General features: G+C 45.6%; 3 protein-coding genes across 3 annotated transcripts; 1 reads left to right on the forward strand and 2 right to left on the reverse strand.

Moving 5' to 3' along the window:
• Positions 1 to 4876: 4876 nt before the first annotated feature.
• Cdk7 (Cyclin-dependent kinase 7) lies at positions 4877 to 8297 on the reverse strand. Its single transcript, XM_077627496.1, has 2 exons — positions 7615 to 8297; positions 4877 to 5923 (listed from the first exon to the last, which is right to left on the reverse strand). The coding sequence occupies exons 1-2, from the start codon at positions 8119 to 8121 to the stop codon at positions 5375 to 5377; spliced, it is 1056 nt and encodes a 351-aa protein (XP_077483622.1). The 5' UTR covers positions 8122 to 8297; the 3' UTR covers positions 4877 to 5374.
• Positions 8298 to 8526: 229 nt separating this feature from the next.
• Positions 8527 to 37530, forward strand: LOC144093791 (uncharacterized). Its single transcript, XM_077627497.1, has 8 exons — positions 8527 to 8840; positions 13059 to 13272; positions 15726 to 15847; positions 16910 to 16991; positions 20614 to 20698; positions 29877 to 29957; positions 30757 to 30919; positions 36203 to 37530. Exons 1-8 carry the CDS (start codon positions 8701 to 8703, stop codon positions 36306 to 36308), a joined length of 993 nt encoding a protein of 330 aa, XP_077483623.1. The 5' UTR covers positions 8527 to 8700; the 3' UTR covers positions 36309 to 37530.
• Positions 37531 to 53846: 16316 nt separating this feature from the next.
• Positions 53847 to 55796, reverse strand: LOC144095355 (endothelin-converting enzyme 1-like). The gene has a single exon (XM_077629118.1). It carries the CDS (start codon positions 55794 to 55796, stop codon positions 53847 to 53849), a length of 1950 nt encoding a protein of 649 aa, XP_077485244.1.
• Positions 55797 to 71750: the final 15954 nt, after the last annotated feature.

Here is a 71750-nt window from a genome sequence, read left to right on the forward strand (position 1 = left end):
GCAATGCAGGCGTGTGTGATTTGCGGGTCGAGAGAACCGGCTTTTGATCACGGGGACAGAAGTGAGCCGCGAACGTGTCACCCTGCACCCGCGCTGCTCGCGGTGCGCCATTGCCTCGCGCGATGCGGCAGCCCCGGGAACTTGCGTGTGTGGTTTGCTAATCGTCACTGATAACCTGGTACTTGTAAGTTGCGGTGAATTCTACAGCATCGTTCTCGACCTGTTCATGAAAATTATTAGTTATGTTTTGGAAATATTTAATGGCAATAACCAAATAAAACGCCACGTACCATCTGTTGGAAGATATGGACTGTATGCGTTTCTCGAATAGACGGTACTTTTCGCCTCTCGGTCAGACTGCAGTGAATGGCTACCAGTCACACATCTTACATCATTGATGAATTACACACTCATCTCGAAACAGTAACTATCCATGGACGTCACGCAACTAGGTAAATCACAATAATATTCGCCGCTAGATCGACCTAAAGGTGGCGGCACCATCGCTCCACGAAGCAACGCTGCGGTAGCCCTCAGCAGTGTGCTGCTGGCAAAATCCAAAAATAAATCCAGGTTGCCGGCGCCTTATCAGGGTAGCGGCCTACTCCGGCAAGCGTGGCCTGCTTCTTAAGAGCACCAAGCCCAAGGGAGGCAGAGCAAACGCTTGCAGGCGAACGCCCCTTGGCACGAGCAATGGACGCGTCATTCTCAGTAAGCGCCGGCATGTCCTCAACGAAAAACTAAATCAATCGAGAGTTCTCGCGTGTTCCTCCGGTGCAAAAAATTTCGCGGGCACTTAAGCTCAGCCTTTAAGGGCATGACGCGATAGCGTTAAAGGGTCTTGTCAGCGAATGACTCCACTGCATCTCATAAGCCTATTACTCGATCACGTGCTCTGCTTATGTTAAAGGATCACATGACATACCACGGACGTGACACAAGCATACAGTGGTCACCTACACTCACCGACATCCACTTTGCTACTCGCTTAATCACTGCTCCGTTAGTTAGTGTCTGGGCAGTCACACAATTACTAATTAGCGCACAGTCGTAAGCTACCACATCATATGAAAGACCGCAATTAATTACTCTATATACTTCAATGTCGCAATGACATTGCAGTCACGTTGTGCCTTTGAAATCCCAATTTATGTGGTGTTCTAATCACTTTTCAATTACGCCTCTCCACTTGTGAGGGCAAACCTATTCGACCAATCCGTACTTTCGCGACTCAACAATGGCGGGCGCCGACGAAACGACGCCGCCTTCTCCACGAAACGGGAACCTTATAACGCTGTTGCGTTAAAATTTCGAGAGCCTGATCTGTTTTGGAACGAGGCATGCGGCTACCGGAACGCAACTCTCGTTACGCCCGTTTTCGCCAACTTCCTTCTGCTCTTTTCCTGGCTTCAGAGCTGAGCTCTTGATGGACATTTCGTCACGCGCATTCTACCTTTCGATGAACGCTTATAGCCGTATCTATAAGGATTTTCTGCTTGCGCATCGAGCTCGAATTTCGAGACTTCTACCTAGCGAGTGCGGTAGAGCATGCGAGACGTAAATGCCTTCACATGTTTTTTACAAAGTCCGGCAGACAACCTCGACGACCCCAGCGCCGCCTCTACTGGTGCATAGAAAGCTAGGCGTCGTTATTGCATGCGCAAACTCAGCTCTCCCTGAGGTGAGCGCATCGACAGTATCACCGGTTGTCGCGCACTTACATTACACGGTCGCAACGTGTAATGATCCTCCGCGCGCGCATTGGCTGCGTGCGGCCCGGTGAACGACGGGAGCGTCACGGAAACGCGACAAGTGATGTGTGTGACGGATGCGGTGCAGTGGAAACACTAGAACACCTGCTCCTTCACTGTACCGCGTTCACCGATGCTCGTCGCGATATGCTTGCGGCCTGTAGGGCGCAGGGTATACTGCCAGACTCCATTGTGGCCGCAGTGCAGTGCGCGCGCGCACTCGTGAGCGAACCTTGGTGAGCCTCTGTGCATTCCTCGAACACACGGGCTTGACGTGCCTTCTGTTCTCCGCCAGGTAGTTGCACGCAGTCACCGAACGCTCCGCGAGTTCTACCTTGAACGATTAATAACTGGACGCCCCACTCCAGTTGCAGCCAACACAGTGCTGTTTTAATTCCTCCAACATGAACTAATCACGCGCACAACCTGCACGTATTTCTTATTGTGTAAATAGTTTGTCTATATTACCCCTCCCCCTATCCTCTCTTCCTGTCCCCTCACCTCTTTGATTTCATTTCTCCATTCTGCCTGCTATCCTTTATTTCCGCTGCCCCAGCTCAGGTGCTTCAGTATTGATGGCAGATGCCGGGGCTAGCAAAAATCTTTTCCTTCCTTTTTACTAATATTTTAATAAAAAAACCACTACCACACCACCCTGTTTTCTCACCAACTGGCGCAACGACATCGAACTTGCGTGAAAACCGGTGACGCGCGCGCGCGTGTCTGCGTACAAAAATTGTAGCGATGGCAACCGTAAAGGGTGACGTCGCCAAGCGGCCATATGACGCACACAGCAAGCCGAACATCGCTATTGCAGAAAATTATATGCACGTCGTTCTTCTATATGCTCCCCACAGACCGACCTCAATGTGGCGCCAGTTTTCCCCAACAACATTCGTGCCCAAATTGTGACACAACCTCATGTCGTACAGGTCCTGGGTGGTGTAATACGAATTCTCGTTGCATACAGCTTGCATCTGCTAGTCAAGCTGGAGGCTAGCTTGCGACACGCATTCGAACGACTACTCGACGATATATACAGCTTCAATTGTATGCCTTCTGTTCCCTTACGGCGCGGTTCAGGTGTTCAACAATATATGAGACAGATACTGCGCCATTTGCTCCCCCACAAAAAAAAAATAAAATTATCTCAGACTACCACTTTTCTTAAGGCGTGGTTGTGTGTCCACCGATGTGTGAGGCAGTTACTGCACCATTGTCTTCCCAAAACAATTTTCGTATCAAAATTGTGACCCGCCGCGGTGGGTCAGTGGTTAGAGCGCACGGCTACTGATCCGGAGTTCCCGGGTTCGAACCCGACCGCGGCAGCTGCGTTTTTATGGAGGAAACGCTAGGGCGCCCGTGTGCTGTGCTATGTCAGTGCACGTTAAAGATTCCCGGGTGGTCGAAATTATTCCGGAGCCGTCCACTACGGCACATCTTTCTTCCTTTCTTCTTTGACTCATAACAACCCTTCCCTTACGGCGCGGTTCAGGTGCCCAACGATATATGAGAAAGATACTGCGCCATTTCCTTTCCCCCAAAACCAATAATTAATTATGGGTCCCATTGGGCCCAACATATTAAATTTATTTTTGGAAATATGGCGAAGTGCTTGCAGCACTCCAGCACTGCCTCCGGGATCGCCCCGGAACATATTAGCGCGCGCGCTTCTTTCCTCTCCTATCTTTCGATCTCCGACTTTCAGCACGTTGTGGCTCAGCTTGAGCCAGTGCACTTTCCTTTTCATTCTTCCTGTCAGCAATAGCAGCAGCATTAGGTTTTTGGGGAAAGAAAATGGCGCAGTATCTGTTGGGCCGTTCCGGAAAGGGATAAAGAAAGGAGTGAAAGAATAAAGAGGTGTGTAGTGGAGGGCACCGGAATAATTTCGACCGCCTGGGATCTTTATTGTGCACTGACATCGCACAGCACACGGGCGCCTTTGCGTTCCGCCTCCATCGAAACGCTGGCGTCGCGGTCGATCGGGTTCGCACCCGGGTAATCCGGATAACTAGCCGAGTGCGCTAACCACTGAGCCACCGCGGCGGCGAACGACGTGTATTGGATTGCCTATAGTGGCGGTGCTCGGCTTGTTGTGTACATCATGCGGCCGCTTGATGAAGTAATCCTATTTTTCTTCCCATCACTTGTATTTTGTGTACCATCTGCGAGTACACATACACGCCGCTGGCTTTTTTTCCTTTAGGGACTAGTAATGCTTTCACATTAGTAAATGCAAATATGGCTTTTTCAACCTTCCGTAACATAACCAGACAGCGGGCTCTGCTTCTCAGACGCATCGTGGAGCCCTTACGGCACTCCTAAGGACTAAAAGGTTTTGAAATGAGGGTACAATGGCTCCCCTTACGTTGTACAGATTTGAGCACAAGGGGTGCCTGAAGTGCTCTCTGCTAAACAGCTGAGAAACAAACCATGTCGCCTGTTTATTGTAGGAAACGCGGTATATTTCGCTGTATTAACTTGTATTTTTATGTTCTGTTAGGACCATACGACGCTGGGGTCTAGTTTCCACCCTTCCACCATGAGCTGCCATTTTATTTCTTTATTTTGATTTGCTTTGAAGCTCGTTGACAGGCAGTCATAGCAGGCATGTAGACAATGGGGGTGCGAGCAATGAGACTTGAAAATCCCCTCCCCCATTTCCATAACAGCCCTTTACCTAGCAACCCCTCCGGGGGGGGGGGGGGGTCAAAATTATTCCAGAGCCCTCCACTGCCTCCCTTTGTTTTAATGCGAAAGCAATACTATAGTACCAATGCGAGAAAAGCAGCAGGCTTGCGTAGGTGTGTGCACTCACAGATGGTACAAAAAAACCCAGTGATGGAAAGAATAGGGCGACATCATCTAGCGGACTTAGGACGCACACAGCAAGCCAAGCACCGCCATTTCAGAGAATCGGGTACATGTCGTTCATCTATATATACCCCCAATGGCTGACCGAAATGTGGCACCAGTTTTCCAACCTGGCGCCACAACTGTTCCAAATAAGCTGGTTTTATCTAAAAAATGACCATGCCTATGAAAGTTTCCTCTTGCAGAAGCTTATTAAAGCAAGACAAACCTAAACTAACCTCTCTGGGTTTTGAGTAATTTCCGTCTCGGACTAGTCTGCAGTGATGCAATCATTTTATTTTCCTCCAAGTAGTGACATAACACGACATTTCTTCTTGATCCCGTACAATGAACACAAGTCTTCCTTGCAGAAAGTAAAAATTTTGAATACAAGCTGTTTTTCCTATACTTCATGTGTTCTTCATGCTGCACAGCAGTGAAAAATGGCTCTTCAGGTTTCTTGCTAGAATGGATGTTTCGACTACAGTTGACCTGTGACTGCAGTCTGGGCTTTGTCCAGCACGTTCTACAATGAGCACAGCTTGCAGGTGGCCTGTGCAGCTCTCGTTGATATTTATATTTCCATTCTTGCTAATCACCAAGCAGCTTTCACTGATGTGCAGTGGGGGAAAAGGCTCAACCATCACAAGCAATCAGTGTTGTCAGGTGGTGATCTAAAGGCAAAGATGTCCAAGCCCAGGCACCTGACGTGGCACTCTGCCAAGGCACTAGCAATTCCAACTGGAGGACAGGACAGAGAGAAAGGCCAATCAAAAAACAAGCTTCTTTATGACACCTGGATCGTCACCGCCCTTGTGGGTACGCTTCAGACCATGGTTATTGCTACTGCTACTGCTGCTACCACTACTGACACCACCGCCATTCCTCTTTTGAACCACAGCAGCTGGCAGCGGCAGGTTAGGTCCCTCAGTAGGAGGGGGTCGGTTCGAGAAGTAAGGCATCTGCAAGGCTTCTGTACAGGTGCAGCGAGATAGAGGATTGATCGCCAGCATCTTGCCAATGACATCCAGGAGGTCGTCTCCGGCTGCAGTGAAGATGTTGCGGAAGGGAGTGCCAGGGAAGCTACGGAACTGCACATAATCAGGAAGTGCGGGCATGCCAGGCCAGTCCTTCTCAGTGGGTGTGCCAAGAGTCTGGAAGATGCGGCTCAGCTGGTCCAGGTCAGAGTCTCCGGGCAAGAAGGGTACGCGCAGGAGCAGCTCAGCAAGAATGCATCCGACTGCCCACATGTCGATACCAGTGCCGTAGATGCGTGCCCCAAAAAGCAGCTCTGGTGCACGGTACCATCTAGTCACCACCTGGGTGTGAGACAATGTGTACATGTGTTATGACTATGTGGTGAAATATGGTTGCAACTCCACTCAATAGCATTTCGGTTTGCAACAAGTGTACACCAAAACATGCATTACTGCGTAACTTCTCGTAAGAGCTGGCGAGAAGCATCAAATAATCTAAAATTTTTTAAATAGCATCATGAAAGTGTTGGTAGACCAGTCAACCAGTGGCACCTGGCAGACAATAGTGCCAAAATGAGCAAACTGTATGCACGTGACCATGAAACATACAACAATGAAATCACTGTGTAGTTAGTTTGCCAGAATTTATTGTGCTCCTCACCACCAATTTCCAGCACTAAGCACGGATCTGGAAGGGCCCTACTATTCCTTCATTGTTCACATCTTGCAGATTTTCCACAAGTACAAAATGTTGTATCTGACAATTTACTTTCGTTTCCTTTTTTTTTGGCCAATCATTTGTACCGCACATAGAAGATGTTGCACATGGCGCCATGCCTGCACTGGGTTGGAGATAGTACTGCAAGCTAAGGATTGCAAGCTGCAGAATTTGCAGTTGCTGGAAAAAAAATTAAGAAGTAACATAGATTAAAGTTATGCTGTAGTGAGCTTTGTACACACAAATGTGTTTTTCACGTGCTCAGTCGCTGATCTACAATCTACAATGCTGAACAAACCATACTGCCAGTGTTCAAGCAGAATTTTGAAAATTCAAAAGTACCCAAAAGACGGTCTGGTCCCAGCTGTGGCGGTCGCATTTCAATGGAAGCAAAATGCTAGAGGCCTGTGTACTATGCGATGTCAGTACATGTTGAAGAACGACAGAGGGTTGACCTTATCCTGAGCTCTTTAAAAGACTACGGGGTCTACATTGCCCGATGCGCTTTGGGATGTTAAACCTCATAAGCCAAGCCAAGTCTGCAGTCTGATTTGGAAACGACCAAAAATATCTGGCCTCCCTGCTCTTTTTCATTGTTTTTTTTTCCTGATTAGCTTTTCGACAAAAACTTCTCTCCAAGTTAAATTTGCCAAAAAGATGCTGATGACCAGACCAACCTAACATTTCACCTCTGAAGAACAAGCTGTGCAGTACGGTTATGCAAACTGAACTTTAAGCAAAGAGAAGCTGCTGTATCATGTAGATGTCAGTAGGCGTTCACCGACACTTATATCCAATCTTGTTGCTATGAAGCTATATTAGCACCTCGTGCAGAAGCAAAAGGGTGAGAATAGGGTGATGACACAGGTGAAAAATATTTAATTAGCTGTGCCTTCTCAGTACTTTATCTTTCGGCAAAGCGATGCACTGTACAAGAACAGCTTCTGAATTAGCGATTTCCACTTTAAGCAACGGCACTATCTCAGAGCTAGTCACGGCTTTACTTAATGTGAGCTCTTGGTCAAAATACATAATTACAATATTTTAACTGCCAGCACATGTTGCAAAATAAATCCTGGAAAGGAAAAGCCAGCGCACTCTGCCCAACCTCATTGACCGCTTGCTGAAGCAGGGCCGAGGAGAGTATGGAAAATGCATAACCAATGTACTAGCGTGGCACCTAGAGCAACAGAAACTTTCAGCGTCAACCCAGCGCGGCTTTTGCACGCAACTCTCCACAAAGAACACGTTTCTTAGCTATTTCTGTCGAGTTCAAAGGGTAGCAGTTCTCAACAATCGTAAGCGCATTTCGTACCTGGTGGGTGTATATGCGCGTGGGTGACCCAAAGAACTTGGCGAGACCAAAATCGGCAATTTTCAGAATCCCCCGGTCGTCAAGCAGCAAGTTGTTCGGTTTGAGATCGCGGTGTAAGATCCAGTTCATGTGCAGGTATTCAAGCCCTTGGAGCGTCTGCAACACGTAAGACTTGATATGCCCCGCGGTCAGTACAATCGTGGTGTCTTTGATAATAGCTTCCAGATCGGTTACCATAAAGTCGAACACAAGCGACACGTTGGACCGGTGGCCGAACACGTCGTACAGTCCAATTATGTTCGGGTGCGACAACTCCTGCAGCAGCTTGATCTCGCGTAGCGCCGTCCGATTGATGCCGTCCTTGGCTTCTGCTCGTGTTCCAAGTTTGATCTTTTTCACGGCGACTATCTCATCCTTTACAACGTCCCGGGCCTTGTACACAGTGGCGAACTGTCCTTCTCCGAGGAACTCGATCTTCTCGTACCTCTTGGTCCTGTCGTCAGACATGGCTCAAGGCGCAAGACGCAGGAGACTCTACCCCGCACAGAAGAACGTAAAATCTTAATCCTCACTCTTATAACATGGCCGGCGCTTGAAATGAACAGCAGCGTACAGCAGCTGCGAGCCGGCAAAAGCACTACCGGCTGACACCACGCGTGCCTCAAACCGTCAAAACATGCATCACGCTTTGGCTTCCAGATTGTCCTCTATCGGCTACTGTCTCCTACACGTCCGGGCGTTACTGTACAAACAGTTGTTATGTGGCACATTTGACATCCCAAAAACTAAATATATATATATATATATATTGAGTGCTATCAGATTTTATAATTGTAGATAACTTTTATTTTTACACGCACATGTACAAACAATTTACCGTACCATGCAGCCACCATCTGTCAACACTGAAAAGCGAAAGTAACGCGAGTGATTTGTGGAAGCCACCGGGCCAGCGGTGCTTGAAGCTGTAGAGCAGTGATGTTTGTTTGCGTTTCAGTGCCTCTCCTTTGACCTAGCCCCTGCCTTTTCTTGTTCTCCACAAAACCATCACTTGCTCTTGTGCAACATTCTGTTGTCATTCCTGCAATGGCCTCGGTTGAAGAGGCTGCCGTTGACATGCCGGCGGGGATGCCGATGAAGGAGTTGGAAAGCGCCGCTCCTTTCGATATCTGCACAGCTGCAAACTTCGGCTGCGTATCACTTGTGCGAGAGCTTTTGAGCGTGGGGCAAGTATTTATTATGTTGCCATGGCGCCGTGACTTATTTGTCGTCGACGCGTTAAGTAGCGTGGCGCCATGCGCTTTGACTGACGTGCAGCCACACCTCGGACCAACCAGAAACGTTTGTTGTCGTTCTCGCGCGGACCCGAATGACAGATTTCGGTGGTTGAACGTTGGCACAGGGCGAGATTGTCGTACAGGTAGAACGTTAGGTTCTGTCAGTAATGGCTTCTAAAGCTAGCGTATCGTTATCCTATTGTATGCATCCACTGTTTACGAGCGTTTATCCCCTGCCATCCGTTCGTAACGGTCGCGCATGAGCAGCGGCTGAACTGGGAGTGAGACGCAGTTAGCGGCCCAAATGAGGAATCCAAAAACGAACGTTTAGTGGTTGCGGTTTGGTCTGTAGAGGGTTAGCGCCATGCGCCGATTCTCTTGTAATACCCACGTGCACTTTAGTCGCGGGAAGAGTGACTTTTGTTGAACACTGTTTTATTGACAGACGTTGCATTGTGTGGCCATGAAAACCACCTATGTAATTGTACGCAATTCATTTTTCCCACTTGAATGCGCAGCTAACGTATGAAAAAGTGGTGAGGTTCTGTTATCAAATACCGTGCCTCCTTATGTTTGTGTAGAGCACAAAATTTATGCAGTGGTAGTTAGATTTTAATGTTAATGTAACTTTCCAGTAATAACCGATATTCTCAGTGGTGCTCGTAATGTTCGCACGTCACAGTTATGGAAATTATAATTGTCTTTTTCGGATGATTACATTGGGTAGGTCAATGATGACATATATATTTACTGCAGCATGCACTTAAATATCATGCTGCTACAGTTATGGTAACATGCAGCATACATTTTGCTGCAAACAGCGTACCACACATGTGGAATGGGTGTCTTCACATTTTTCACATGCACTCTTTGGGATTACTGTCACGAGAGTTCCTTCTCACAGGCAGCATGCTTTATGCAACCATGTTTGTATTTGGCCTTCATGGGAACTTAGCTGCCATGGCCATAAACCAGACTTTCTTCTTAACATACAGAACTGCTTGTGTGTGGCATAGCTGTGTTCACAGGTGTGTTCAGATTCAGCAGCATAGATTATCTGGATGCAGAAATCAGAGGGCAACCAAAGAGACTGCTAAACTAACTCCAGGAGTATGACTAAATATGAAAGCTTGCCTTATTGGTGCTTATTAAATAGCTCTGACGTGATTACTATTGGGAAAACATGAAGGTCAAAGAAAAGGTTTTCACAGGACACAGTACTAGATGTCAGCTGAACTGTATTGGACACGGTAAAGTGGTACGCTCTGATTCATAATGGTTTTAGGATTGGTTGCTGTGCTGAGTAAGAAAAGAAGTGAGAAAAAAAATGCTTTAAGGAATGCTTTTCTGGCTTGTTGAGGTGTGCCACATTCCTATGACCAATAAATTTCAGTTGTTGACTAGCTTTGTTTCCTCTAAGAACCGTTTTCTTAAACTTTTTGCACTTTTGGAGCTAAGTCTGGAAGTCAGCAATTAGCATGTAGGGAGCTGCCGGAAGGTGATGGAAATTTTCAGAATAAGAACATATTTCTTTCCAACAAAAAGATTACCAAAAATCTTGCATAGCAGTTGTGATGCTACCTTGGACCAGGACAAATGATTCTTCAGTTACGAAGCTTCTGTGAAAAATGTATAGCTTTCCTTGTGAATTTTCGCTGTGCTTGTTGGGATGGTAATGAGTACCTTATTACAAGTTTACTCCACTTTTGGGGATTCCCCTAAACGTTGAACCAAGCTCATGTCGTGCGGCAGTATTAATGATTGTTAAGTGGCTTCGTAGTTTTGTCTGTTTGGAATAATTTAACCTAGTGAAAAGGAAACACTGGACGCTTCAGCATGAGCTGTTTGTCATGGAAGCTGTTAGCAGCAGTTTACTTAATGCTTCGCACTATTAACAGCTTTAGGAATTAAGAAGGAACCTTGACAAACTTAAGGTGCAGTCTCATACGTCCGTAAATGGTCACCAGTGCTACTGTTTATAGTAACAGAGAAATGAGTAAACTATCAGAAATGAAGCGTCTCCCATGCATCTTGTCTAGACCAAGTTCTTGTAGCAGTCTGATATATGCATGAAGATGTTGCCTAAAATTTGACCACTTTAGCAGAGCAGAAACAAAGAGAGCTTGCAAGATCACGGTAATAACAAATTGATGTTTTCGAAATGCATGTCGACCTTGGAAGGAAGCTGAGGTTTTCTGTATCTAGGTTTTGTTCCTTTTAAAAATGGGTTCTGTGGCTCTTTCTGGCTGTATTGGCGCTCCTCTGTCAGCAAACACTGCGTTTATAACTGAGAAAATTGTATGTAAGGAGAAAACTTTTTTTATCCGCCACTCGATTTAAACTAGTGACGTCAGGACAGAAATAAACTCTGTGATCACCACAGGGAATTGAATGACGATTTAGCCTGGCCATGGAGATCTGCATACAAAATGTAACAACGTCACTGCTATGAAAACAAGCTGTTGGTGGCATTAGCTATACTTTGTTTCTTGACCTTTCGTGGTTTTTAAAAGCTCCATTTTCAGTGAAAGTAGTGTCTTTTTGTAATGACAATGTGATACTCCTTCAGTACATGCCAACTTCAATTTGTCCTCAATATCTCTTTATCAAAGGGCAAGAGTTGTATGAAATTATTGCAGCCCAGCCAGCTGCACACTGATAATCATTCAAAAATGACTCTCAGTCATTAACCAGAAGGGAAGTCTTGTGTATGTCACTTGTAATGAACTGTAAAAAAGGAATTTGCCTGTAGCAGCACGTGTCTCAATTGGGTCAAAGAATGGCATCTCCACAAAACAAATCATGTGTGTAGAATGCGTGCATCATCAGAACGTGTGACCATTTTTCAGTCTAGGCATCTGTTTCTCAATGCAGATGTCGAGTACACGTTAGCCTTTTTGCATTTAGCATGTAACCGCAGGTGCAAGTAAGTCAATGATGAACTAGTAATGCAGTTTTGTAGAACAGAAAGTAGCATTAGACACATATGTTAGTGAAGCAATTACCACGAAATAATTTGGCTTGTGAAAAGGGCACGTAGCACCTTTGTTCTCTAAATGGACTATGCCTCACCCCAGAGGAAAAACTCTTGAGCCATTTTTTCCTGTGAAGTAGATGTGTCAAGAATAGAGCTTTTTTTCAGGTAATGCACCCATAATCAAACATACACATCATGGGTGCCTATTGATGCGATGTGCGGGAATGTGATCTTTCCTTTTGTATGATGAACTTTTGCAGAAATAAAATTCAGTATTTTTGCAGTACAAGAAAATAAAGCTGCAGTGTCTGATGTGAGGATTTCTTTATTTTACAGCAATACAATAAATGTATGAGAAACATTTCTTGTGGGGTAAACTTCTCTGTTCTCTTAGTACCCCCCAAAAAATGTTACAATAGTGGCCTTAAGCTGTAAAAAACATGCGTGCTGACAAGTAGGTGTTCTGGAGAGTATGCCATTTCTACCCATTTCTACCCAGGCGGGCCTATAAGTAGGTGCAGTACATGTGTAAAAAGGGGGGGGTCCAGTGACGCAGTAGTTTTTACTTCCAGTTCTTTATTTCAAGAATGAGTGAAAAGTTTGAGAGTTCTTATTACTGCTGCATTTCAGTGCACTAGCCCTGCTGCGGTTGTACAGGGAGCAGAGTAATGAGAGCCTTCAACAGCTGTATTGGCTACACAAACAATGGTGACGATATGGTTGAGGAGGTAGTGTTTCACAAGGGAATTTTTGTGTGAAACTTCTTGTACTAAAAAATGCTGCACAAAGAGGGCTCATTTGCAATGGCAGTAGTGGCCACCATTTTGTAGCATGAGGCCAGATAGTCCTGGTATTTCCAGTATATATATTGAAGAATTTTCCTTAGTTCTGTATACATTGCTTGTTATCTGCGCTACCTGACAGTAAAATTATGGTTCCATTCCTGGGCTGATGTTTTCCTACCATGGTTTCGAAGCACTTACTTTGTTTCGTTCTGGAAGAACAGAATCAAAAGGGGAAAATTCAGTTGCTCTAGGGTTCACAAACCAGCAATGTGGCTGATATATTGATCTCCGTAAGTATAGTAAACAACGAGAAGAAAAGCTACAAATTCATGTAATACTGCATTCAAGAAGATACATTTCTTTTTGATTTTGACGGATGGACATGGTTTGTGGACTCTTATGCAGGAGGAATGGTGCTAGCCGGCCAGTGGATGTGAATGCGCAGAATCGTGGTGGCTGGACCCCTCTCATGTATGCCGCGAGCTCAGGCAGGCGGGAGACAGTGCAGCTGTTGCTTGAACACGGGGCCAACGTAAACCAGCGCAATGGTCGAGGGCGCACACCTGCCATCCTTGCCGCCATGTATGGCCACCACCACTGCATTGCCTTGCTGTATGAGGTGGGCAACCTGAGCTGCGCAGCTTCTTGCTAAACTGCTTCCTTCGTGAGCCTGCAGAAAGCAAGGAATGAAGTGGCAACCTTAAGAGAGATAGGGAGAAAAGACATTTAAAGGCCAGCAAACTTAACCTGTTCAAACGCCCCGTATATTGTTTTGATTAAAAACAAACATTTGTCTGCCTAAGTAGTATATCCAGGCCTCAAGAAACCCTATTTTTTAGTTGTTTACCGCCAAACCCCAATGGTTATTACTCTGCAGGCTTGTACAAAACTTGCACTGAGTGTTAAAACGATTTAATATTGTAACACTGATATACCAAGATTTTGTCAGGTAACCACCCAGAAGGTCGTGGACCTGCTCTTTGTTTTGAAGGTGAACCTTGCTTGAAAGTCAGAAAACTACTGACATGCATCATCATGACATTAAGCAGTGGGAGGTGTCCTGAGGTGCAGCCCATGGAAATTAGCCTCCAGAGATTTTCCTGCCAGATTTCACTCAAACTGGTCGAATGCCAAGCATGAAAAATCCAGCATGCGCCACAAAAACACTCTCTGCCACTTCTTTTTCTCTTCTCCTGTGTTCATTTCCTAGCGCACACGAGCCACTCCAAAAGCTATGCTGCCGAGCTCACTGTTTTTAGGAATATTGTCTGCAGCGTTCACTGGTGGGCATGAAAAAAGCACTTTGTGCTATGAAGGATGCTTTGCCTGACGTAAACACTTCACTGCTAGGTGTAGTGAACTGTCAATAAAAAGATGAGTTCACTATGTACACAGTTGTGTACGTGGTGCCTCGAAGGATTAAAAACCAGGCCAGATGTCACTATTTTAATTGGTTTATAATGTTTGCTCTTTTGCTTTGGTTGATGCCTGCTGTTTCGGTAGCTTTGACACTAAACGCATGCACCTCTTGAACATGTTTTTCAAAAACCAAATAATGCTCACTTACATGACATGTCACGGAGTGTTCATTTTTGAAGGAGGATATCTGTTCATCTGAAATCCTCGTAAAATATCAAAGCCTTCGTAATGAAGTCCGGTGCAAAACCGTTGTCTGGCGTGGCCTCACGAGCACTCCAGTTTTATCCGTGGCATTCCTTGCTTTCTCACCGAACTGAGCTTTAAAAGGCTTTAGATTCCTTCCAAACTTCTAGATAACCATATTGTTCTATTTTGAATGCCCTTTGGTCTGTCATGTGAATTGCCAATCTTTCTATTACAGTGAGAACGATTTGGTACAGATTGCTTGATCACAGTCGTGTGCATATGCCAAATTTAGTTCCTTCATACTTGTAGCAAAATAAGTATAGTAGGTCATTCTTTGGTAATGTATGCCTGCACTGCTTTGCTTTAATTTCCAGGTTTGTGTGTTGTGGCATCAGTGCACACTCTTTAAAACTAGCCAATCACATGGCCTTTAAAATCACAAATTAATATCTGTTAAAGCTGGTAGCTGTATTTATGTATGAAATGCAGAATGTGACGTATGTATGGTGCTTATATTATGATGCCTTGGCTTCAAGATTTAATGTCATCACATTGAGAACGGGATGTTCCTTTAGTGACACAATAGTAAAATGTAATTACAAGTCTCCTTTCGATGCATCCTTAGTGCTGTCCGAAATGTCATTTATTGTGAGCAGTGGTAAACGATTTTTGACATTTTTAAATGCAGTCAGAAACTTTGATACATGGATATGTATTAGAAGAGCATGGCTAGGGCGCTTATCTTCGGCAATCCCACATTTGACTTCCAAGACTGCTTTAAACTTTGCTCAGTATCAGGTCCTTCTGAGTGATGTGGAGTTCACAATGGAGTTGTAGGAATATTTGGCTGATGTCACTTATCGCCTGCTTTCCCGAGTGGCTGTTTGTGAAATGATTAAATCACGCACTAAAAATGTCAAAAAGAAGCTTGAAAGATACCTGTCACAAGTTTTTGCTTCTAGGCGAAACACACATACTAGGCCTTATCATGAGCTTAACCTGGTGGGAGGATTATTTCAAAAAAGTGAATTGTAGACAGCTGCATTATAAATACAACTAAGATAGGTGATGTAGTCCCTGTGTGCTTACAATGTGTGGTGTTGTTGCAAACGACCTACTTCTCTTGTTCTTCTTTGTTATAAACCTTGTGCACCTCGTTCAGAGAGCAACTAGTCATCGTGTATCTAACGAACGACTTCCTTCAAGGGATTCTTTGCATCCCTCCATGGCATGCAGTATGAGCCAAGATGCTTTGAACACTCCCAAGGACTTGGTCAGAATTTTTTTTTGCACCTTTTTAAGCTTTCATTACGAGCTGTGGCTTTTCTCACTTCACACAGCAAGAAGCCACATGTGTACTTTGTTCCGTTGTAATTGATAATTCTTCATTGCCGTGCTTATGCTACCCTCATTTCTTTTGCTATCTTACTTCACCACCCATCTCACTGCCTTCCCTCGACCACCAAGTATGGGGCTGACCTCGAAGCAAGGGACAGTGAAGACCGCACAGCCCTCTTCCATGCTGCTCTTTTTGGCCACACTGAGGTGGTGCAGGTTCTCGTTGACTTGGGCGTCAACATCAACTGCGTGTAAGTGGAACGTTTTCCAGGCTCCATGCACTGTGAAGGAATATTTCGCATAATTGGTTCATCCCCTTGAGTGAGGGCAAGAGGATTAACCTTCTGCCTCTGCTAGCGTGAGAAACTTTTGTAACATGGTGAAACAGAAAACAGCTTCAATATATTTATAATTTACTGTTTGAGAACATTTCTTGGAGAGTTTGAGCATTCATGGTCTGCTGTTTTCAGGAGTGTGTAACGACATGGGTTGCGTGACCAAGATAGGCTCAGAGGCAGCAGTATAAATTGGAAAACCTCGTGAATTTCTAGAAATTCATAATATTGCTAAAAGCTACTTGAGGATTAGTGCTAATTGAGTGGTCTGCTATCTCGATACTCAGTGCATTAGAACTTGGGCTTTAGAGAAATGTAGCCTTAGCAGTCCAGATACAAGCATACTAGTGGTGTGGCAAAGTTCCTTTCTGCTGCTATGAGTAACTCTGTGCTGCCCGCCTCAGTGGATATTGCTTGTGTACAGACATTTTCAGCGAAGTGAAATAGTGTTTTTGTTTGCAGCCACGAGAAACAAGCGTACTTTATTTGGGAAGTACAGTCAAGACCACTTATAGTAAGAACTTGCTTAATGTGCACGAAGGCAACTTGACCATCACTAACTGCATGAGGGTGGACATCCCATTGCACTGTTATTGGTTTAAAGATTGGAAAAAATTAATCAAATTATTCGGAAATGAATTGTTACGTTTTATTTTCATGCTTTATTTTCATGCATGTAACCTTATGTGTGGTTATTATTATATCATTATGCTTATTATCATGAGTTCCCAAATTTCTGTTTGTTGCTAGCCTTAGGAAAAGCTTTGTGACATTGGTTGGGCATCTTCATATATTTAGGGCACAATGTTCTCTTTTGAATCAATGCTATTAGTACTTACTGCATGATTAAAATTATTTTTGTGTGTGGCAGTCCTTCCCCTTGAATGTGATGTAGTCAGCTGGCGTAGAAAAATAATGAAAGCTAGTATCACATGCCTGAAATATAGATTACAAGAAGTGTTTTTTTTTTAATTCCAGGGAGCAGTTCAGTGGACACAGCCCGAAGAGCATAGCAGCAGAGAACCACCATGACAGTTTAGTGGAGATACTCTTGAATGCTGTGAGTTTTTGCTGTCGGGGAGAGTTCTATTCTACCACCCAGGATGCCTAGAACAATACTAGTACTCTATGGTGAAGTGCAGTGTAGCCATGGTTATATTACTCAGCACAGTGCTTTGACAAATTTGGGAGTTCTCATCTCAGTCTTGAAACTTGGGTGCCTACGATCTATTGGCTCTTTAGGAACAGGTTTAAAGTGCTGATGACTGTTTCAGCCCTGATCTTTCTTGGTAGTACGCTAAAACCTAGTTGATACATTTTTAAAAAACTCGGAAAAAAAAATTGGCCTCTGATTTACCTGGTTACGCTAAATGCGAATTAGGTGAGTTAGCACGTTTGTCCTTCTCTAGGGGCAGTTCGGTTAGATTGATGTGGAGAAAATGTGATAGCATTCATTTCAGCACCTACTGCCACATACCATTGCTTTTCTTCAGCAATTTCAGATGCATTGTCTCCGTCTTGCATTCTCTAATCCGTTCATAGCTGGGATCGGCAGATAGTCGTTGACGTTCTCTTCTGATATGTTCTTCTTCTGCTCTTCGAGCATGACAGGCTACATCTTAGTTTCTGGTAAATGGTCCAGCCTCTATTTTCATATTCCTGATAGTTAAAGCATCAGCGTTTCATGCATGCACAAGCTCCGATGCACCAAGGTACTGCAGAGAAGCCACCGTGGCATGCAACTGCCACTGCATTATAGCTATTCATGTCGTACGCCCCTAGGTTTGGCCCTGTCGTGTGTTTGCCCATGCACATTTGGTCGTTAAGCGTATTACATGACCAAAATTTGACAGTTTTTGAATGAGGTAGCTAGGAAATTGTGTAATCCTGGAACATGTTAGCCACAAGAAAAATATAGCTCTATGGGTAATTTTTATTGCTGCAATTTTGAGCCTACGAACCGGTAAATTGTATCGACCGGGTGCGTATCAACGAGGTTTTACTGTATTTCCTGGCGTGTTTGATATTTGTGCTTTAGTAGGAGTATACCACACTTCAGAGGGTGGAACAAGGTGTTAAGAGGTTGTTCATGGTTAGGAATCAGGCATGCACCAGTCACGTGCTTGACATGTGCATGCATACAGAGGAGCTCAGGATATGGTCTGGCTATGGTCATTGTAATTCGTTACGACAAGAGCAAATTAGTAGTATTACAGAGCTACACAGTTGTTATTCTGTCTTTTTGAAATTAAAAAAATGCCAATTCAGTGCATGTAACTGAATTTTCATAAATTGCATTTTTTCAAAACTGCAACCTGCTGTGTAGCCAGAAGAAGAATAAGGCATAGTATTGTTTGAAACATACAAATGTCTGTGTCTTTAAGGCCTATTCTTACATTTTTGGACATAAATGTTGTCTTTCTTTTTCTGGGCTTCAAGCAATTTCTTCTTTTGAGATGCTCTATGTGTTATATGGCTGCAGCCTTAATTCCTTTAGTGTAGGCTGCTGTTATGTGCCCATAGCTTAGTTAGTAGCATGCTGGTCTCGAAATAAAGAAATCAACAACGCAGTTGCTGGCTTGACCAGTGGGTCATGGTTTGTCCTTCTTTATTACTTGATCAAGAGTGATGCACTGGGGTGTCTTATGTGAGATTTTGTTGTAAGCTTCACGTTCTGCTAGACTTCTATGACTTCATTCATAACCTTTCATAATTCATTCATGCTAGACTTCAGTCATAATCATGAATGATGGTGCATGCTTGTCTGACACTTTGCAAGAAGTGCAGTATGTTCGAGGTTAGCGGTTGAAACTGCAAGGTTATACAAGAACTTGGCTGGAACCTTACCTCTACCAATAGTTATTCCGTGGTCAAAGTGGCATGAGACTTGTCCATACACAGAGGAGTCACTACATGGACATCAACAGATTTGTTGTCATACTTAACCTAGAATATTAATGTTGACTTAGGGGTGATTAATTAGGTACTGCATTGTACCGATGAGGGGGCTTAGGTTGGCTCTGTGTCGCTTTGGAATTGTGTTTCTGTAATTTAAAACTGTACTTCCATATTTCACTTTGTCATATCAATAGTTATGGTGTGGCTGGTGTCTGGTTCAATGCTGTAGTGTCACATACATATCCAGTGGTTTAAAGCCTACCATTCTGTACCTCAAGGGGCCGCAGCAAACACATATCTTCTAGTGCCTTCTTCTTATAGGACCTCATCTAGTCATCATCAAGCCCTAGTAGGGTTACTAGTGAGGAAATAGTTACTAGTCTCACCAGTATTACCAGCAGAGTCCCTCCTTCTTTGCATGCTGTGGTTCTGTGTCGACAAATCTCACTGCATAGGATACCAGAGCTACACTTTGAGCAAGTTGTCGCAGGCTTTTTGCTTCAAACTCTGATGTGCTGCTTCAGTCTTCAGTGGAAGCTTGTATAAGCACTTTGCTTTCCTCACTATGTGCAACTGCGCATCATGCTCGCCAAAGCCTGTTAGGTGAGGGCCATCATTCACCTCATTTTATAGGGACTTCTGGCTTGTCGGATAGGTCCACATTGCAGGCGTAAAGCAGTTAAATTCTAGCAGTAATATTTCATTCCGACTACATTCCGGCGGTGTGCAATGATATCATGCTGTACAATGGAAATTTGAGCGTTCTGAGTGGCTGCAGAGATCAGTAAAGGTTCAGAGTGTTATGTGGATCCCTCAGGTTGAATAGATTTCGGACATATGACAATGGAGAGCAGTGCATCTGACATTCACCTGAGTGCACATATACACTTAAGAAGAAAAGTTCTAGTAAAGCTGCTGAAAGGAATATAGACACCTAATTTTTAGGGGCGTCTTTTCCTCTTTGTAATGTTGTGTAAGATATTAATATACATAGCTTACCACATGAAATTCACCTTTGACTGCGAAATAAGTTATAATCGAATTTCTCTGTCAAGCTGTTTCTGTTTCAACAGCTGAACAATGGCTGTGATGTCAAAGCTGCATATAGGTCACGCGAGGCATGAAAAAACTGATATAATCACTGCTTCGCCAGTTTAATTCACTACAACGCTAAAGTCAGCCTGCCTCAAGAGCAGGAATGACAGCGAAGGAAGAAGCAGCAATTATGTTAGTTTTTTTCATGCCTCACACGACCTATATGGAACTTTGACGTCACAGAGCTGTTGAACCCGAAATCAAAACTGCATGGGAAAAAAAAGTTGATTATAAGTTTTTTAAGGTCTTGGCCGAATACCATGTAGTGATTCATCTAATAATGTCTTATGCATCACTGCAAAAAAGAAAACATGCCACCAAAGTTAGGTGTCTGCACTGCTTTGATTCATTCATAGCTCAAGGAAAGCTCATTCTTGTAGGAGGGATTTTGAGCAAGTCTTGTAACTTTCCTTTTCTTTTTTTGAAGCTATATTGCTCTTCTGAAGTCAGTGCTAATTGGTGATGGGAAAGATCACAAGTGTTGAGGCTAGAAGTTATGTGCTTACTATACCCTTTTTAACCTTAAAAGCTGTAAATAATAAAGTGTGTCACAACTGGTAGCTATAGATCTTCATTGCAAGGTTGTCTCATGTAATGAAAGTCATTTGGAAGTCAGTGCTTGTGTATCAACTTTTCTCTGTACTCATTAAGGTAATTGGCATTCCTTATCTTTGCCGCTTATTCCCCAGGGTTCAAGGTTCGCGCAGATCACAACAAATGGGAATACATTGCACCCTGTATGCCAGACCAACATCCCGAAAACGTCACCCTGTGGTAAGAGATGCCAAGGAGCCATTTTCTTTGCATTTTGATCAAGACTGTTGTAATATAAAGCATCTCATAAGACTTTGTTTCATTTTACCACTGCTGATATCTTTCTTTGCGTTGCATGTACTGTTGTTCATCTGAGGGACCATTATTATCATAAGCTCTTATATGGTTTGCTGAAGCTGCCTGAGAACATTATGAAAAGTTTTTGGAAGTGCTGAGATTTTTGTCCCAATGCATCAGATACTGCCCAAGGAAGGCAGAGACTGCTGGCTTTATTTCAACATATCTCTTACTGTGCCACTGACTAGGAGCTACAGGGTGTACGAAGTGTTTGATAACACTATTCCCTATTACCATAGGCACCAGCAGTCTTACCACATCTATCTAGGCATGCAGCTTCTTGTGTACCGACACATCATTATTCATACTACTCCCCCGCAGGGGGGTGCCTGCAGCTTGCAGGCGTCGCGACGGTGATTGGCGACACCGCGGGTTCCCGAGCATCCGCAGGGACATCCCCGCAAGGGGATGATGGTGAACTGTGCATCACCACGGACCCGAGCACCCGCGCCTCGCCGTGCGTGGCATCGCCGTGTCCGGGGAAAAGGGGATCCTGGTGGTTGAGCCGATGCCGAGCGTTTGGACCCTTAAGGCCCCTTGGCGGAGGCAACACATCACTTTGGCCCCAGCTTCCTGCAGACGGCACCTCCGGCCTGACCCGACCAGGGGGAATCGGCAGTCGCCTTTTCCTATCTTCCTCTCCATCTTTCACTTTCCTATCTCTGTCTCACAACTCTCCTATATCCTACTCACTTCTTGGTTTTTCCTGTTTTCCTGGCGGCGAGGGTTAACCTTGTGTGACCAACTACCCTGAGTTGAGTCATATTTGGTTATAGTTAAGGTGTACAGCTGGCGTGGGCAGGACTTGCTTTCAAGTTCCTGTCCCGTCCCCTTGTTGGACTCCGTGGTGGGTGGCTGGCACCATGACCGAAAAACTAAATTTTTTCATGGCTCCACCCTTATCCAAACCTGATCGCTCTCTAAAAAGAGGGCGGAACGAAGCAGCTGATTTTTTCTCAAAAAAGAGACAAACATTTTCAAAGTTCCACGTAATCCACAGTGAAAGTGACGGAATACAGGCAAGAATAATATCCCCATTCCTTGTGTCAAAATGCTTAACCGATACCTTGGGCCCTGGCTACAAGGTCTCAAAAATGTCCAGCGGCGACTTACTTCTTGAGCTGCGCGACAGCATTCAGTGTTCAAAACTCTCCAACATTGCGTCTATAGGGGACATCTCTGTCTCAGTAACCCCCCACCGATCTCTAAACACAGTCCGAGGTGTAATCTCGGAATCAGACTTTATCCATATCACAGAAGCTGAAATGCTTGAAGGGCTTACCGACCAGAATGTAATCGACGTTCACCGAATCAAGATCCGCAGAGATAACAAAGAAATAGATACCAAACACATGGTCCTCACATTTAATACTAGTACCTTGCCCGAAACAATCGAAGTTGGATACTTGAAAGTCAACGTCAGACATTATATACCCAATCCCCGCCGATGTTTCAACTGTCAAAAGTTTGGCCACGGCTCACAAAGTTGCCGCGGCCGCAAAACCTGCGCGAAATGCGCTTCGAAAGACCAGCATTCTGAGGAATGTGACGCAGCACTGCGCTGCGCAAACTGCGAAGGAGACCATGCAGCGTACTCCAGGGCATGTCCGTCCTGGAAAAAAGAAAAGGAAATAATTACCATAAAGACAAAAGAAAACATTTCATTCAAAGAAGCAAGGAGGCGTTTTGCGCTTACGAACACATTCTCTTTCACAGCAAAACCCAACTTCGCTGATGTGGTGCGCGGGGGCGTAGCACCACACAGCTCTACGGCACCTGCTGAGGCTGCTTTCACAGAGCCAGTGGCAGGGCCATCCACACCCCGGGCAGGGACAGCGAAGGCTGCTTTGCCACCCTCAAAGCAGGGAGCGCCGGTCCATGGGTCGGCATCCCGCAGGAGCTCCCCCCGTCGGGAGAGGCCTGAAACTAACACAACCGCAGGCCCTCCGCGGTTCTCCAGCACCTCGGTTGAGGTGATGGATACAGCACCCACTCCGCCTCCACTACAGAGGCGGAACAGCTCTCTTGAGCGGAAAAAAGACAGGCCCCTCATAACGGGCCCACCACATAAGTAAATCTCCTTTTATTTTCACTCAAAAACACAAGCATGGCTTTTTTAATTCAATGGAATTGCAGAGGACTTATGCGGAATTATAGTGACATAACACATATTTTAGGGTCAATGTTACCCATAGTTTTATGTCTTCAGGAGACCAATCTTGGTCCACAACATGTACATATCCTGAAACATTATCAAACTTTTAGACGCGATCGCGAGCAGGCAAATCGACTTTCAGGAGGCGTCGCAATTGTCGTCCAAAGCGGCGTCCCTGCTCGAGAAATCAAGCTCAATACAAAACTTGAGGCGGTTGCAGTCAGCATCGTCAGCTATAAAACACTAACAATCTGTTCCGTATACATTCCTCCACATTTTACACTAACAGTCCATGATCTAGAAGAATTGATAGATGAACTTCCAGAGCCATATCTGGTAGTTGGGGATTTTAACGCTCACTCCCCTTTTTGGGGAAGCGAGCGCTGCGACTCTAGGGGGCAAACAATCGAAGATTTTATCCTCTCAAATAACATCTGTCTTTTAAATACAGGAAAAGCAACTTATTGTTGCCCAAGCTCGGCAAAAATGAGCTTTCTCGATTTAGCTTTCGCATCACCATCGCTTTTTAACGATTTTAAATGGGATGTTTTAAATGACCCCCTGGGAAGTGATCACTTACCTATTATCATCAGCCTCTCATCGTCTACAGCAGTCATCCCCACAAGACCACGGCGCTGGAAACTTCACCTCGCCGACTGGTCACTTTTTACAGCAAGTGCCACACTAGAAAAAGAATTTTGTGAAGATCTCAGCATAGACGAAATTAATGGAAAATTTACTACATGCATAATATCGGCCGCTACACTAGCCATACCACGAACAACAGGACTCGTACACAAAAAACATAAAATATGGTGGACACAAGAATGCACATTGGCAAAAAAACAACAAAATAAAGCTTGGGGCTCTCTGCGTCGGTATCCCACAGCGGAGAACTTGATTGCCTTTAAGAGGGCCAAGGCCAGAGCGCGATTCGTTCGGAGAAATGCCGAGAAATCCTCGTGGCAGAAATATGTGTCCTCTATAAACAGCTCAATAACCTCAAAAAAAATGTGGGAAAAAGTTCGAAGATTCAGTAGTGACCATACCCCTTTCACACTTCCTCTGTTGACTACACCCGGGACACAAACATCATTAGAAGAACAGGCCAACATACTAGGTGAGCATTTTGCTGAAGTTTCCAGTTCGTCCAATTACACAAACACGTTCCAGAAGTACAAAGCAATAGCAGAAAAACAAAAACTTTCATTTGCAGCAGGTATGCACGAGGACTACAATCAACCCATCACACTCCAGGAATTGATCAGGGCATTATCTTGTGGTAAAAAGACAGCAACAGGCCCAGATAATGTGCATTACACTATGCTCGCCCATCTCTCTGAGGCTGCCGTGCAGGCATTGTTGAACTTCTTTAACAAAATATGGACAACTGGGAATATACCTGAGGAGTGGAAGAAAGCAATAATAGTACCTTTTCTGAAACCCGGAAAACAACCAACAAGTCCTAACAATTACAGACCGATAGCCCTCACCAGCTGCATCGCTAAATCTTTCGAAAGCATAGTAAACATTAGACTGACCTTCACACTTGAATCTCGTCGACTCCTAGATTTACATCAATGTGGATTTAAGAAAGCATGCTCGACCACTGATCACCTTGTCCGCCTAGAAAACACCATCCGAGAGGCGTTCATCCACAAACGGCACTGTATCGGTGTCTTCTTCGATTTGGAGAAGGCATATGATACCACGTGGAAGTTCGGCATCCTCCATGACCTAGCAGATCTAGGGATCCGCGGCAGGATGCTGAACTGCTTGAACGACTTCCTGACTAACCGCACATTCAGAGTCCGTCTGGGAGCAACTCTATCAATGACATTCGCCCAAGAGAATGGCGTACCCCAGGGATGCATTTTAAGTACGACACTCTTTATAGTAAAAATGAATTCCTTGGCCAAAGTAATACCTAAGTCCGTAATGTATTCAGTTTATGTAGATGACATACAGATAGCATACACTTCTTCCAACATACTGTCCTGCGAGAGACAAATACAAATCACACTAAATAAACTGGCTGCTTGGGCAGAGAAAAATGGATTCAAGTTCTCCCCTCAAAAAACAGTAGCTGTTTTATTCTCATTACGACGAGGCCTACAGGTCGATCCCAATCTGTGCTTGAATCAAACCACACTGCCAGTCAAACAGGAACATAAATTTTTAGGCGTCACTTTTGACAAGAAACTTACATTTCTGTCACACATTAACAACCTGAAAAAGAAAGCATCCCAAGCTCTCAATGCATTAAAGGTACTCTCGCGAAAACGGTGGGGGTCCGATAGAGCATGCCTATTGCAAATATATCGCTCTTTGGTGCGCTCCAAGCTGGACTACGGGTGTGTGGTATATGGTTCGGCAAGAGCATCCTACTTGAAACGACTGGACCCTGTTCATAATCTTGGTTTGCGCCTATCAACTGGAACTTATAGAACATCCCCGGTAAAGAGTCTTTACGTTGAAGCTAATGAGCCCACACTAGAGGATAGAAGAGTCACACTAACATGCACGTACATCCTAAAAACCCGTTCTCTCCCTAAATATCTCTGCTATCCCATTGTTACCAAGTGCCCATCTAGGAGATTATTCAATAATAAACCACATTTTATCAGGCCACTAATAATGCGCTTTGAAGATAAATGTGAAGACTTAGCAGTGCTGGACGCCCTACCTAATATTGCACAAAGACATGAATATCTACCACCATGGTACAGCCTTCCTTCAGTGTGTGACTTCACATTGACACACGTAAACAAAGAGAAAATACCACACGAGCACATACTGCAAGAGTTCTTTGCACTACAAGAAAAATATGACACACCGAATTTTACACTGATGGCTCAAAAACAGAAAGTCATGTCGGAAGTGCAGTAATTCAAGGAACAAATGAAAAAATGATACGATTGCCACAGTATGCATCGGTATTTACTGCGGAGTGTTATGCCATCTTTGTAGCTGTAGAACAAATAGTAAAACAAAACATAAAAAATAGCATCATTTACACCGATTCACTCAGTATGCTAAAAGCGCTGCATTCTACAAACGCTGCTGAACCCATAATAGGAAAAATCATACATAACATAGTTAAAATTACAAAGCAAAAACATAACATTATATTCTGCTGGGTCCCTAGCCATGTTGGAATTTTAGGTAATGAGAGAGCAGATGCTTGCGCAGCACAAGCTAGAATTGGCCATATAAAACAAGTTAACATACCACAGAGGGATTTTTCTAAATTACTGCACAGTAAACTCAGGAATAAGTGGCAGATTGCATGGGACGAACAAACAAACAACAAACTACATTCTATAAAACCTGTTTTGGGAGAATGGAGATCATGTACACATCAGGAGCGTTTCATAGAAGTTATTTTGTGTCGACTACGCATTGGACACACACACCTTACTCACAACTTCTTACTGACAAAAAAAGGCAAACCTCTCTGCGAAATGTGTGGCGATGAACTCACGGTAAACCACATTTTAATTGTATGCAAAAAACTGGAACAACTGAGGAAAAAATATTTCACAACATTGTACAATGAATACATCCCACTACACCCCATGTTACTTTTAGGAGATCAAGCACTGGTTGATTTTTCTAGCATTTTTAAATTTCTCATTGAAGCCAATGTTTTATACAAACTTTAGATATAAAAAGCGTAACCTTTAACAAAAGCTCTAACCGTGTGTTTGGCGCATCATAGCCTAAGTTGCTTTTGCGCCATTAAAATCAATATAACTAACTAACTATTCATACTACTGTGCAGTTTTTTCTGAGATGGAAGTGTACAGGTTGACACTGGAAATGAAATACTACGCAGTCCTCATCGCCCTGGCCGCACACCACAGTAACTTGGAAATTGCCACCTTTCTGAATTTTGCATGGAAAGACCTGATGTGCTCTGACGATGTACTCGCCGCGGTGGCTCAGTGGTTAGAGTATTCGGCTACTGAGCCAGAGTTCCCAGGTCCGAACCTGGCCATGGCGGCCGCGTTTCGGTGCAGGCGAAATGCAAAAGGCACCCATGTGTTTTGTGATGTCAGTGCATGTTAAAGATCCCCGGGTGGCCAAAATTATTCCGGAGCCGTCCATTACAGTACCTCTTTCTCTCTTCTTTCACGCCCACCTTCCTCCCTTCCCTTACAGGAGGGAGCAGAGAGGTTCAGGTACAATTACTGTGCCATTTCCTTTCCTCAAAAACCAATTTTCATTTTCAATTTTCTGATGGTGACGTGGCATCCGTGGTAAAAGGGAGAAAGCCTGGTCAGCGGTCAGATGTCCCACAACACATGGTTTTCTCCAGCGGCTGCAACTCATCGTGAGCGATAACCCGGGAAAGTTGATCAAAAGCAGAGTAGCTCCAAGTCGTAGAGTTGACTGTCAGGCTCGCTGTGCACGAGGACTTGAGGTGCTATTGCTATGCCATGAGGAGGGGGAAATTAATGTCCGATAAAACTCTGGAGAATTGTCTGCACCGCTCCAGGCGCTTCCTAAGCAGGCTGAAGAAGCCTGAGGAGCGTCGAGTGCTCTGCTGTTTTTCAGATGGAAAGAACTTTGACCAAGACCAAAAAGCTAACCGCCATAATGACAGGTGGTTCTGCAATCATTTATGAGGTGCCTACATGTCACCATCAGAGCACATCAGTTCTTTTCGCACCTTGTAAATGAAAGTCTTCTCTATGTTCAGAAGGATGGCAGTTTTCTAGTCGCTGTGTTGTGTGGCCAGGGCAACGAGGACAGCATGGCGTTTCATTTCCTGTGTCAACCTGTATGCTTCCATCTTGGAACAAACTGCACAGTATGAATGATAAGGTGTCAGTAGACATGAAGCTGCATGCCTAGATAGATGTGGTGAGACTGCTTGTTTCTATCGCGATAGGAAACAGTGTTCTGAAATACCTCGCGCACCCGGTACTTGCATATGTCTACATGAGAAGTCTCTGTAATTGTGTGGCTAATATTGACTGCACTTTTATTAGCATGCTGCGTTTCTTTTGTTATCAAAACTTCACCTGACCTTATTGTCATAGGCAATGTCGTTGATGGTACACTTTTGATGATGGAAGAGCCGCTATTTCAGTTGGTTACGCAATACGTAACAGCAGCGCTTCTGGGGAATGCCGATGTTTGCTGGAAGAGCCGACGCCCCGACACCGATCACTCTTTGTTTGGTGGTGCTTGGAGTTGGTGCTTTTGACTCGACTGCCAGCCGCATGCTTCGCCATGAGCTCTCCAGGTTCGAAAAGCATTCGGCGCTCATTCACTGCAGCGTTCAAGAGGGAGGCCATCATTTACGCCGAAGAAAGCAACAACTGCGCGGCGGGCCGCAAGTTCGACGTTTCTGAATGGTTGGTGCGGGAGTGGCGGAAGCAGCGAGACAAAATTTTCGATTGCGACTCCAAGCGAAGAGCTTTCCGCGGGCCAAAGCCGGGATGCTTTCTGGAGCTGGAGGTCAAGCTTGCAGCGTATGTCACCGAAATACGTGATCGGTCCCTTCCAGTGACATGCGAAATGATCACGCAACAAGCCCGGGTCTTTGCTGCGGAAGCTGGAATACTTCGAACAGACTTCAAAGCCAGCAGGGCTTGGGCTTCGAAATTTATGAAGAGGGCTGGCTTCTCTCTTCGTCGGCGTACTAGTGTATGCCAGAAGCTGCCTGCTGCTTACGAGGAGAACGTTCTCACCTTCCATAGGCACTACCTCAAGCTCCGCGACTCGCGGTGATACCTGCTCGGCCAAATCGGCAATGCGGACTAGACTCCCGTCTACTTCGACATGACGAGCAACACAACAGTGAGCATGAGGGGAGCTCGCGAGGTCAAGCTTCTCACGACAGGAAACGAGAAACTTCGGTTCACTGTTATGCTATCATGCTTGGCAGATGGCACAAAGCTCCGACTGTACATTGTCTTCAAAAGAAACACTATGCCAAAGGAAATGTTCCCGAAAGGTGTGATTGTGCGAGTGAACAAAAAAGGCTTCATGACGGACGACTTAGTTATTGATTGGTACCGTCGGGTGTGGCTTTTGAGGCCAGGGGCATCCCTCAAAAATCGCAATCCGAACCTCCTCGTGCTGGACTCATTTTGCGGCCACCTTACCGCGAAAGTGAGGGCAGAGCTCCGAAAAGAAGATACAGATATGCTGGTGATTCCCAGTGGTCTGATGGGGCAACTGCAGCTGCTAGACATTGGCATTAACAAGCTATTCAAGGACTTGCTCCGGCGTGAGTACGAGTGGCTGGCGGCAGAAGGGCGGGAACTTACGCCAACGGGGCGCGTGAAGAGAGCCTCCCTGGCGGCTGTGTGCGGGTGAGTGATTTCCACTTGGGCAGCCGTTCCACGCGATGTCGTGGTGCGGTCATTTAGGAAGTGCGGGCTTTCCATGGAGGCCGATGTGCTGTGGGATCGCAGCGGCGACGACGACGACGATGACAGCAGTACCACAGAAGATGACTCAAGTGAGAATGAATAGCCCATCTATGCAATAAATTTTCGTTTTTGAAGCGCTCCACGAGTGTTTTTTTTTTCAGACATGCGATTGGCGGGGGTCGACTTACATTCGAGTCGACTTACAATCGTGTAAATACGGTACCTTGTGACATACCTCTTCAGTCATTTATTCAGTCACGTGTGCAATGTGTGCAATGCATGCAATCTAGTAGTGTGGCTCCAGTTTAATGGTATTAAATGGCCACTGCAGTGTCATTGCGTGCAGCTGCCGCAAGAAAAAATGTCTTCTTACACAACACCTGAGGAAATGCGTATAACTGCCCTTGAGGCAATCAAAATATTTGGATTCACATGTTTATGATTTGTTTCCAAGACTTGGGCTCACAGTGCACTGAAGAGGAACCGAAGGATTTTAATGGATGGTTCATGACTGCAGGTCGTCAGAGGACCCCCGAAGTAGAGAGCTTGGTCCGTCATTGTGCCAACCTTGCTTTGGAAGGGACATCGCCTCGTCCTAGTGAGATGCCTTTTTTTGTTTCTGTTTTTTTTATTCACACAATAGCTTTAAGGCTCCTGTTCTGCAGAAAATCCAGCGTCATCGTTAGCATTGTTGGTGTTGTGAGTGAAAAATCCTTAGAGAAGCGATCTTAAGTGGGCCGCCTAGGTCACGCTACCTTGTCGTGTCATCACAACCTGCCCACCCGATTGTTGCAAACTGACCATCGGGGCAGGTGACAGTTCAATTAATGATTGGTCACAGGAGGCTTCTCAAGAACAGCAACTTGGGTTGCACAAGCCTTACCAGTGGCAGCATCTGCCATCGGAGCGCAATGGCACATCTCTTAACCGCTGCACCACTGTGGCAGGAGTGTTACGAGGACTCCCAGGGATCTGTGAATAAGTATAAAGTTGAGAATGACTAATTCCACATATATGATCATTAACCCATTAACGGTATCACATCATACCCTTAAGGCAGAGCTTAAGTATTGGCTATCATTTTTTGTCATCAGAATGCACTAATCTATCCATACTGGCCAATTTCAATTTGTCCTCAGTAACCCTTTAATATTCACTAAATCTGAGTGGCTCAGCCTGCACTAAATGTGACCGAGCTTAGCTTGCATGAATTTCAAATTATAAATTTTGGTGTTTGATGTCCCAAAGTGGCAGATGGGCTGTGAGTTCAAAACTGTGGTTCAGCAACATGAGCTGAACAGGAAGGGTAGCATCGGGGCAAAATTTTGGTTTAAAGCAATCTTCAGATAGCATCATCGTCCAGAACATGCTATTTCTTGCTCACACTACATTTGCAGACAGATGCTTGAACCTGCCTCCAAAGTCAGCTGTTCGCAACCTTGCTGACTTCCTTGGCCATCTAGGGCTGTCCAAGTATGTGCCCATGCTCGAGTCCCAGGGCATTGATCTGGAGCAGCTCCTCACTTTCGGTGATGCTCAGCTCGAGCAGGCAGGCATTCGGTGAGGACTGACTCTGTTCAATTTTTTCTCTCCCCTGGGCTACTTTGTCAACAACCAATTCCTTCCCGACCACGAGAGGGAGAGGTTCGCTCAGCACTATCCCTTTTTTTTTTTTTAGACCTACATGCATCATGCACTGCAGATAGGTCATCTGCTACTTACCTCAATTGTTCCCTGAAATGGTGATTTGTGGGTCTCTGCTTATAGCCTTGGTGGTGAGAGACACTGCAGGTAGCCTTTCATTTCAGTTTTGCAAAGTCTGTTTGAAGCTTGTTGAGCAGCTACCCTTAAGGCCTGACCTGGTTAATAGTGGGTGACACACTTCACTCTGCTAAGATGATAAATGTTTTTAAACGGTCTTATTCAGTGAAGAAACCACTGTTTAAGAGCGTACGTTGTTGGGCTAGTCGGTCAATCATGGTAAATTCAAGGGGGTGGGGGTACTACGCACAAAAAGACAAGGACAAGAAGATAACACAACAGGCGCAGACTCGCGACTAACTTTATTGACAACACGACACTCCTTTAATAGTTTCAAACTGTCACATCACACACATGTGGAAACCAAAAACTTGTCTTCATTCTGATACAGTTTGATAGAAGGGTCACTTACGCAATCTTTATCCTTCTGTTTGATACAAAACGCCTCCGCCAACTCACGCGCCACCTGGTCACGGCTCCTCCTCAAAACTTTTGTATCTGTCAGCAAAGGCAGGCAAGGGTTATTGCGCGTAGCATCCGGGCATGCGCCACAATGCAGGGTAAATTCGACCCTGTCCCTGATTTCATGGAACGCTGGTGTTCCCTTAAGCGCTCATTCAGACATCGGCCTGTCTGACCGATGTATACCCTGCCATAGGTGAGGGGAATCTGGTATACGACACCCGTCTGGCACCTGACAAAACGAGTGGCATGACGCTTCTCGCAGTCCGCTTTCCTCTTCCCTCCGGACAAGACCTGAGGGCACAATGCGGCCAACTTGCATGGGGCGGAAAAAACTACCGGCACGCCTTAGCGTTTCGCCACGTTCTTCAAGTTGTGGGAAATTCTGTGAATATACGGTAGAACCACTGGCCTCATTTCCTTAGAACGGCCACTATCCCGGCACGTCCTATCTTTCAGTTTGCGCAGAAGCTTCTCTGCCACTGCAACAATGAGTGAAGCAGGAAAACCAGCCTTCGTCATCCTAATTACCTGATTATTGAGGCTCTCGTGCACCAGGTGAGCGCAAGACTTAGACAAGGCGCCTTGCAAGCAATACGTTCCGACAGCCCGTTTAACAGTCTTGGAATGTGCTGGCCTGAAAGGCAACAGGTCTTTCCGTGCACGTGGTAAGTACATCCAGCAAACGTGATCTGGTGTCAAAGTCAGGTTAATATCTAAAAACTGTAGCTTGTCATGTTCCGGTAACTCGTGAGTAAAGGTCAGACCCTTCCCATGTTGTCTGAAAATCGACAAAAATTCTTCCACAATCACAGTGTGCGTCGCGCCAGGTCGATCTTTAAGAAACACTAAATAGTCATCAACGTACCTAAATATTTTCAGAGTTGTCTCATCGTCAAAATAGCGCACCAGATCACAGTCAATGCTGGACAAGAAGATGTCAGCCAGTACAGGTGCCACACAGGAACCAATGCAAATTCCTTTGCGCTGAACAAGGACCTGATCGTTAAAAGATACAAAGGTAGAACCAAGATAAAACTCAAGTAAAGACATAAAACTGTTCAGCGTTATACCGCAGGCATTCTGAAAAGCTATTACACCCCTATCTTCAATACAAGACCTGACGGAGCAAAACAGGGCATCGTGGGGTATTGAAAAGAACAGGTTTTCAACGTCAATTGAAAAGGCGTAGCCTACAGGTGGAGCATCCTGTAGGTAGGCGACTATATCATTCGAGTTCCTAGTCAAGAATGGGTCTTCCACTACCACCAATTTCAAACACTTTTGAATAAACACACTTACTTCACGCTGCCAAGTACGTTTTTCACTTACTATGCACCTAAAGGGCTTGTCAACCTTATGTGTTTTAACAGTGAAAAACAGTTCTAAGCAATCGCGCTTGGAGTTAATAACTGCTCTAGACAGTTTATCTAAAGCAAGGTCCTTGCACAGCACAGAAGCTTTGGTCTCTACCTTTGACTGTTTCACCTCCTTCCGAACAAAGTTCTTCTCGACTGCTTGAGCAGCTTTTTCAACAAATATCCCCGAAGGCAGGACGACGAAGCCTCCCTCTTTATCAGCTTGCAGAAGGGCCAAGCCGTTGTCTTTGAAGAAATAGACAACTTCTTTTACTGATGTCTTGAGGCTTGAAGTGCTTCCACTCGCAGACCTCCGTGGCCTAGCAGCGGTCCGTAGAAGGCTGTCAACACCATCTAGTAGGCACCGCTCCTGGTCCTCATCAGATGCCTTCCGCGCCAGCTGCCGGTTCAATGAAAGCAGCTCGTGCGCAGGCACACTAGGCTCAATGCTGAACTTCGGTCCTTTCTTCAGCACCTCAACAATTCCACTCGGTAACTCGGCATCGGCCAGTACTGACACGGAACCACCGTTATCCTTGGATCTTGGCCTATCTTTGGGAAGTCGTAGTAGGAAACATTTCCATCAGAAATCCACTGCCTGGACTGTCTGACGTCGTAAGGCCCGTAGCCTTACTTCTCCTACCCATTCGGGGTTTGTCCGGAACGCGAGCAGACGCAACCAGTCGTATAGGAGCCTGATCTGACGCCAAAGTTCAGATCTTAGAATTTTGCACACGCGTCTAACATGTCCCGCAGAGGGCACCATGTACCCGAACAGAGCGATGAATTCCGAAGGCACCAGGCCTCTCTTCAGACAGAAACCCAAAAACCTTGTGCGGCAGGTCGCAGCTACAATGGCGCTAATCACAGTTGAAACATGACAGTTTGAAGGAGCAACACAAAAGAAAGGGCCCACGGTAGAAGAAACATAGTTTAAGAGCGTACGTTGTTGGGCTAGTCGGTCAATCATGGTAAATACAAGGAAGGGGGGTACTGCGCACAAAAAGACAAGGAGGAGTTTTGAGGAGGAGCCATGACCAGGTGGCGCGTGAGTTGGCGGAGGCGTTTTGTATCAAACAGAAGGATAAAGATTGCGTAAGTGACCCTTCTATCAAACTGTATCAGAATGAAGACAAGTTTTTGGTTTCCACATGTGTGTGATGTGACAGTTTGAAACTATTAAAGGAGTGTCGTGTTGTCAATAGAGTTAGTCGCGAGTCTGCGCCTGTCGTGTTATCTTCTTGTCCTTGTCTTTTTGTGCGCAGTACCCCCCCCCTTGTAAACCACTGTAGTTGGCATTGCTATGTCAAGAAAATCAGGATTTGTCAAGAGGGTCGTGATATCACAGCCATATGAGCTTGCCCAGGTAATTCAAACACCCCACATTGATCACAAAGTGCAACAGTGATGACGTCAGTACACAATTCCTGATTGGTACAACGATCACGAAGTGCAACAGTGCTGATGTCCCTACACAATTCCTGATTGGTTTACCGAGTGTTGACACAATTTAACCACTATCACCTAGCGCTTCTGAAGAAATGAAAGTAATTGTGGTGAAAAGAAAAATGCTTGAGCCAGGATTCAACCGCTGCCCCTTGGTTCGTGAGCTGGGCACAATACTACCACTCGACCACTGAGGAGCGTTCATTCGACTTGGTTAAGGAGAGGCCTCCTATGTCTTGTGGTAAAGGAAAATAATAACAATAATAAAACAAAATTAAAAAGAACTGAAGTAAGATAAAATAAATAGCTGTGTCTATGTCTGCGAAGTGATATGCAAAGATCACCAGAGGCTGCTGGAGGGACCCATAAATGCTATCTTGTCATGTCCTTAAAAGGCAGAGCCTAAAGGGACTATGCTCTGAATTAAATGTCACTTGTAAATGTCTTATATGCTTAGAATGCATGCTAAGAAGTAATCACACTAAGTAGGAGTCTTCGAAACTGAGCCGGCAATTTATTATGAATTTTTAAAAACCGTTCTTTTAAAATTCGCGGGCTCATTGGTGTGCTCGTTGTAACCAATTTTGGAACTAAAACCTAGACGTCACTAGTTCTGTGACATCGGCAGGCCACAACACGCTGTCATTCGCTGGAGCCACGGCAGCCGCAACGTCACGAGCACACTTCCGGTAGCCGTGAAAGTCGTCTGCTCGTGCCACGAGCCCCTCGGGCAAGTGCGAGCCAGGGCATTGCCTTCGCGCATATGGTGGGTGCGCTGGGTGTGACAACTGGGAGTCGCAAACCGAACATCAGCGGATGACGCATTCATGGTCGGGGCCCGGTCCCAGAGCGGTTTTCATTATTTTTTTTTTCTGGCGCCCCGCGTTTACTAGTTGAGGGGAGAGAGGAGGAGCGTAATTTTTAATTGTCGTATATCTTTGTTGTTATTAATGCTAGCTCAAAAATTCCTGCACTGGGGTGACGAGTGATGACATGCCTATCTCTCATTTGCTTTACATAACCTCATTTAATTTACTGCATAGTGCCTTTAAGTGTCCCCCGAATTTTAATTTTTTATTGTTACTCATTATAAAATAAATAACGGTGTCCGTGTCTGCGAAGTGGGTATGCAAAGAGGGCCATAAGGTGCTGATAGGACCAATCAACACTATTGTGTCATGCCCTTAAGGCAGAGCTTAAGTGTTGCCTAAATTTTTATTGTTAGTTATTATCGTTGTTATTCACTGCACCCCCAAAGGCCCTCAGTTGAGGATTCCGCACAGGAGGGGAGCATTGGTATGCAATGACAAAGCTAAAGAACACGCATAAATACAATGAAGGAAAAAAAAGCATGCTGTTCGTAGCAGCAATATGGTCACAGGACATTTAATGTTCTGCAAGTACAACCTGAAAAACAAATGTACTACACTGAAAGAGCAACAACTGCTTTAGAAAAATTGAAGTTGAAAAATGAAAATATTGGGACATAAAACAATGTGCTCTACTAGTTTTCGATACATTCAATAGTTACAGAACCCTTAGTGAATGTTTTCGAAATTTTAAAGCCTTTAATTTGTTTTCTGAGGTAAGAATAAAGACTTCAGCACAATGACTGAAAGCCCAGGTATGTCGAGCTTGTGCTCAAAAGACACAGGGTTTCATGTGACACATGGAAGGCACCTCTACAACACTTTGGGGAACCTATGCTTTTATTTTTGTCAGGTAATGTGGCAGGTGTGGTTGTATGACCTGTTATGTCATCTGTGTTTCAATATGGGAATAGTGACACATTCTTTCTCTCGTCTCTGTGCTGCAGCCTGATTGGCCCAAAGAGGAAGATGGCTGTTGCCATTTCCAACTGGAATGAGAGAGAGCGGCAGCTCGCACAAGGTGACGGAAGATCCACAAACCTGCCATTGTGATGACACCTGTGTGTAGTCTACCAGAAGTTTTCCCCTGTCTCTTACAATTCAATGTTTCTTTCTAATCAACACTTCGCATGCTGATGGTACCAAGGGGAAAACACGAAGCATACTGCAGCTGGAAGTCAGCACTTAATTGAACGCTCAGCTATGTTTTTGCTGAAGTAGTTCTCTGCTCAAAAGTGTTTGGCTTCTGTAGGTGTGTAGCATACATTATACTGTGCCATGATATGTGCAGTATTGCATTAATTAGAATTGAAGAGATATTTTACTATTAAAGGCAGTTACATATGGTGGGTTAGCCATAGGCAGAGAACTCGCATTTAATTTTATATATCAAGGGCACCATTTATATGGATTTGTTGTGTCCACTTTAATGTACCTGGCTATGAAATGCACTAGCTTTTATGAGATCTTTTAATTTTGTTTTAGATGCTTGGTTTATGGTGGTTTAACATCCCAAAGCAACTCAAGCTATGAGGGACTCCGTAATGAAGGGCTCCGGATATTTCGACAACCTGGGAATCTTTACTGTGCGCTGATATCGCACAGCACACGGGCCTCTAGAATTTCGCCTCCGTCGAAATTCGACCGCCGCGGCCATGACCGAACCTGCGTCTTTGAGATCAGCAGCTGAGCACCATAACCACTTAGCCATCACAGATGTTTTTGAGGGCTAGGTTATGGCTAGATATTCCCATTGTGTTAACTGGAGCGCCGGTCATCTCAGTGATGAGGTTATATATCATAAGTGTTGTTTTTAGTCAGCATTTTATTTTTACTGTGATCTTGCTTTTATCTTGTGGTGTAGATGTCATGTTAATGGCACTAGCATTCTTGATGCTTGCTAAAGTTGTACAGGGTCCGTCACTGAGAAGTATTGTGCTCACAAAATATACTTGTGTCAAGTTTACTCATTGTGTTGCTGTTGCACTGTGAGCAGTTGCTGCTATTTTTGTATCAGACTCCAGCGTGGGATGTTTTATTACAAGTGTTCAAACCGTTGCAAACAGCACAGTCAAGACACTAACCTGTTTGCGTGAACAAGTATGGTTAGGAACTCCTAGTTAATGTGTCTATGAAAAATGTACAACATTCTTTTTGTACAGATAGCAAATGTATAAGGTCACACTCAGTTCACTTCACCATTATTTTAAAGTCCCAATGTTGGTGTCTGCTCAGACTAAAAGTCCAAATCTCATAAGTGTTAAGCACATGTACAGGCGCGGTCAAAAATACGCGGCCCACGGCTCCGGTCGGCGGAGCGGCTGCGAGCCGCACCGCGGCGCTCGCGCCAGCGCTGCGAGAGTATGCACTGTGACGACAGATTTCTCCCTCGTTCTCGAGCGGGCACGTCCGACGGTTGATAAAATTCAAGTGCGACGTTCAGCTGTTTCGCTCCTTACGGTCAGGGCGAAAGATGGCTCCCATTTCCATGAAGCGTCGCCAAGGGTGTGACATTCCCGTAGAGCCAATGGGGACGATTTTGAAATGCGACGGTGGCGGTGCCTGGGAGTTGGCGGTAAAAACATAAATTGCTCAAAACTTTGCTCGCTATGCTTGCGCCGGTCGCTGTCGTCTGCTGCCACTGCGCTGCAGCGTTGCCCGCGGCGGCACTGGCGGCGCAGACGCGTTGTGTCATTGACTCCAGCCGCGTTTGCTGCCAGATACCAGGATCGCTGCAATCGTTCCGACCGTGGCGACACTTATGGCGCGGACGCGCAACTTGCAACATGCCACAGCACTGGCGTCGCCGCGCTGGTGCCGCCTCGCTTCTCGTCTCCCGTGTGTGCGACATCGGCTGCGGCGCGTGGGCGCTCAGCCGTTCGCGTAGCGCACGGCGCCCCTCTTTCTGGCATCGTAGTTGGGTTGACACCTCGTGCATGTAACCCGCCGCGAAGGACGCGGCTTGGATTTCGGCGGCGGCGGTTGCTGCATTTCGGTTGAGGCGAAGTGCTTGAGGGCCGTGTACTGTGCGATGTCAAAGCACGTTTAAGAACCACAGGTGGTCGAAATTTCCGGAGCCTTCCACTACGGCGTCTATCATAGCCTCAGATGATTTCGGACGTTAAACCCCATAAACCAAATTTCATGCTTACGCGCTGCCCGCTTCCGTGTAATCCGCCTCGCCCGCGTGCTCAAGGCTTGGGTGTCTGTATGCATCACGTTCCCAAATATTATACAAGGGTCGTCCGCTGTCTTACAGTGGTAACATGCAAACAGCCGCCGCATTAGTAGAATCAATAGAGTTGCATTAAAAGCCACATGTGGAAGAAAAGCCCGGCGTGGATTACGTAAATGCAAGTGGTTAATTATTTTAATAGATCAAAAGACGGTATTGCATGTAAAACATTGATGGAAAGCAATGTATCCACTGCGGGCAGAGAAATAGAAGACCTCGTAGAATAGCGGTTCCTTACAGTTTCAAGTAAAATGTGATGAGGATTATTAAGTTCGAATTTGAAAATGACTGCCTAAAATTCATCCAGAACTACGGGCGCATAACGTGAAAGCCATTTTTAGGACTGTTAGGATTGAAAATTTAGCTAATGTCGCGAAATGATGAAATTTATTATTGGTGCATTGACAAGGAAGCTCATCACTGCTATGGGTTACGGGTGCCAGGCATTGTCATTATCAAGATAAAGTTTGATGAACATGAAGAGAAAATGATTGAGATGTATGTGTAGCAAAAGCGAGTATCACGGTTTTATGGCAGTGCATCGGCCGCATACAATGAAAATAGGATATCTGCTTTTTAAAGGTAAATCTGGCATTTTTGATGGCTCGGTAGAAAGTGTCACTGAGTTTTCAGATGCTTGCACCTACTTCTTTTTGCAAAGAAAACTTCAATATAATTCAGCGTTCCTCTTTTGTTCGTGATCATTTTTTGTGTATATGGTAAGAAAAGGTGCGCTTCTTCTGCTCCCTTGTATCTAAATATTGCTGAGTATAATAAGTTTCCAGGTTTGGTAACTGGCGATGATCACAGCATTGCAGACCGCAATAAGATGGTCATTCTTCGCACACATCCACTCTGCGTAATAAATGGCGAGAAATCTATACGGTATGTAAAAAAATTCTTGATGCTTGTGTTTTCGGGGCAACAATGATTGATTGTCGACACAGCAAGGGCATTTGAAAATTTTATTTTATGTCATTATTTTCACACATGTTATAGCCGCCGATCTTGCGACTTAACATAGGAGAGAATCTTTCTGCAGATATCAATTCTCAAGCCTGTCTAATGCTTGGAGAACGTCCCCCCGGCCGCGACCACGTCTCGAAGACGCCCTGGAATGGAAGCGTACAAGGCTGGAACGAGATCAGGAACAAGGCGAAGGCGATCCCACTCTTCTTTGACTGCCCTCCACAAGACCTCTCGCGTCTGAGCTGATATCGAACGACGGGCCAGTCGGCTTTTCATGTGCCCCCACACGTTCTCAATTATGTTTAGGTCTGCACCTTTTGGGGGCCATGGCAATGTTTGGATTCGCAATTCTTCAAGAGTTCGTCCAACTTTCCTGCGCATTAATGAGGAAAAAAATGCGAGAGTCACAAAACACAAAGGCATGAATTAATACAGGAAAAAATTTTTTGAATGAAATTTTCACAGTGTTCTTTGTGTAGTAAGGATGTAATTCTTAGAAACGAAGTGCATAGCCAAATGGTGCGCGCTGAGATACCACGAATGTCAATCGTCTACCTTTATTTTTGGCACAAAAAAAAAAAGGTCCCAAAGCATGCCATTCGATTTTGAAATGACTGGGCATTTAGCTTGCTCTCACTCGCACAAAAAATGTTGCCTTATCAAAGACTGCGGTGCTACCTCTTCGTAACCATGACGCTGTTTTTTTCTGGTTGCTTTGGAATAGAAAAAAGTGCGATAAGTGATCAGCTTTAACAGCCAATGCAAAGCATAGCTGGTGCATATAAAGCGCTCTGCCGGTTGAGGTTCTTCACTAGCTCAGCGTACAGCAGTGCAAGCATGGCGCGACTCGATGCTGTTAAGACGCAAAAAGTGGTAGATCTGTTTGTTGCCGGGCGCAGTCGGCGAGCAATAGCTATAGAGGTTGGGTGCTCGAAGTGCGCGAGACGTGGTCGCGGCCGGGGGGACGTTCTCCAAGCATTAGACAGGCTTGAGAATTGATATCTGCAGAAAGATTCTCTCCTATGTTAAGTCGCAAGATCGGCGGCTATAACATGTGTGAAAATAATGACATAAAATAAAATTTTCAAATGCCCTTGCTGTGTCGACAATCAATCATTGTTGCCCCGAAAACACAAGCATCAAGAATTTTTTTACATACCGTATAGATTTCTCGCCATTTATTACGCAGAGTGGATGTGTGCGAAGAACGACCATCTTATTGCGGTCTGCAATGCTGTGATCATCGCCAGTTACCAAACCTGGAAACTTAATATACTCAGCAATATTTAGATACAAGGGAGCAGAAGAAGCGCACCTTTTCTTACCATATACACAAAAAATGATCACGAACAAAAGAGGAACGCTGAATTATATTGAAGTTTTCTTTGCAAAAAGAAGTAGGTGCAAGCATCTGAAAACTCAGTGACACTTTCTACCGAGCCATCAAAAATGCCAGATTTACCTTTAAAAAGCAGATATCCTATTTTCATTGTATGCGGCCGATGCACTGCCATAAAACCGTGATACTCGCTTTTGCTACACATACATCTCAATCATTTTCTCTTCATGTTCATCAAACTTTATCTTGATAATGACAATGCCTGGCACCCGTAACCCATAGCAGTGATGAGCTTCCTTGTCAATGCACCAATAATAAATTTCATCATTTCGCGACATTAGCTAAATTTTCAATCCTAACAGTCCTAAAAATGGCTTTCGCGTTATGCGCCCGTAGTTTTGGATGAATTTTAGGCAGTCATTTTCAAATTCGAACTTAATAATCCTCATCACATTTTACTTGAAACTGTAAGGAACCGCTATTCTACGAGGTCTTCTATTTCTCTGCCCGCAGTGGATACATTGCTTTCCATCAATGTTTTACATGCAATACCGTCTTTTGATCTATTAAAATAATTAACCACTTGCATTTACGTAATCCACACCGGGCTTTTCTTCCACATGTGGCTTTTAATGCAACTCTATTGATTCCACTAATGCGGCGGCTGTTTGCATGTTACCACTGTAAGACAGCGGACGACCCTTGTATAATATTTGGGAACGTGATGCATACAGACACCCAAGCCTTGAGCACGCGGGCGAGGCGGATTACACGGAAGCGGGCAGCGCGTAAGCATGAAATTTGGTTTATGGGGTTTAACGTCCGAAATCATCTGAGGCTATGATAGACGCCGTAGTGGAAGGCTCCGGAAATTTCGACCACCTGTGGTTCTTAAACGTGCTTTGACATCGCACAGTACACGGCCCTCAAGCACTTCGCCTCAACCGAAATGCAGCAACCGCCGCCGCCGAAATCCAAGCCGCGTCCTTCGCGGCGGGTTACATGCACGAGGTGTCAACCCAACTACGATGCCAGAAAGAGGGGCGCCGTGCACTACGCGAACGGCTGAGCGCCCACGCGCCGCAGCCGATGTCGCACACACGGGAGACGAGAAGCGAGGCGGCACCAGCGCGGCGCCGCTTCATGGAAATGGGAGCCATCTTTCGCCCTGACCGTAAGGTGCGAAACAGCTGAACGTCGCACTTGAATTTTATCAACCGTCGGACGTGCCCGCTCAAGAACAAGGGAGAAATCTGTCGTCACAGGGCATACTCTCGCAGCGCTGGCGCGAGCGCCGCGGTGCGGCTCGCAGCCGCTCCGCCGACCGGAGCCGTGGGCCGCATATTTTTGACCGTGCCTGTACATTGGATTGCTAGGTAGGTTTTGGTGGCCAATGTAGCACTTTCTATTGCTTTCTTTAGTAAAGAAAGTCGTCTTCTGGGGAATGGCTTTGGGAACAACTATTTGTAATGGGACGAGTAAGGTGCTAGGTACAGCCCTGTTCACTACAGTTCCTTTCCCAGCGTTATTGACTTCGGTCAAATTTATTTTTGTGTTTCACTTTCTTGAAAGTGGAAGAAAAATCTGTTGCCCTTCATACATTGGCCTAAAGTTCTCTCTGATGAGGAGGCATTTTATTTTGGTGCTTGTTTAATATAATTTTTATTAGGGTTCAGAGCACTTGTGAGGCTGTGACGTTTGATTTTATCTGGTTTTACATTTTCTTGCAGTGTATTAAAGAAATATCCAGTGAAGTGGAAGCTGTGCTTTCTTTTCTGTTTCAGTACACACATCACTCACTGTAAAATTAAAATGTAATTTTTCACAACTGATAGTTAGATAGAAACCCAGAGATATGTTGGCAGAGGTATGAATTACGCAAGTTTAGCTGCTGTGTCTGCTGCATGTAAAAAGTGCGATTCTGTCTCAGCCGCCTTATCTTCTGTTTAACTGGTGTTATAACGGGTGTCCCAGCTAACTTGAGCCAAGGGTTAAAAAATAGATTATTAGAGACAGGCGAGTGAAACTAGTTTTATCTTGGTGACAGCCATCTTGCGCACCACAGTCAATTTTTTGTTTCACAATTAATTAATAGTCTAAGTTTAATTATCTAATTAATAAATACTGACATTAGAAAACAAACTGCATTTAAAAAGTTGTCAAGCACTTTCAGAAATCCCCATTCCATCATTTACAATAAGGAAACCCTCACGTGTGTCTTTTTTTTCCTGCTCCAAAGAAAGCCCGCGAAATGCAAAAATAAACCACGTGACTAACGCATTTGCACGCCACGATCGTGCTGCTCTCAAGCGTGGCTGTAGCAACCAAAATCACCTGCAGCCTTGACTCAATGGCTCTGCAGCAGCGGCAGGCCAATATGTTGGCGGCGGCAACTCGCACTGTCGTGTGCCAACTGGCTGATGGAGACGAGGAACCACCGCCAACATATATATGCGCCTTGTCTTACTGTGCCCTAAAGTAATGTACATCGGAAGTCTTGAAAGGGTACAGAGGAAGGCTGTGCGCTTTATCTATTCAACACTTTCCTGTCTTCTATGGGAGTGGAACATTACCATATGCATGAAGCTTTTTTTAAAATTAATATTCGCGACCTGAAAGAGGCTATACTAAGTGAGTTGTGTCCGACATTTGTATTGCACAAACTTGCATCAATGTGTTGACCAAGAATGTATAAGCTGACAGTACAGAAAAAAAAAATCTCTGAGCCAGTGTTGGCACTAATGCCTTGTATCATCGCCATCATCAGCCTGACTACACCCACTGCAGGGCAAAGGCCTGTCCCATGTCTCTAATTCTTTTTTTTTTTAGTTCCAATATGACATAAACTTAAAACTCTTCACCTAACGTAATATTGCTTGCTTATTATTCACTAATTAGACCTAAGCTTTAAAATGCATGCATTGTTTGAAACCCGTTTTCTGAACAAAAATATAAAATACCTTTAAAGGATGCAGAGGAAAGCTGTGCATTCATCTATTAAAAATTCTCTCAGTATGGCTTTCCCTGATAAATAATGAGTGATAATGGAATTGAGCTCCTTGAGCAGCAAAGGAAAAATATAAGAATGTGGTTCCTTTCTATGCTTTTTAACGGATATTTACAAATTAACACTTCATCCTATCTCTCTCGTTCAACGTCCAGGCTTACTCGACAGCATCATCCGAACTCACTAACCCCTTATTTTGCACCGACGGATTTATTCAAGTTTTCATTTTTTCTCTAAACTATATCGGACTGGAATGATTCGTTGGTGCCAGTTTTCATTGATTGATGCATTGTTTATTTATATTATTGTTTCTATCACTCTTCTTGAACTGGAACAAGGTCTGTAGTAAGAAATAAATAAATAATCTATATCTTTTGCCAGCTGCGGCCACAATATCCCCACAAACTTCTTAATCTCATCCGCCCATGTAACTTTCTGCCGCTCCCTGCTATGCTTGCCTTCTCTTGGAATCCACTCTGTTCTAAGGACCAGCGGTTATCTTGCCTTTGGAATACATGCCCTTCCCAAGCCCATTTCTTCCTCTTGATTTCGACACAAATGTCATTAAGGGGGCCCTGAAACACATAATCAGTGTAATGTTTTGTCTGTTTGTTGCATAGAATGAGTGTTAGAGATGCTATTAGCATTGGTCATACCACGTATACTCCGTTTTTAACATTTTTATTAGCTCGCAAAAAGAAATCCATGGCACTGACAGTGTCACCATACAGTGGCGGTTTTTAGCAGTGAATATGACATCACTGGGCGGGAGCTTGAGTATTGGACAAACAGTAAATATACTGCAAGCTATATTAATAAACAGAGATATGTTTTGTGAAGTATTTGCATTTTATATTAAATCAACAAAACCAACTTGTTTGTCTGAGATAAAAGCACTGTAAAACAAGTAAAACAAAAATACACCACCATAGGCTCTGGCTACTTTTTGCATAGAAGAACCTTGTGCCTCTCTGTAAACATCCTACAGCCTAGTACACAACACTTATGGCTACTCTCCATGTATCTGAGAACGGCTTTACAGAATCGATCCATCGAGCCATTGCACTCTACAAGCGTTCGTTTTGGTCAAGGAAGGATGCAAAGAAAAAAGCCATTCGTTTCACATGTAGCAGTGCGCGTCGTCAGCTTGTGAAGGATCACCTAGCGTCGGCGGCAGATGGCGCCACGTTCTCGTCAGCAGCGCAGCGTGCGCGCCTTGCTCGCCGTGACCAATCAGTGCAGTGGCGGGCCATGGTGAGCGGTAAGCATGTTGCGATACGCGCTGTGCTAAATGTATCTAGTATCTTGCGCAGGCCGTCAATCCGTCGCAGTATCTTTCAGAAAAGGGTTATATCGCCGAAAAAGACAACACTTAGCAAGCGAAACGGCACAGGCGCCTGCCCCTCTCGCTTACTCAGTGTTATCTTTTTCGGCGTTGTAACCCTTTTCTGGAAACATGCACCAACTAGGCCCCTAAGAAGTATTACACCGTCGCAGTATCTCGCGCTCGAGTTCGGATCCAGTTCGGAGCGCGTTCGGATCAATAAGACAGGGAACGTCACTGATCAGTGTTCCCTTCTGCCCGTCGTCGACGTGGCGATGAAGCATCGCTGGGTCAGCTGGGCGTTTACGTGGTGGTTGTAACCATGAAAACGGCACTACCAGCCTTGGCAAGAACAAGTTACAGCGGATAGGCAACCATGGTGCGCGAAATTCCACGACGTGCTCAGATAAACTGTTTTGATTGGTTCTGCCCCGTGTCGTCATTGGGAGAGTGATATGTGAATTGGAAGCCGCACGAAAATAGAGTTGAGGGCAGGATTTTGTTTGCTTGTATTTTGAAATTTCATTGGATAACGGTTGTTCGTATGCATCAATTTTTGTAATTCATTTTTAGTCAGCATCTGTGTGACATAGAGAATGCATCTTAAGTATAACTGGCATCCGTTCTAGCAGTGTTTCGCATTCCCTTTAGCCCGCGTTTGTTCCTTCACCCCCTCTGTTCGCTTTCGATCTCTTAACTTTGCACCTAGCATTTTTTCTTTCTGTTGCTTGCTGCGTTGTCCTTAAGCTGGACCCTTTTGTTAGCCTCCACGTTTCTGCCCTATAGGTAAGTACCGGTTATAGGTCGTCCCAGCTAACATTAGCCAGGGTTTAAAAATATGCAGAAGAACTCTAAGGCGACATGACCAAATGCATATTCTTGGCTATTTCACGGAGCAACTCGCACCATTTTTTGTATTGTGCTTAATTGTGTAATTAGTCGGGGTGGTTAATTAACCAACTTTGCAAGCAACTGAGATAGACAAAAAATTCGAATGGGAAAGTTGTAAACCGGTCCGCGAAACGAAACGTCCCACTCAATAGTTTCTAACTTTCCATCTATTACGTATTGGCTTTTTTTCGCTCACTGCAGATGCCAGCGAAATTTAAAAAAAAAACTACCATTATTTGCTACCGTTATCGGCCTACGTGCCATCAGGAAATGTGCTGTCAGCAAACGTGCTGCCAGCAAACGTGCCGCCAACAAGAGGGGCGGTGACCGTCATTTCCTGGAGATAGTGCGACGGTGCTTCCGCTGGTTGGCGCTAAGATCACCCTGGATTGCTTAAAAGGACCTGGATCCGAGAGCCGGTCTTCACAGCAGCAGCAGCTATAGGATGTTTTCTGCGTTTACAGGTTAGTTCTTGCCACTGACGATCTTTGTTTCATCTGAAGTAGTCTGCTGTCGCTGCTGCTGGAATCACTGTTTATTTATTGTTGCTTTACTGTTTTGTTTGACCATTGAACATGCCAAACTGCGCTGAACTGTCCAAAAGGATAGATTAATTACAATCAAAACTTGAAGTTGACATTGATAGCCTTGTGGAGAACATTTTTGAGAAGTTAGTATTGAAGTTTGAATCCTCAGGAATAGATATTTTGAAAGTGAAGAGCCAGATCGCTCGAGTCCAGTGTGGTATCCCTAACACAGCAAGTAGAGGAGTTGTGCAACGAGAATTCTCTCCTTGCAGCTGACAACCAAGAGTTGAGATCTAAAAACAGTGAGCTAGCAAGCAAGTTTGGTGGTCTTGAAGAGTATTCAAGAATGAATAAAGTTGAAGTGAAGGGCATTGCTTGCACACAAGGCGAGGATGGTGTAACCATCATACAAACCTTTGGCGAAAAAATTGGATGCCCGGTGACTCCCGCTGACCTTGATGTGGCTCATCGTGTTCCCACAAAAAACAAAAAATCAGAAGAACATCCTCGCCCGCTTTTTCTTGAGAACCAAAAAGCAGATTTTGTGAGCAAAGCGCGGAAAGCTCGTCTCACCTTGTTCGACATTAATATCGGTGCCTCTGAGGACAGTCCGTTTTTCTTTGTCAACGATCACCTGACTACGGAAAACAAGGCATTGTTCACTAAGGCTTTGTCGCTGAAGAAAGAAAAAGTGGAAGCTCCTGTAAACGGACAACTGCATGATTAAGACACGGAAAACGACAGACAATACTGTGTACCGCATCACTAACGAGTCCGAGCTGTCACTAATAGTGTAAACCATTGGCCTCGGCTACCGTTGTTCCCCCGATGTCCTCCTATTTTCCGACCAATCAGCTCAAAAACTTCTTATCGGATTCCACTTGCTCAGCAATTCATCGAAACACAAGAAGTATTAGAAAAAACTATGATGCTATTTTCAATACTCTTTCTATGTTCTCCAACCCATTTTCAATTATCGGAATTTCAGAGACTTGGTTAAATGAACATGATAAAAATTTGTTCTCGTTTCCTTCATACGCCTCTGAATTCTCCCACAGACAAATTTCCGAGCATGGTGGAGCTTCCTTATATAATTCCCATCAGTTCACTTATAAACAAAGAAGTGACTTAGAATTGAACATACTTCACAGGGAATCTGTTTGGGTAGAATTTGATTCCTTATTCCAAGACGTCGATAATAGAAAATTAATATTTGCTTGTATTTATAGGCCACCGTCGTCTCCAGATTTCGATTTCAAGAGAAACTAGGTATTCTCGGATCTGAGAATACAAATGTCGTAATAGTAGGTGTCGTTAACATCAATCTCCTTGATGAATCTCCTCTAGATACCATAAACTACAGCAGCTCATTCTATAGCTTTGGTTTCGAGTGCATCATCATGGTTCCAACTCAATGCACCATTTCTGGTAGTAACACACTCATTGATCATGCTTTGACAAATTTATTATCCCTTCCAGAAGCTGGCGTCCTTGAAATAGAAATCACTGATCATTTCCCGATATTCACGCGCTTTCCTAGTACAACTCAAAACCGTAGCAGAACGATATACAGTAAGATTGTCTTGGATGAAGAAAATTTCTTGACTTCATTGGCTGAGGCTGACTGGCAGTCGATTATGTTATTGCATGATCCTCAAGACGCTTATTCTCAGTTTTTATCTCTTCTGACCTCATTACTTCATTCCCACTCAGAAATAAGAAAATGCAAAAAACAACTAGCTTCGCCACAGAACCCTTGGTTCATAGAGAGCCTTCTTAAAGCAATGCGCAAAAAAGAAAATTTGTACAAAAAACAAAAAGGCAGCCCTTCAACCTTAAACTTTTTGCTCATTACAAGAAATATAAGAGTACCTTGTCTTCATTATTAAAAACTGCTAAAAGGACCTATTATGAACAAAAATTTCATGAGTGTGGCAACAATATGCAGAAAAAGTGGGAAATAGTTAATTCATTCTTAGGAAGAAACGATAAGTGCAAAGATATAACTTGGATCCAACATAACGGTGTCGAGTGCAGTAACCCTAAAGAAATTGCAACTGCTTTTAATTGTTTCTTTAATCAGAGAAACAAGCCTCCTAAGGAAGCTCTCCAACCCCCTTTATCCAGTCGCCTCCCCCACTCTTTCTTTCTCTTTCCAACCACACCACAGAAAATAGTTAACATTATCTGTAATTTGAAAATAACAAGTCCTGGCCTTGATAATATACATCCTGTTCATATAAAAATGATTGCACATATTAGTGGCGTCCTATCACATATTGTGAACCCGATGTTTAAATCTGGTATTTTTCCCAATAAACTAAAGCGTCTAAAGATTATTCCGGTCTTTAAGAAAGGTGATTGTACTTTAATGACAAATTATCGTCCAATTTGCATTCTTCCTTGTTTCAACAAAGTAATTAAGAAACTAATTGTGAATGATCTCGTTAAATATTTGGATAAATTTAATATATTATCGCCATTTTAGTATGGTTTTTGTTCTGGGTATTCTACTGAACTTGCTCTTATAACTATTACAGACAAATTAAGAATTGCCATTGATGAAGGAAAATTTGCAGGAGCTGTCTTTATAGACTTGTCGAAAGCTTTTGACACCATTAATCATCCAATTTTACTCACTAGGCTAGAAGAAATTGGTATTGCCGGCCCCCCCGTTATTATTGCTACAAAATTACTTGCAAAATAGATCACAAACTCCCACTATTTCAAATGTCTTCTCTGATGTTGTGTTCACGAACTCAGGCATACCACGAGCTTCTATTCTGGGTCCCCTCTTAATTTTTATTTATATTAATACCTTATGTGATGACCCCCATAATGCGCAGGTCCACACGGGACGGAGAGGCAAAGAGGCACCGTATGGCTCAGTTTAAACAAACAGATATATTCAATAATTATACATGATTAAGATTCAGAGGCTGGGGCGTCCGAGCTTACGTGCCGACGACTTCATGGGGGCGATGGAGTGGCTCCGGAGTTGGGCTCGAGCGGTTGCTGGCAGAAGCTGCACGCCGTCGGGCTTCGGCGCTGAAGGCCCTCTTGGCGAACGATGTCGTCCTGAGCGTCCTTCTTCCGTACTGCTTGTCGATTTTTATATCCTCTTCTCCACACTCCCTAGGGTGAGGACGCCCACGCCGGAGGGGAAGGAGGGGGGCTAGGGCTTTCACTTGGGCGCACAAACATACCACCGCACTTATGGTCTCGCCCCCCTCACGTGTTGAGTCCGAGGGAAAGAAGGTTGTCTTCGAGGTAGCGCATAGCGTCGGCTGTGGTAAGGCGCGCTCTGGCCCACTGACAGTTCCCGCGGGTCACCGGCCTCCGCTCTCCATCCATCAACTGACACTCGCTCCTCAAGGTAAGGCGCGCTCTGGATTGCTGACAGTTCCCGCGGGTCACCGGCCGGGAAAGTGGTCCCTTGTCCTGGGATGGGCTCGGGAGGCCTCTCCTGGAACCGCCACGGCAATTGGGGAGGATAAAGCCCGTTTCCCCGCGCCGGCGGCGGCGGGTCCGGTTGGGTCCGGTTGGGCTTAAACCCCTTCGTTCTGGTCGTCACTCTCAAAGAGCATGGCTCGGTAATTGATGATGCCGCTGTCATCTGGGTCTCCGTCTACGCCGCGCCGTCGAACGCGGAACCTCGTAGCACACACAAGGAAAGTCACACTCCACAAGGAACGTCACACTTACCAAAGTGCCCCGGTTCCTCCAACTGCATATTATATGCTGACAACACTACAATTTATAACTCAGATGCAAGCGTTACTAATCTCGTATCAAAACTTAATCATGACCTGGACAACTTTCTATCTTGGTGCAATCAACACAGTTTGACGATCAATTCCAGTAAAACGCAGTTTGTTTGTTTTTTCAGCTTGATCAACGCCAGTCACTTTCCATTCCTCCTGTCTCAATTGGTCAACATCTCATAGAGGCTAGCGATTTTGCATTATTTCTTGGAGTGTACTTGGACAGTAATCTAAAGTTTCATAAACACATAACCAATATAAAGAAGAAAATGGCATACGGTTTGAGAACCCTTATTAAAGCCCGTCCATACTTTTCTGACAGCACATTAATATCCATATATTACGCATTTATACACCCACACATCAGTTACTGTATAGTATGCTGGGGAACCACTCATGCTACTCATCTTAAATCATTGCAGATAATTCAAAATCAAGCCATTCGTATACTTACCTATAGTTCTTATTATGTTGATGCAGCATTTATTCTTCAGGATCATAACATCCTCTCCTTATCACAGCTGGTTAGATACTCTCTTAGCATTCTCATTTACAAACTTGACAACAATATAATTTCTTTTCCTCTCATACCACAGTGTTACCTTGTAAACGACAACATAACCAGGTTTGCGCTCATTAACAATATTGTCCTGCCTAAAGTACGCTAAAATTACGGGAAACAGGCAATTCATTTCTCGTCAGTTGCTGTCTGGAACACTATACCATTAGAATTAAAGAATGCTCATTCAATCTTCAACTTTAAAGCACACTTTAAACGAGCAATTCTTAGCTAAGAGCCCTCATTGTGATGAATTCGATTCATTTTCTTCTTACAAGTATTTTGCACTGCCTCCTAACCTTCGTTATAATTCAGTATGATATATAATTCAGTATATTTCGCTGGTCTTTTGTAATAGCTTTTAATAGTGTTCATTTCTCTCCTATGTATCTCCTTTATGTTGTCCCCATATGTATATATTCAATTTCTCATATTCATCTGATCTGTCACAGCTGTTAAACGTTTTACACGATGTATTTGATTAGGAGGTCCCATTACAGTCTTTGACTTCGGGACGTCCTTCTATTTGATATAGTACGTATGTAAAATATTAACAAATAAACACTAATTCTGATTCTGAAATACAAAAAAAAAAGCCACGTGACATACCCGCTTGTGCGCCACGATTGCAGTGCTCTCATACGTTCCATCCAACAAGCCAACAGTTCATTTAGCCGGGCGTGCTGCCGCTTAAAAGGTGACACAGCAGCGACGCAGCAGTAAGCACAGGTGCGATTTATGCCAGTGGTAAGCTTGCCTTGTGACTCTTAATTGATGATAGCGACAAGCAGACAGTCCTTATCGCTTGCGCTCCCGTAAATCGCACAGCCTGTGTCGCAGCCGTGTCACCTTTTAAGCAGCAGCACGCCCGGCTAAATGAGCTGTTGGTCAATTGTTGGGCGGAGTGTATGAGAGCACTGCAATAGTGGTGTGCGAGCGGACATGCCACGTAGCATCTTTTGTATTTCGTGGGCATCTGCAGGGAGCGAAATAAAGCAGATATATAATAGATCTAAAGTTAGAAACTGTTCAGTGGGGCGTTTCGCGGACCGTTCCACAACTTCCTCATTGGACTTTTTCGCCTATCTTCATTGCTTGTGGAGATGGTTATTTACCCTCGACTAATTATGCAATCCTGCACAATGCAAAAGTGTGATTTGCTCCATACAGTAGTCAGCAGCATGCAAAGTTAGCTGGGACACCCTGTATACTATTCTTGAGCGATATTAGTACCTTGCCATTCATGATTTGAGAACCGGCCAAATGCGCTCCACCCCATTCTTATTCTTGTAGTTATTTTGTTCTCATGATTCGGATATGTGGTCACTACTTGCTCTAAGTAGACTTAATCTCTTACCACTTCCAGCACCTTGCTACCAATTGTAAACTGCAGTTCCCTTCCTCGACTGTTGAACACCACTTTGGTTTTCTGCTCTGCCTGTCTACCTGACTGATCATGTTTTGTTGGGGGATATAAAGCACATGTATGCTTCAAATCACCGAAATTGCACGCCACACATGGCCTGTGCAGCATATTTTAGACATGAAAGCCCTTCCAAGTGCACGTAAAAATTTTCTTTGCTGTGGGCGCAAAAAAAAAAGCTCAAGTACAATCTTCAAAACGTTACTATAATGTTAGACAAAACTATAGAACAACATTACAAGTATATTCGGAGCACTGATTTTCAGAACCTTTCCCACCGTTTTTAAAGTAAAGATGTTTTTCAACTATCAGTACTTTGCAACCATATCTCTTAGATTACTCACCATAGATAGCGTGCACAGCTCCATTATTTTGTCAGAACAATGGTTATTTCCCATTCGCCACTATCATTCATGGGACATCCCTTAGTAATGGGTATACAAGCTTGACTGCATGATATCCGTTCGGAGGCGAGTTGCATGTTGTGCTGTATGGTGGAACTGAAGCGTTGACCTCATTGCTGGTTCCTTCAGTGTTTTAAAGCTGCGTGCCAGCACAACCAGTGGGCTGGCGTGCTTGTGCAGGGCTGCTTAACCATTTTCGAGAATGTTATATATTTATGTTACATTTATGTTGTCTACATATTTTATTAATGCTCGGTGAAGGTTATTCTTTAACGTTAATATTTAACATTACAATGACGTCAGATAAGACGGACATTAAGCACACTTAAATAACATTTCACCATAACAAAAATGTAGCAGGGTCGTAATGTTTCGGTGCTACCTGGGTAGTTATCTCAAGCTGCGTGCTCTTCGTTTCAAAGCATGCAGTCTTTCCAAGAGCAGCAGTGCCAGAAGCTACGGCTGTAACTTTGGTGGTAAGGCAAAAAAATCAAGCGCGCACACATATCAGACGAAAACACAGCACGACAACAAAGTGTAACCAAGCATTTGAAGACACGAGGTGACGAGCCCTACTGGCATAACCGCCAAGTGTTATTAGATATTTTACCTTGACCTATAGACTGTTCTTTACTGCAGACTGTTGGTTGCGAGGTAGCTTGCATCTATCACAGAACGACAAAGTACGATCACGAGCTGATTATATAGAACATCAAAATTAAGGAGACATCTCGAAGTATCGTTTTACAAGACTTAAGGCTGTGCCCGACCTTATAAAAGTCAAATAGAAACAAAATCTCATTGACAAGCTGGAGCAGAACTGTGTCATAATCACTGAAGTTTGTATAGCTGCACTCAAAACGTACTTAACTGTTAAATTGACTGGTGCCTGCAGAATCTCAACACATTGTTCGCAAGTGCATGTATTGTAAGTTTATAACCAGTCTCACAAGCTGAAACCGGCTGAGAAGAGGTTGGCACACCTACTGAAGCATATGTCTTGTACATCCTTCAATTCTGCCGCGAGCTCTTGTGAGCCAAACACAACTCACAGGTGTTTCGCATGCACATAGGCCTATGAAGATACCTCATTGTTCTGTGAGGTATCGTTTACAGTGTTGCACGCTGACATGGTAAGGCGTGGCAACTTCAAAAGAAATTGCATCTTCTTGCCGGATTCATGGGCGACCCAGATGGGCATTCGAACGCAGCTGGAAAGTCGGCGTTGTTCTTGACTGCTTCGTTGCACGTAACCTGCGCATACTCGGTATTCTCGGATGTGTGCGGCACGCAAAGAAGGTAACACATGAGCACGAAGAAAGTCTGCAGCTTGTTGAACAGCTGCAGTCGCAGGCGGTCCGGTTTGGGCAGGTGACGCAGAGCATCCAGGGCGACTCCGGCTGCCGCGGCGGTATGGTAAGGCTCCCCCTTGTCGCTGCGGATGGCGGCTGCGTCGGCGAAGCAACCCATCTTCCGCAGTGCTTCGCCAAATGCTGGGGATTCGGCGGGGAGTCGAGCGAGGAAAGTGCGGAGCGACGCAGTGGCGAAGAGGGTGCCCAGAGCACCGAAATTGGCTGCGTCGCTCAGGTGTTGATCGTAGACCGGAAGCATCGCGTACATGGGCGGAAACGAGACTGTGCCCTTCCGGTCATCGAAGAGGCTGTACTGCTCCTTCGTCACAAGGTCCTTAACATAAGTTGTGGAGATGAGGTCCCTAAACGTCGCATTAACGATGCTTACGGCTGCGGCGACGTCCATCCAGTTGCTGAGTAGCGACGATGAGTTGGAAAGGTTCCATTCGGAGCCGAAAACTTTGTCCAAGACCTTCAGTGGGTCCTCGGTGAGGTCGCGATAGTCGGACGCGTGGAAGTAGTGTTCTGCTGGGCCGTAAATCTGCGCGCGCTCGATTTCCTTTTTTAGCTGCTTCAATATGACAGCCTTCATCGAAGAGAGCTTGGGTTGGCTGCTGTTCCCGCTCCAGAGCATGAAGCGCCGGAAGGTGAGGGGCCCGACAAGGCTCTCCACAAGCTGCACGCAGTCGGCCTGCGACCTTTGCTTGTCTGAATCGAACATCACCGAGGTGTCGTCGTCGTGGTCGTACCAGCTCCTTGCGAGGGCCTTATCTATGTAGCGCCGCATCAACTGCACTACGCACCAGCCCGCATAGTAATGAAAGTGTTGTGAGCCCACCATCTTAACTACCTTGTCTACTCTTTTTACGTAATTCAGGTCGAGCACATGAACTTGCGCCAAAGTTGAGAGTCTTAACATCTTGGCCGCAGCACGCCAGCTTTCTTCGTCGATGTTTTTGGTTACGGCGGCGAGAGAGTCCACTGATCGCAGAAAGGTAATGTTGCCGGATAGTTGTTCCGCAGCGACGTTCGTAAGAATGAATTCCTCGATCTCGACAAATTGGTCGTACCGCAGCACTTCCTGCGCAGGGCCCCCGCTGTTGCTGCCGGAGAAAATAATCTTAGTTTCCTCGAATAATCGCTTGTAGCCTCCGTCCAGCAGGAGCCGGTCGCGTGTTGTTTTCCACGTGCCCAGGAAACCTTGGTCGGGAGCTACCTCGAGCATATCGCTTGCGGCGCTCTGTATTATCCTTCGGATGCGTAGCACAGCCGTTATCCCGAAATGGGCGTACACCCTGACTGCCGTGAGCACTAGATTCGGCTGTGGTGAGACACTCGGCCAACTCACACCGACTCGCTTCAAGTGGTCCCGGAAGGCAGGCAGCTCGTCAGCCCCGCCCTCGAGTACGCTCATGCACGTCTTGTACACAGCTACCACAGCCTGCTCCGCTTTCTGCTCTCCTTGCGCGCGAACTGTGACGTGCCCCAGGATCTGGTCGATCCTCGCGAGAAACCTCTGCACGTGGCTGCGGTAGACGGAGACGTTCTGGGAATGCGCCCAACCGTGACACACGTAGGCATAGAAATCGCTGCAGGCGTCTTTCCTTCGGTCCACGCTGTCCTCGAGAAGGGCATCGAGCGCTGCGCACGGAGTCGAAGTGCAGACGATCTGGTGCTTATCCTGAGGCACCGTGACGAGTAAGACGATTGTCAGCAGGACGCAGAACGCGATTACAATAAGCGCCATGGCGACGTACGCAAGTAGCGTGCCTCTCTGCCCGTCGACGATCGAGCCCGTACGCAGCTCGGTTTCCTTACTGCGAGTCGTGTGCGTCGCCCACCCTTCTCTGGCGGACACTTGCGTTGACAGCACGTTGTCTGGCTGCCATGACACCTTGCTGCTGCGCCGGTTAGGCGTTGGGGATCCCGTGAACGACGAGCGAATTGAGGACGTCTGCAATTCGGGCGCTGTAGCTGGACAGCTCTTTGCAAGAACCGAAGGAAGACTTGGAGATGAATGCGAGCTTGGAGTGAATTCAGCAACGCCGGGTGACGCGACGCCGCCTGGTGCAAGGGGACAACCTTCCGTTCTCCAGTTCGCAGGGCTGGTGGAGGAGTCCCAGCTGTCCCTTTCTGCGAACGGCTGGGTCTGTGGCAGCGAATCACAAGGGCCATTGTCGGGTTTGGCTGCTGTCTGAAGCGATTCTTTCTGCGGCAAATTCTGAGTGGATTCGTTCTGTTCGTACACTGCAGGCGTTTGCGCATGAACTCCTTCTGGGGCCTTTGTGTTGTCTTGGGATAATGGCGCTGAGCCAGGAACTGTCGGGCTTCCGGGGAGTGACACATAAGTGGTGGGTGACAGCTGAGATAGAGGTGACAAGAATGTTTCGGAGGTGGTAGGGTCATCCTCGCGATGTGGCTGTCCACCGCGTGCCGCTACTTCGGATGCTATCTGCGCTTTCGGTGGACTGGAACTGTTCTGTTCTCTTCCATTTGCATCAGAGGAATGGTTCATCTGCAATAAATGATAGTGCACGAAGTTTAAAACCACAAAGCAAAGTACACTCGTACTCTAAAACCGCGCACCTTTACGCTTGCAGCTTTTATTCTCTGCCGAGGGATGTGCAAATGAAGCTCAAAAGTCACTGTGTCAGTGAGAGTGACCTGAGAGATCACCGGGCCTTGTGATAGAGCTCTGTGGGGCTCCATGTGTTGCGAATGAGCTTGACAGCAAAGTGGGTAGTACTGTTTTCTGCGGAGAGCAGTCGATCGCTCACGAGCTTTAGGCGTTCACAGATTGCAGTAAATTTCACTACATAGCTTTCAGAGATATGGCTAAGAACTCCCGATAAAGGAGTATAGACACCAAATTTTTTATTGCAGGTTATCTGCTTTGTATTGATGAGTAATACATTGGTATACTTGGATCACGAGGTGGTATTCGCCTACGAGCACTAACTAATTTAGTATTAATTTTTCTCTCACGCTGTTTCGGTTTCAGCGACCGAAAGGTGACTGTGACGTCGAAGGTTAGTGTAGGCCACGCTATCGAGGCGTGAAAAAATTGTCATGTGACCGCTGCTCAGTCTTTCTAATTCACTAAAAATATAAAGCCAACCTACCGCAAGATCCGGAATGAGAACGATTGAAGGACAGCGATTATAGTTCAGTTTTGTCATGCCTCTTGTGACCTATAGTTATTTTCGACATTGCACGGAAACCGAACTAGGGTGAGAGAAAAAATAATTCTGAATATTTATTAGGCGTAGGCGAACACTAAGCGGTGATACATGCATAGCAACGCCTTCCGAATCATTACAAAGAAGATAGCATTCAACCAAAATTTACTGTTTGTACTCCTCTAAAGAGGTAAAGACAGGATGGGAAGAAAGATTGAGTGGGCCTGAATTCAGTACTTTAATTGAAGGTGGGCTACCGAAGTTTCAAGACTCGTCCATAAGATCTTGTAGCGCCCTAGGGTAAAATGCAACGAAATCACCACACTAAGCTCACGGCCAACGTCACGAGCACAAGGTACCGGCCTTGTGTGTCAAAACATTCGAGTCTTCACGGGGCGGTGCAGCAGCATATACGTATACTTAGCCTAGGATCGTAATAAAAAAGGCGGCAGAAAAAAAGCACGAAGAGACGCGGTTAAACCAAAATTCAAGCTTTTGCGGTTTTTTTGTTCAGCATATCCAAAGCATTTGCCACCAAATATGTCGCCACTGCCCGGAAGTTGAGAGTATAGGAAGGAGGGGGGAAGTGCTTTTGCTTAACGAAGTAACAATCAGTGAGTATCCCACTTATGGTATGCACCTTAACTGCACAGTTAAGCCGTTAAGAGAGGAAAGCGAGAGAGGAGTGTAGAGAGAGTTGCGGTGGCACTCGCGCTCGGCGTTAGCGCGCAGGTCTACTGAGCCGGAGTATCCGGGTGCGAAGCCGGCCGCGCAGGCCGCGTTTCGAGGGGGGCGAAACGTAAAAGGCGCTCGTGTGATGTGCGATGTCGTCGCACGTTAAACATTCGAAGGTGATGGAAATTACTGTGGAGCCCTCCACTACGGCAGGGCAGCTCTTTCTCGTTTTCTTATTTTCCTCCCTTCTTTAACTCTTTCCATACGGCGCGGTTGAGGTGTCCACCGTGATGCAAGTTGCTGCGCCATTTTCTTCCCTCAAAAACAAGCAACACGCAATACTGTGACGTGTGGACTGCTGGCCCTTGATCATTTCTTTTGTTCAGCGAGCACATTCCCAGTAACATCGTTGTTTGCGTGACAATCTAATCGCATTACTTTAGTAGTAGTAGTAGTAAGTGGTTTTTATTGAAATAACAATAAAAAAGGAAGGAAAACATTTTTGCTAGCCCCGGTATCTGCCATCAATACTGAAGCACCTGAGCTGGGGCAGCGGAAATAAAGGATAGCAGGCAGAATGGAGAAATGAAATGAAGGATGTGAGGGGACAGGAAGGGAGGTTAGGGGGAGAGGTAATATTCACAACCTATTTACACAATAAGAAATGTGCATTACTTTATCTACGTTTTCGGTTTTTCTCAAGCCGACTGCAAGCCGTCTAAACACTTGGCTTGCAAGGCATTGGCTAGACATATTTGGTAAGGCTAGTAATCGCTATCGTTTATGCTATTCCCGGTTGTAAGCTGCATGCTCACTACCACTCTGTCCTGAGTTTAATGGAAGTTGTCATAAGCGGTTTAAGATGTGTCCTGCCCTCTCCCCTTTTTGCCACTGCCCTTTCCTGGCTATTGGTCCATGGGAGACAGAAGATGGTCAATGTGCCCTTCTTGGCGAGATCAGTTTCATACCCCTGGTCTTGAGCGCATCTTGACGCTTTCGATGGAATTTGTTGCCACAGCGCAAAAATGTGCCTCCTCCATTCGTGACCTCACCTCCTAGCATGCATGTGGCTCAATCGGTAGCTGACTTGTGCAGGTTACAGGTAGGCTGGAGGACATTGGAAAAGCAGGTCCGATTTCTGCCGCTACGCCTTCATCGTTCGTTTGTATCCGCATTTCGTTGTACGCGGCGAGACTACGAGGCAATAATGGCGAATTCGATTTGGTGACCTGCAGCATCGCTCTGAATATAAGAAGGCGCCTAAACTCCCTCACGGTCTCAGCGAATCCAAATCGACGACTGAAACGCAAGAAGCACTCTGGGGTACAACACGGGACAATTAAGGCGGGACGATCCGCTGCGGGGCCAGTTGCTGCTGATGCAAGACCGGTACCTGGGATCCGAATCCTGAGCGCCCATATTCCAGTGAAGTATCAGCGTTCGTTCGCGGAGTCGGGAAGTATGCGCCGTCAATTACCTCGGACTTTCTCCGAAAATCAAAGCGGCGTCGAATGCATACTCGTGTAGCTCATAATCAGAGTCGCAAATCTCGAAAGGAAGCTAGAACGCACGCTTACTTTGCCAAGGCGCTGCGGTAGTTGAGCCAGATGTGTTCGTGCTTCTTGTGCGGCGCAGCTTCAGTCTTCTTCTGCTTCGTAGTTCCTCGAGCTTGCACGCGAGCAAGGGCTGTGCTGCATCACTGTGATGATGATTTTGTAACGATGATGATGTGCGCAGATCGCTCACAATCCGGTGTGCAGATTTTGATGAAGCCACATGGTTACGTAACGTAGGTGGCCTGCCTGCCTCCTAGGTTGCTTCTCTGCGCATTTTTCGTGGATTTTGGTGCGAAAGCACTAATCGAGGTGTACCAACCCCGAGCAAGAATCTTGCCACCTTGTCTTGTGTTCCGAACTAACTCGGCAGTACTCGGGTAAGCTCGGGCGCATTCGGAGGAGCGTCGCGCCAGCTGTAACCAATGCCAAGAGAGCGCCGCGCCACCTATGTCACGTAACCTTGTCGTGTTGTCACAACCTGCCCTGTCAGATGGCAGTTAAATTAGTGATTTATCGCGTGAGGTTGCTCAAGAAGAGTGACATAGGTCGCACAAACCCTACCGGTGGCTGTGACAGAAAGAGCCACCTGCCAGTGCAGTGGCGCACGGTTACCAGCAAAGTGGCGCAGAGGTTAACCTCTGCGCCACTTTGCTGGCAACGGTATGAAGTCTCGCCGCGACCTATGAATGTATGACCAGTTCGGCATATATTGGCATTAGCCCACTAAAGCTATCGCCTCATACCTTTAAAGCGGAACTTAAGTGTCCCCTCCAATTGAAGAACGAACACATGCTTTCGCACGTTTGCTCGGTTTAATTGCGTCAAACTGTTAAACTACGTTAAACCCGTACCACTCTTTTCGCTCAAAGTGAGCGACGCTGACGACGCCGAAACCGGATTTTCGGCGACACTTTCTCCTTAACACTACTGCGTTAAAATGCGCCTAGTACCGGTAACGAACTAAAAGTCATTTCATGGCTTTTTTTGGTCGATCATTCTGGCCTTGTTCAGGCTTTCTGCATAAAACTGCAGACGAGCAGGAACAGCTGCGAAAAGACTACAGGAGCAACAGTTGGCTTTCCATACCTTCAGAATTTTCCTGTCATTACTGCCCGGTGCGTCACGCAAAGCTGAGAAATTCGAAATTCGATGGGGCAATTGAAATGGCAGCGGTGGCTTTACACTTCGCTGAAAGCAACCCAATCATTAATGGGTCGCTCAGTTTGTTTTCCCTCAACAATGATGCTTGCTTAAAACACGCGTGTACAAAGAGTGCAGTATTTTGACCACCAGTGTTAAGCGACAATAATATTATTGTGAAAAAAAAGACCCCACTGAGGACCACACACATTGTCATCTTGACGGCGATGATGACAAGGGACAGGAGGAGAGCCAGCACGAGCAGGTCTCCGAAGATTTTGTTGTTCCAGTATTCGCTATATATGAAAATAAATAAGAAGGCTTTATTAGTTTTTTTGTCGCTGTTTGGTGATCGAGGATCCGTACAATTTCAAGGTGGTCCTTTCAAATGCAAAGTAACAACGCAAAAGAGACCTTATGTTTTTTTTTCTCAGTTTCTGGTGGTTTGTTTTTCTACATTTATTCTGTGTGCTCCGCTATCATGACACCTCTGATGTCCCCTTCCCGCTATATGTAGACACACGGTTGTGCTATGAAGCGACACAGCCATTTTTGAACTCAAGTGCTTGTTTTGACTAACTGAGTAAAACACCCTTGGGCGCCGCTGGAACAAGGTAAAAGATGAGATTAAACCTTGTAACACAACCGCGGAAAATTAAGGCGCATAGGAAACCAAGCTTACCTAATTATGAAACATAGTGAGGTATTCAAGTCCGCCATACGAATGCTCAATGAAAATAATATTTAGCAAGTATTCAAAGCTTTCAAGGTAGGCGGAGATCTTTCGGAGCACCTGTAAACCACCGGTAGCTACAGCGAGAGTCCCATCGCATATGGTGCTTCTGACTCCGTTGGTCTTTTCTTTTTTGCTAATCAATGCCTCATGCCGAATGCAGGAAAGCCAGTAGACACGCTCACAGAAAGTCTACAGACAGCCTATGGACCGTCTACTGAAAATCTTGCAAGAATTAGTCGGATACAAATGAAGAATGAAGCGAAAGATAGCCCTCAAAAGGAGCCCTCATTCGGAGCGGGAGGATGGCTCATCTGCAGTACATGAGGAGTGGAAGAGTGTTCAAACCCCAAAATAATGTACATGGGCACTCTAAAAGCCCAAACGTTTGCGGCTCTTTGTCGCTGCCAAATAGCGCGTGTGTCAGAAATTCAGAGGTCAGCGTGCAGTGATCGGAGATGCCCGTGATTCTTGGGATCAAGTTCAGTGGAGGTTTGTACTACGTTGCGAATGCGCTTGACATCAGAGTAGGCAGTACTGTTTGCTGTAGACAGCTTTGGATTGTCCATAAGCTTTTGAGATGAAAACAATAAAGTGAATTTCACTTAGAGCATGTCCGACATTCTCAGACGGAAATTTTGAATATTGAAAAATTGTAACATACTGTAATGAATATATTCAAGGTAATGGTTCATTCTTCTTATTTATACGAAAATCTTTCGTTTAAAATGTTTCCATTGATCGTATCGAGCAGTTAAGAGTGCCATAGAAAACCGATGGGGAAAGCTTTTAACGATAGCGGAAAGGTTAATAGGAAAAAAAAATGTAAGACTGCCTTCGGGTGGTCGGCGGATATATTAATTGTTATAGTGAAATCTTACATTATATGAAAAAATTGCGTTCATAAACTGTTTCCCGCTCAAAAATGCTTTTGTCCAGAATAGTTGGGTATGGATAAAGAAAGACGAGCCATAACATCCCGGCGATCTTCTGTCGTTGAAATATTAGTGGAAACCTGAACTACGCAGTGAAGAAAGGAATGTGAGGATGAAAGAGGGAAGAGCGAGAAAGAAGTGCAGTTCAGTACAGGGGTCTCAAACAAGCAGCCCGCGATACCACATAGTGAGGCCCACCGGGCGCAAACATTTCCTTTGTTCGGTAAGCAACTTGCCGGTAACAACTTGGTTCTGTTCCATACTAACCGAATAACTTAATCGATGTTTGCGGCTTTACTCAAACCGTTTGCTCATCGCGTTCGGCCATGGTTATAGCACTGGACTGGAGAGCAATGGGCAGACACACATTGGGAAAAACCCAAAGGCTAGTGATCTTTTACCTTCGAGCAATGTGCGTTTGTGAGCTACTGGTGTGCTTTTACAATGTCCCAAGAATATTAAACTGATAATAAGCGGCGTGAGTCCTATCTAGTCATTTTCCTCTTCTCATCCGTTTATCGTGTACACTGGCCCGCGGAAGACAAAAGTTTGTCAGTGCAGCTCACAAGGCATAATCAGTTAGACACCCTCGCTCCGGGGTGTGCAGTATGGTACACTGTTAATGGGAACATATGCGGTTGCGTGAAGTTGACTTTCGCGGAGCGCTGCTGCGGAAAGCCGGAAGGAATGCCGAGCTGATTATGGTCCGGAGTTTATTTTCGGCATTCTGTCCCCGCGCATGGATCTTACGTCGAGAGTAAGACAGTTACTGTGCCTTCCTATTGGTTGGTTGGTTGGTTCTTGTGGAAAGGAAATGGCGCAGTATGGTCCTCGGGCATTGCAGGGTCCGCGCGTCTGAAAAGGCGCGTCATGTCCTCGACATACGCTGCAACATTTTCATTGGGCAGCTGAATGCGAGATTGCAGAGCGCGTTCTGCCCGTTCGCGACGATCCGAGCTGCCGTATGTGTCTAGGAGCCGACGCCGGAACTCACTCCAAGAGACCAGCTGATCTTCGCGGTTCTCGAACCAAATCCGAGCGCCGTCCTCCAGGCTAAAGTAGACGTTCCGGAGCTGGGCGGCGTCATCCCACTGGTTGAATGCGGCAACGCGCTCGTAGTGCTGCAACCAGTCTTCCACGTCTTCAAAGATGTCGCCGGGGAAGCTGTTTATTGCATGTTCGCTATCCATCTTAGAACAACTGGACAAAATATGAGTTATTTGGAGCAGCGAGTAATTAAATGTTCTCCTGACCGTGTGGAAGTCAGGCAACAGTGGCACGCGTGCGGTTCGTGACGACGTAGATTGACGGTCACTTGCAGTCTTGGTCAAAAGTCTTAAAGGGGCTCTGAAACGCCTTCCGAGGAGAGCACATTAACTCATTTAATCACTGCACTGCGTTTCCATGAAAATCAGAGCCTTCTACATGCAGCAGGCGACCCACAATCACGCGTCAAAGTTGGCGAGCCCTTCCCTGCGACTTTTTCATGCTCGCACCCTCCTCCGTCCCCCGCATCTGCGTAGACAAGGTGAGAGGTGGCCATTGGTTACATTCTTGCAGACGTCAGGCAGTTACCGTGGCCGCGGCCATTAGCCGCTTAGCTCCGGCGGGTCGGGAAGCTCCGCTCCCAGAAGGGGGTCGGCGAAGGAGCGCCTACCTTCCAGCGTGCAAAAATTGACGAGAGGAGAAGGAAAGGCGCGAAGACGCTGAAATTCAAATTTTAAATACAGATAACTCAGCTTCTACAAAGCACATTTAAAAAATCCTTGCTGGACACTATTCGCGAAGCGGCGTGCTTCAATATCCCATGCATGCTGCAGCTTTATTAGAGCCCCCTTCACAGCCCCTTTAAGGCCACAGCGTTCATCTGCAGCGAAATTAATGTTCCTAGTATGCTCCGTACGTGTAGCGGATCATTCAAACCACAAGACAAAAAGGAAGCTTCTGTACCGCAAGAAGAAAACCTACTGCTACCATTTCAAGGTCATTCGGTCTTTAGTAGCGACGTAATGGTTCTGTTATGCGGCTGAAACTAAAGCCTTCGGCTTTAAGGCTTTTGACTAAGACTGTACTGGCTTGCGACTTAACTGAACCGTGTGTAAGGAGCGTAGGGGAGTTAGTTGTTCTCTGTTCAGGCTTAGGGTGCGGAGGGGCGAAAGGGGAAGTTGGAGGGGGACAAAGGCAACAGACTTGTGTCCTTCCCTTTTCTATGCAGCTTCTGCCCTGTCTCGGCAGCTTCACCATAATGTGCCATGACCGGACTCGAGTAGGGGCGCTCAGTCAGTTTTGTAGCAGACGACACTGCCAGTCTACAACATCACTCAGGCTGCTTCAAAATGGCCGCCGATGCCAAGGGTATTGTGGCTTTCAGCCGATAACTTGCAATTAATATTTCTGGGTCAAAAACGCGCGTAGCGCCCTTTTTAAAAATACACATAACGTCGTGGCTAGTAGCTTCAGCGCAAAAGCATGATTTTTTGGTAGACCATGTCATGACCCCCTTCAAGTTGGAAGGCGAATCACCTAAAGTATAGTGTACGTGCTAAGATAACTTTTAAGTGCACACTTTCACTTTGCGCAATGCAATCTACGTTTCCATTTACTTGGCATTGTTGAGAACGGGAGTGAGAGAAGCCCTTAATGACAGAGAAATGAATGGTCGAGGACAAAACAATCAACAAGCGTTACAGTTTCAGCGATGCAGAAGAACTCAGTTTATATCAAAATGAACATCAAAATATTTAAATTAGCTTATTTTCGCATAGCAGCAATCCATGGCCAATATCTTCAACGTGTCGACACAAGCGCGGCAGGCCAGCTTAAGTATGCATGCAGGTACATAATAGCAGGGGAGGTATAGGTACACATTTGACATGCTTCAAATAATAAATGTGGTTTAATTCTTGGTCTTTCTTGATATAAGACTCCTATAGGAGAAAACATAGAATTAAGCATTCGCCGCAAGGTTTAATCGTTTGAGGATGTTTTAAGTGCAGGAATCGTCATTAAATTTCGATAAATGTCTTTTAGCAGTGAAGGACCTTATATTATTGTAAGGCGAAACACAGTAAGGACACACAGACAAAGGAAACAATTGCCGCATGTAAACAGTACGATTACTAAGAATTATTATCTTGATATGTCCTTCGTCCCGCAGCACGAAATACTAATTGAATCCTGTAAAGCGGGTTCGTTCTAGAAGAAGCGGCACTTTTTCTCCGGATTCATTGCAGTTCCGGGGGCGCACTGGAAGGCCACGGCGAAACTTTCGCTGTTCTTGACGGCCTCATTGCAGATCGCTTCAGACACAATACTTTCATCGGAGGTGTTTGGCGTGCACAGTAAGTAACACATGAGAACGAAGAAAGACTGCAGGCTGTCAAACATTCGGAGTCGCTTGTAGTCGGTGCTCCCAAGAGACCGCAGTGCGTCTAAGGCGATGACAAAAGACGCGGCGGAATGGTAGATCTCCAAATGGTCGCTCCGGTATTGAGCCGATTCGGCGAAGCATCGCAGTCTTTGGAAAGCTTCGTCGAGGGCAGTCGAATGGTTGGCGAGCTTGGTAAGGAAGACTTCGAAGCACGCCTTGGCTAAGAGCGTTCCCAGGGCTCCGAACTTGGCAGTGTCGCTCAGCTGTCGCCTGTAAAGCGGCAGCATCGCGAACATCGGGGCCAATGAGAGCGTACGACTCGTGTTGTCGAAAAGGCTGTATCGCTCCCTTGCCACGAGGTCTTTGACGTAGGTGGTAGAAATGCGGTCTCTGAAAGTGTCGTTAATGATGCTCATGGCTGCTGCGACGTCCATCCAGTTACTTATAAGCGAAGTGCGGTTGGCGAGACCACGTTGGCCAAGCGCCTCTTCAACGACCCTCATATTGTCCACGTGTAACTCTAGACGGAAATCGCGCAGCTCGACCGGAACTCTCCCTCTTTGATGACTCCACTGCGCTTTCTCAGACACCTGCTGCACTAGACCTCTTGCGATGACTTCGGCCATGGTGCGCACGTAGTCGTGGTCTTCGCCGTCCACCTTCCACAGAACGAAGCGTCCGAAGGTGAGCTTGCCCACGAGCATCTCGGTGAGCTGCATACAATCGGTGTGTGCTTTCCAGTCGGCGGGTTGGTCCGGTCGGACGCTGGCGCCTACATAATCATACCAGCTATTGGCGAGATCCTGGTTTACGTAGCGCCTCATTTGCTGCACAACGCACCAGCCAAGGTAGTAATGAAGGAGCCGCTCGCCAACTCTGGCCAGGAGCTCGTCAACCTGTCTGAGGTAATCCGTGTTGATGATGAGGGCACGCGCGCTCTGCGAAAGACTCAGCTTTTCGGCGACCTTTCGCCACGTCATCTCGGAAACGTTTCTGGTGAGTTCAGCGAGACCTTCGATGTTTCTGACTTCACTCTCACCAGCTATAGGTCTTCTTTGCAGAAGTGTCGCCAGGACGACTTCCTCGACTCGGACAAACGATTGGTAGTCGAGAAGATGGCCTGGCGAGCTTTCGTTACCGGCGTATATCGCCTTGGTCTCATGGAAGAAGCGCGCGTAGGCACCGGAGCGTAAGAGTTGATCGCGCGTGCTACGCCATCCGCGCAAGAAAGTTTCGTCTGGTGCAACCTCCAGTACGCTGCTCAAATTGCGTACGGAGCTTCGTATGCGCAGTAGTGCCGTCACCTGGAATGTGGCGTACACAGAGGCCGCTGTGAGCATCAGGTTGGACTTGGCGAATACACGTGGCCAGGTCACTCCTGCAATCTGCAGCTGGCGGCGGAATGGGGCCAGCTCGTCAGCGCCGTCCACCAGGACTGCCGTGCACGACTGGTAGAAGGCGGCGACCACCTGTGGCGGCGTTTGAGCGTGGGAAGGAACGAGGACGCGTGCCAGGATTCAGTGCACGTCGCCGATGAACTCGTGCAAGTGACTTCGGTAGACGGAGAAGTTGTGCGACTGCGCCCAGCCGCTGCAGACGTGCGCGTAGAAGTTGGTGCATGGCGGCCTGGTTCAGTCGACGCTCGCCTCCAGGGGGGAGTCGAGCGCCGCGCAAGAGGCCGTCGTGCACACTATGTCTTGCGGGTCGGCAGGCACGGTGAGGAAGAGGAGGGCGGTGAGGAGCGCGCAGAAGGCTACCACTGTGAGCGAGACGGCGAAGTAGGAAAACAACATCTCTCTCTGCTCGGTGCCGTAGGCGAGGAAGGACTGAGTCTCCTTCTGCTTCCCGGCGGCGTTCATCGGTGACATGATGTCCTGTGGTGAGAATAAGTCTCGCGGTAGTAACATTACGTTGCCGGGTGACATGCACTGATCCTGCTCAAGCTGGGGAGGCGAAGGCACCTCACGAAGGAGTAATGGAATGCTGGTAGGTGGTATGAGACGTGCTCCAGACGAATCGCCGATTGGTAGCTTGGGGTGATTTTTTGTGATAGATGGCTGAAAACTGTCGGGAGATTCCGGGCCATGTTGCAAAGTCGCGCTAGTTCTGGAGGTGGACGATGGGCTAAGAAGACCGGAGCGTCGTGTGCTATCATAAGACAACGGCGGATTGTCTTCATACTGAGCCATTGGCCCCAGGTTGGGCGGCCGTAATGTGCGGTGGACGGGCGATGTGACTCCTGTTCTTCTCATTTGTACGTTTTTTTCGGCCTGTGACACTGCGGACACAGGTGACATGCTTTCCGGGGGTGAACGAAGAGATGAAGACGGCTTGGCCCTGGCACTGCCTTTGCGCTTGGAATGCCCATGCTTTGACACTGCGCTGCCTGTTGTCGTCAGCTTCGCATTCGCATCGTCTAAGCCTACATTTGGCTTATCTGCTGAAGGCTTCGGTTGTCCTTCTAAGCTCTCAGCAGCGGAAGAGATTTTTTTCTGCGAAAAAAATGCAACTTTAGTGTTAGAATCTCGAAGTTAAGATAAATGGCACAATTATACTGGTTCTGCAGTGTCACCCAATATATATGAATAAGCCTGTTTAGCTTTCCAATGTATATGAATAAGCCTTTTTAGCTTTTAATTTTTTTTTCGGCGAATTTTAGCACAATGTGCTGGTTTAAAGCTGGTCCCGTATAGAAACCGTGAACTCCGCCACAAAGCAACAAGTGGCTTCTGGAGGATTGTAACATACTATGCTTCTGAGTAATTTCTGACCATGTTCCGCTGCTCTAACAGGGTGTAGATTAGGACGAGTTGGAGCTCTATTTCTGGTAAAATAGAACGCGAAAGAGAGGCGCACAGGGATGCGGTGTGACGCAAACGGAGCCCTACCTCCTGCTAAATCTTATGGAATAATTAGTACGCAATGGAAAAAAAACAAAACAGAATAGCTATGTGTGTTTACAAGATTTAAGTGTCCGGAATTTTGAAGACAATATGTTTTTTGGATAAAAGAAAGGACGCCACCAATTGAGAAGCACGCTGGATGCCGGTACGCACGGCGGAGCTTGCCTGCACGCCACGTTTAATTGATTGTTTTTGCAATATTGGACAGGGAGTCGTTAACAATACTTATCTTGTCTAATTCTGACTTGGCGGACTGCTATCGCGACAAAGGGATATTAATTCTTGGCTCGTATATTTTGATTTACGACCCACAAAACTGTCAGGGCTCGAGTTTGGATACCCATTCGTGACATGCATTAAAAACCTCATCTGTGACCACACGGAGTTCAAGGCATTCGCGAAGCACAGAAAGAATGCATTGAAACTTCCCTGTAGAAGTACTGATCGTCAGAATTTGGATGAACCAGACATTCTTTGTCAAACCGAAAGGCATCTGGGACATGAGATCCTTGGAGGCATTGCCATACGCCTCTTCCATTATACACGAGCAAAATTTCGCTGAGCCCCAAGCCACTTCAGCAGAATTAATGTGGCTGCGTGTGGTATTTCCATAAGGTCAGTATTTTTTACTGAAATTGGAACCAACACCCACAATATACCATCGACGCAGTTGCAATACATATATACATACGCTTCAGCAAACCATTATTGTTTTTGATCGCGAAGAAATTGTCGTTTCTAGACGGTTACTAAAGTTCATGTACAGAGAAACCTATTGCAAGGTTTTTAATTTTGGTTTCTATTCTTTTGTTTTGTTTGTAACCAAATTCTTTACACGTTCCATAACTATACAGGCGTTGTACAATACGCCGGATGGGATGCTGCGGCACGCATTCCGGTATTAGCAGAGTTGTTGAACTGAAAACTTTACGATGTCTTTATTTTCGGCTCGAAACTTTTCACACCTACATGCTGAGAAGTTGCTGCGCTAAACTTCTCACACCTATGTGCTGAGACTAACTCCGATGAAGAGACTGAGTGGTTGAGAGTGCAGAAGCTTACACAAGCATTTTGTGCGGAATAAGAGGAGAGCAGCTCATTTATACTCGCTTTTCCGAAAACCTTGAAAATTTGTACAATCAGAGATCTAAGAGGATCAGCTTGCTAGTTCAAAAACTTACACCCCATTGCCTTGGTGTTACCTATCTAGCTAAACCAGCCATGACCTGACGCACCCTTGGTGCATGCAGCCAGTAGGTGTTTCCCATTTATACAAATTCTTTTTGTGCTTACAGATATCTTCAGTCCATGAGGCGAAACCTGTTAGTGTGACTTAACTACATGCGTTCTGGCTAAACAAGTGTTGCTCCTGTAGAATTCTGAATGGCTAAAGTATAAGCTCTCCGAGGACCGCACGGTGTCGTGACATTTGAAGGAAAGCACGGCTGGCACATGGCATCAATATTATGTGAAACGCCGAGTTCCAAAACAATTCTTTTGTCAAAGACCAGGGAGCGGCTCTTCCGATTGTTCTGCCCTAGATGATCGAGAAAGGGGGGGGGGGGGGGTGAAGTGCCGAGTCTTTGGCTCAGGAAAGCTTGCACTCATTGGAAGAACCACCGCGTTTCCGTCGGCAGTGTGTTCCCCAAGACGGTACCTCGCACAAATGATATGAATACAGTGCCCCCAAGAAAGCGCTTCAGTACCGGCGTGCATAAGTCTCCAGCAATGGTATTCAAATTTGCCGTCTAAGAGTAATAGACGTTTTAAAATGCCACCGGGCTGCACAATACAATTATAAGTACTAACCTGTGAATCGTTTGAAAGCAGTTTGCAGGATTTAATGGGGAAATTACAGCAAACTTCTGTCAGTAAATAAAGAAAGGCAGTGTGTAGGAAAGTCCGCTACGTTATCCACTGTACTTTCGCATGAACATTTGTGATTCGTAGAGTAGCCAAACTTGCCGATCTTTTTGCGTAAGTTACTTTTGCCTCATTTCTCTGCAGTAAAATTAAACCGTTCAGCCTTCCGTAGCAATAGAAAGAGCATGAACTCCGACCATGGCATAGCTATCTGCGCCTTTGGTCCCTTTTCAACGGCGTCACACAAGGTATGCCATTTGTGGTGCTCTTGAGCCGGTGTGTGAGCGGCGAACTCTCAAGCGTTTAACAATGCGGCAAGAACTTCATGCCCACGACTTCAGAAAAGACGCCATGTTGTTCTGATCCTAGGCCGATCTTTCATAATGAAGGGAATGATGGCCACTGCCCGTAAGTTTTTATCATAGTTTTATGAGTTTTAGCCATGGTTAGCCACATGATCCTAAGTGGTTCGAGGTACGTTGTAGCCCGCTTACCTTCTGCGACGACTTGCGTGGCATCCTGCGACAGTTGAAAGCCGGGAGTTTCTTCTTTCTTATCTGCTTTCTCTCATAGCCAGGAGCCGCGTCGCCACAAGAAGAAAGAAAAAAACAACGCAATAACAGGTAATGAGCAATGATGATAACAATCAGTCATTGAGCAAAATGCCCTTCTAAACTAGTTCTGCATCACGAGTTACCATAGCTCTTGGCGAAAAATCGATCCCTTCCTTAATGAGTGGTTTAAGAAATTTGGCTTGCCTATTCCTAATGAAATGGTTGAACGCTCCCTCTGCAGACATCGACGTTTCATTTGGAGAATTTTCGTTTTCAGAAAATTTTGCGAGGAAACATTTGCAAAAAAGTAATGTTCATGTGTATGAAAGAAATTTTGAGAACCAAAGTTTCCTCTATTTTTTTTAATTGGTGCCTTTTCCAGACTGCTGCACGGTAATAAAACAGCCATAAAAAAATTTTAGGGTCTAATTCGGGTGTCCAGTACTAACTAGTGTATTGTAGGGGACGGCTGCACTGAAAAAAGTTCTTTAGAGATTACCGGGTCTGGAGCAATGCCAGCCGCGGCACAGGCCACTTCTTCATCCGCCTAACGTCCGGCTGACGCAGCGCGCTAGAGCCGCATAATAATAATAATAATAATAATAATAATAATAATAATAATAATAATAATAATAATAATAATAATAATAATAATAATAATAATAATAATAATAATAATAATAATAATAATAATAATAATAATAATAATAATAATTGGTTTTGGGGGAAAGGAAAGGGCGCAGTATCTGTCTCATATATCGTTGGACACCTGAACCGCGCCGTAAGGAAAGGG

Source organism: Amblyomma americanum, chromosome 6, assembly GCF_052857255.1.
Source record: "Amblyomma americanum isolate KBUSLIRL-KWMA chromosome 6, ASM5285725v1, whole genome shotgun sequence".
NCBI lineage: Eukaryota > Metazoa > Arthropoda > Arachnida > Ixodida > Ixodidae > Amblyomma > Amblyomma americanum.

What these genes read in the sequence shown, in the direction of transcription:
- Cdk7 (XM_077627496.1), bottom strand. Translation starts at nt 8,121, where the DNA reads ATGTCTGACGACAGGACCAAGAGGTACGAGAAGATCGAGTTCCTCGGA. An exon ending in CGCGCATATACACCCACCAG is followed by an intron (nt 5,924 to 7,614) that starts GTACGAAATGCG and finishes TCTCACACCCAG; the next exon opens with GTGGTGACTAGATGGTACCG.
- LOC144093791 (XM_077627497.1), top strand. Translation starts at nt 8,701, where the DNA reads ATGGCCTCGGTTGAAGAGGCTGCCGTTGACATGCCGGCGGGGATGCCG. An exon ending in GGCGTCAACATCAACTGCGT is followed by an intron (nt 15,848 to 16,909) that starts GTAAGTGGAACG and finishes TTTTAATTCCAG; the next exon opens with GGAGCAGTTCAGTGGACACA. An exon ending in AGGGACATCGCCTCGTCCTA is followed by an intron (nt 29,958 to 30,756) that starts GTGAGATGCCTT and finishes CTACATTTGCAG; the next exon opens with ACAGATGCTTGAACCTGCCT.
- LOC144095355 (XM_077629118.1), bottom strand. Translation starts at nt 55,796, where the DNA reads ATGGCGCTTATTGTAATCGCGTTCTGCGTCCTGCTGACAATCGTCTTA.